Below are 72,089 nucleotides of genomic sequence, written 5' to 3'. Positions count from 1 at the left end.
TACTCTTAATTGCATTCTTTTGCTATCACTTAGTTTAATTTAGTTGTTCTTTAATCAACCAACCAACCAATTGTTTGATCACTCGACCTACTAGCCCTAATAACGATTCCACGACATTGCTCGATCCTCACAAATCCCTTGGGACGATCCCTACTCGCCATAGCTATATTTTTAGTGAAAGGTAGTAGTGGCTTCTATAAATGTAAAACTCTTGGCCCTCGCCTTATAAACCACGCACTCATTCAAGCTCGAAAGGTGGTGGTGCGGCGACACATCGCCCCCGCATTATATGTGTACATATTTGTTATGTCCTAAAAAAAAAAAAAAAAAAATTGTATATACTTGCATTGTACATATTATTTTTCATTTCTTGCATTGTACAAATTCTTCCATTGCATTTTACCTTTTTTATTTTTCTTTTTATATTTTGTTTATGCATTTGATTCCTTGATTTTCTTACATTTTGTATATACTTGCTTTCATAAAATGAAAAATACAAAAATTTATTTTACCATTGTGCCCTTATGTGTAGTCATGCACACTTTATGCTTTAGCTAGGGCTTGATCTCATATCTCTCTTTCATCTTATGCCATAGTGCCTTAGAATGCATGATTTGATTATTCTTATCGCATTTAATATTTGATGTGAGTTTGTTAGTGTGGTTATTCAAGTAGGTAGTTGATTCTAAGTTTTGGGGAGACGTCTTTCGAATTGGATCGCTACCGGGCTTCATGTCTACATCACCACGGTATACTCTTTCCATCTTTTCCATTGTTCTCATTGCACATTGAGGACAATGTGCAGTTTAAGTTTGGGGGTAAGGTGTCTTGTTGCATTCTACTTAAAGTTGAACTTTAAATGCATGATTGAGAATTGAGATTGATGTTAACAATGATTTTGATCTTTTGAGGACTATATTGCTTAGAATTTAAAAATTGCATGACTTGAGAGTCCAATACTCCTTGTATGCCTTGTGGATGCCATTTAGGAGTAAATTTTTCGAAAGATTGATATTTTGATTGCATTTGTGGTCCACATCATCTTGATCTTGTGATTGTTTTGAGATTCACTCTAAGATTCTACACTAGCACAGGCGCACACTAGCATTCATTTGTGGGGTATACGCTTTATTGATTATTGAATTGGTTCTATCCCAATTGGGCTAGTAGTGCATTGAAAGCTTTCATTCTTGACAAGGTGGATAACAACCCCTTTTCACTAAGTAGTCGGGATTCTAGCCTCATCAAGCACTGAATTTCTCGCACCGAAAGGTGGAGTGCCCAAACTCTAGGTTAATAATTGAACTTGCTTACAAAAAAAAAAAAAAAAATGAGCAAAAGCAAAAGCAATAAAAAAAGTGAGGACTTCTCCCAAAAGGTGAGAAGTGGGAAATGATTAGATAGAGGTTGTCTTGATTTGTAACCTAGTTAATTTGAGCTTGTAAGTCCGTAGAGGTGTTTGAACACCTAATGACCTAAAGCCGTCTGGTTTGGGAGTCATTGACCTAACGCTCGACCTCATGAATCACTAGAAAGCTTAATAGATCAACACATTACACCATACTTCCATCTTTGATCCTTAGGATTAGGGGGGAAAAAAAAAAAAAAAATTATGAGTGAAAAGCATAAGCGCACCTAGAACAATAAAGCTTTAATAAAAGGTCCACTCTTTGTCTTGATGATTGGTACTAGATTTGTGTGCTAGTTTGAGGGTAAGGATGTGATCATTTCTTTAGTTGGCTAAGATAGCAACATATTTGATGATGGTTCACTCAAAAAGGATTCTAAAGTTGTTTTGATTTGCATGATCATTGTCTTGATGTGTGGAGGACCATACTTATTTGCTTGATGTTAAAATTTTGGGAGATTGCTTGAAAATGGTTGAAAAATTGCATACTTGAGGTAGTTTTCTCCCAATACTTATTTGCAATATTAGTGCCTCTTTTGTGATAATGAGCTTAATGTTTATGGGTATCATTTCTAGAAACCCTCACGAGACTTCACTTGTCCACTAGGGGTAACCTAAGGGTTTAAAAGGCTTGTTGCATATGCTAAATACAATCGTGTTCCCTACGAAAGTGGCATTATCCATCAATTTATTGTTTTCTAGTTCATAGTTAATTAGTTGTTCATTTCATTCCTTTACTTCGTAGTTCATTGCTAGGGACTAACAATATTTAAGCAGTATGAACAATGACCAGAACCCGCCCACACTTACTCGTCAGTAAGGTAACATGACAATATAAGGCACTAATTCATAACATGCCCTTATCGAATCAACCCAGAAGGAAACTTTTTGATACAAACGACATCAATGTCGAGAATAATCATTACCAAAAGCACTACGGGAACCAGGCATTCGCGTGAGTTGGGGTAGCTAATCCCAAAACTTTAACAACAATGTCATTGGCACCGTTACGCTTAAGGCCTTAAATCCCTAACGCTTGTGTAACTAAAGACCCCCACATTTGAAAACACCACAACAATAACATAAGTCCCCAATCCACAGCCTGACAAGTCTGTGCCCTCAAGCCAATGGATCAGACCCACAAAACCAAAAACCTAAGCATAGATCTAAAGTAGACCTACCGTAAGGCTACATACAGAAGACAAAATGCTGGGTCAAAATTCTTATAGTGGACAACAAAAATCTCAAAACATAAGTCTACTACGTAGCTCACACATCTCTATCCCAACAACCACGGTCACAAAAGCCAACATAAGTGCAGGAAAGATGAAACAATATAAACCAAATACTCACATAATGGATACTCACAATTTTAAATGACATAAATCAAATAATACCCTAGTACTAAACACACAGTACACATAAGGTAAACAAAATTAACCAAATAAACCACCTATCACATAGGGGTCAAACAAATAGCAAAACGATATACACCACCAACGACACTAGCATGGTAAACAAATACAGTATATGAAAACGTATCATCCACATCCTCATACAACTACCACATAGTCATAAATCCTAAACATGTTTATAAGGTATGCCTGAAAACAATGGGGCTTATAAACATGTAAAAGAGATCATACAAATGGCATGTTCGTAAAATCAAATGAAAGGAATGGAATGCCTGTCAAAAGACACCACGCAGAAAATATAACACCAAACCTGGATGAGTCCAATATCTCATCACGAGGAAAGGAACCATCCCCCAAACGACCACTAAGGTCTCCTAAACATAGGGTCAGTAAGTCTTTCCCAAGACTAGTTCATACCCCGATGGAATCCCAACACCACAAGAAACAAGACAACAACGAAATGAATAGCCCCCAATGCTAACCGTTATGAGACATCAACAAGAAAACCCCCAAACCAATATAACAACAAGTTCGATAGGAACTCCATAGGATTTTACTAGAACCCTAACACAACGTCCCAAGTCTCCAATGACACGAGAGAGTAATTAATTGCACTAACGCAATTAATTACACGAAACTACTCACATCCCAATCGTAGCTTGCAAGAGCCACCCAATGCAACACAAGAAAGATCCTAGGTCAACACACCTATCCAAATCCCGAAACCATCACCCTAAGAAGGCAAGATATGAGAAATTCGCCTTGAGGCTCACAAATCAACTTCCTAAAGAATGATTCGAGTCAGTCCTGACTCATCATCCCATGAGGCTAAAAACAAAGACCTCAATGACCTCAATGACGTCAAGACCACGATAAAGTCCTAAGAGATGACACCAACACTTCTAACACCACCATAACTACATTATGAAAACACAAAAGAAAATAAGACGAAATGGTACCTCTGTGGCCTACGTCTCATCTCGTTAGATGGAGACTATAACTCTACGCTCACCCGAGCTCTAACGAGAAGACTCTCCGAGAGTCAAGACTATAACACTATATGCGTCAAAAGGAAATGAGATCAATAATAACACGAGTTATCATGATTGAATGCAACTCATATAATGAATGCATTAAATAAATAGCACGTCAATGTATGCAACACACGGTCATGCTAAAGTAATCAAACAAAGCCTTTTTAAATAGTTAAGCACTTAAGCAAATAAGTATATATGTCGAACAAGGATGTTTTTAAACACATAAGCATATAAGCATAGAGACATGTCATAATACCAAACGTGTTATCAAGAAACACGTAAACATGTTATAATACCGAAACATGCTAACAAATAGCATATACACACATATAGCATAGCAATAAAAACGTGATATGCACCCAAAACCCATCATCCAAGGTATTTAAACCTAGGAGCTTTGATACCACCTGTGACGACCCTGGTTTTTAGGCCAGTGCGTCTTGTGATGAACTGAACGTAGATCCGATAACGAATCCAGAATGCGGAAGCAAGAAACAAGACAACGGTCTCCCAAGGCACAACACACCTCTAAGACACTTTGATGACCTTCCATGAGATCGTGAAACTCAATGAGATCTGATGCGGAAGCAAAAGATAAAAAATATGACAAATAAGCCCCCAGGGGCAAAATAGTATTTTTTTAAGAATATAAATTTGGGTGCCACTGGGCACACCAATGAAAAGACAGAAAAAAAAAATCAAGATGGACTCAAGAATCGCATGATTCGGAATCCGGACAAAGAAGAAACAGTAAAACAAGAAAAAAGAGCAATAAAGCTAAAAGGGTAAACTGGTAATTATTTAAAAATATTCATGTGTATCCGAGTGCACCATTGGATAAATAATAAAAAAATAGTCAAGTTCAAAAAAAAGTTCACTCAAATTGGAGTCTGGATGAGGGAGAAAGGTCAAAAACAAAATCGACGTCGCGGCGGCCCGATGAAGGCCATGACAACTACTGTTGCTGTCAGCCTACTGTTGCTGCAACTGAGAGCAAAAAATGGCATCGAAACGGACATTTTTGCACAAATACGAAAAAGAAACCACCACCAAAATTAAGTTTTCTACCCGACTACATGAACGGAAACAAAAAAAATGCACTGTAGAATGCCTAGAATGCCCCTAGATAAATCAGGTCAAGCAGATCAAAATCTTTCTGAACTGCTGCCCAAGGAAAGGAAACGGGGCGTCGGGAGGTTTTTAAATTGCCTAATTTGGAAATGCAACCTTAAAATACACCCACAAGACCCCCGGAAGTTTTGGATCTGTCGACACATTTTTTAAAAAATAGTCGATGAATAGTACTAAGTACTAAAATCTCAAGTTTTAAAGAAAATGGCATAAACCAGAAAAATGAACTCTGAGCGGGATTTTCGAGACCAAGACGACATTTTATAGAAAAACACGAAGAAAAAACCCTCATAAAATCAAATTTTATACCCAGTTACGGGAGAGAAAATAAAAAAATAGAAAACACAATGTCAAATGGCCAAAATGCCCCTAGATCAATAAGGGCTTAAAACTCAAAAAATGTAACTTTGCACCAAGTATGCATTTGACCCTAAATGTATTTCTAGGTTGAAATGAATGTGCACACAAGTGTAAAAAGACATTTAAGACGTATCCCAATGGTCCGCGGCTTCAAAATAATCCCAATGCAATATATGACCTCTCAACGGCCAAAAGTGCCTTAAAATGCAATAAATGAAACAAAAATGCAAAACCTATAACAAAATGGTGTTTAGCCCTTGGCCACACCTCATACATGATCATAGAGACCCTATGAAAGAAAAATAATGGAATTCCCACACCCGATGCAAACATGGTGAAGTAAGGACTTAACATTTTCCATTATTTTCATAGTAAACCTTGAGAACGAAAGTGCATAGGATACATATTTGATGCCATTGGTCTATAGCCTCTACTCATACATGTCAAATACGTTGAAAAGAGTGTACTTATGTACACTTTACATATATGGAATCAAAGATACAAGTTTTCGTATACAAGGCTACAAAATAACATTTTATGATAACATTTGCATGACATGAAATTTTAAAAGCTACAAGTCATCCAAGGAATGATGAGCATCATGAACCAAGCCTCGTACCTGAAACAAATCCCCAGTAACTTCGGGGTGAGTAACATAAAGCTACTCGTAGGAAATAAGCATGCATAGAACTAGCATTTTGCAATAAAATCACCTTAAGGTGAAACATGTTGAAGAGGCTTGATAAGTGCTTAAATGTTGCACATTTCAACACCTAAACTAGGGTATTTTAGTCCTTGCATCTATCTTACTTTCATGTTTTAGTCATAATTTATGTTTATGTGTATTTTAGGGTAATAAAGTTCAAACGGGTTTAAATCGGTCCATTACCGCAATTTTCGGAGTCAAGCAAAAACAAGCGAAAAAAGCTTAGAAAATGGCAAAAAAGTCCACAGCTTATTGTTCGTATAGTGCGCTTATCCTTCAAAAGTGGTCAATTCTACCTTTTTTTGGCCCTTTGATGATGTTCCCAACGATCAAGAAGCAAACCGTTTAGCCCGGGGCCAAAATGGAGTTAAACAAGGCTTAAAAGAGATTTCTAGCACTGGGGGATCGATCCCCCAGAGTGGGATTGGGGGATCGATCCCCCACTATTGGCAGCAAGGTGCAAAAAAATACCCCTTAGGGATTGATCCCCAAGGCTGGGGGATCGATCCCAGGCCCCTGGCAGCATTGCGGGATTTATTATTTACTTGGCTACGGGATTTTCTTGTTGAGGCTTATTTTGTGAACTATTGGCCTCCAATAGGGCTTGTACTTAAGGGAAATAAGGACCCATTAGTTGGGGAGTTAATTTTTATTATTTGATTATTACATTTTATTTTTCTGTAAGATATCACGTTCTCTCTGGAGAACGAGGAAGGATTAGAAGAGAGGGAAGAGTGGAGGCACACGGTTTGGGAAGAACATCTACACACTCATCTCTCTAAAGCTTCAAAGAAGAAGAAGAAGGAGCAAAGCATGGAGGAGGATCTTGTTCACACTTTGACCACCACAACCATGATGGGCCAGATCTCCACTTAGGGCTTGGTTGAGCCCTAAGTTTATGTATTTCTAAACCCTTGTATTTCTATTTTTTGGGAGATTAGTATATTATTGTAGTTGATGTTATGGCCTTGTGATTCCAATTTTCATATTTGATTTGACAAATCATGGCTTGTGTTGGTTTAATTCTTCCATTAACTCTATATGTTAATTATATGTCTATGTATAATTAATCTAGGGTTATGCTCTTGATTAGATGTTGAAGATTAATTATTTCATTAATTCTCTATGTAATTGCATGTCTATGTGTGATTAGAGGATTATACTCAACACTAGATTCCATTGTTATTTGGGTTTAGTGATGGCCATGGCATGGGTTTTATTGGATGGGATTGTTGATTAATTTGAAGGGTTATACTTTATCTTGATGGGTTGTGCTACAAATTAGTTTACTTGTTAGTAGGTAGACAATTCATTGCTTGAATTGATAATCCACACTTATTATATGCAAATTCCATTATCCTCTTGATTAATGTATGTTCTCATTAGATGCAATTGTGGTTAGTTTGATGGAGTATACTTAGGCTTGATGGGTTGTTCTACACCCTAGTTTACATGTCATTAAGTAGACAATTCATACTTACATTTGATAATTCATGCATACTTGATTGCAAGTTGTTTTAGTGATTGAAGCTACATTTAAGTTGCAATAATGTTCTCCCCATTAATGAAAAACAAGTGGTTAATTGCGTGAGCTTAGTGGTGATTCCAATAAACTCTAAGAATTCTCTTCTATCTCTTAAACCCTTAACTTTAATTTAGTTTATTTTTATTGCATTTTAATTTAATTGTTCGCTAGCTTAATCAACCAACCATCTCTTTATTTTCTCTCTCTTATGGTAATCACTTGTTAAAACCAATTGTCTTATTTAAATCCAAGCCAAAGGTCTCTTGGGTTCAATCCCTTTTCACTTCATACTACATAGTATAAGTGTCTAGCGGTTTATAAATTTTAAAATATGATGCCCACTTGACATTAATTCTAAACCTAAAGTGTTGCGCATTATTTTGTGCACACGCTAAGTCGCATCATAATTTTGGCGTCGTTGCCAGGGACCATTGGTTTAATTGGAGTTAAATTAGATTTTGGTTTCATATGATTTTTTGTATATTCTTACTATTTCCTTATTTTTCTCTCTCTAATGTGCAATTAGGTACTTGATATAAGAAAGGCGAACATTGGAGTTTAAAGTAATCATTAGAGCTTAAAGCTATTATTGGAATTTGAAGTTACTTAAGGACCTTTGTGAGAAATTCTTACCCTAATTGTTCATTTTTCTATGCTTGCGAAATAGTCCTTATTGAGGCTATCATATTGCTTAAATATTTTATCCAAGCATAAGTCCTTGTCGAGGCTATTATTTTCATTGTTATATGCATGAGCCATTGTCGAGGCAATTATTTTATGGTTTTTGGATTGTGAATGTGAATGGAGCCCTTGTTTGATCCAAGTTTGGGGGAAATTTTTACCCATTATCCTTATGACACTTCATCATATCATGATACTTATGAAAGTGAGTCCAATGCATTTTATGAATCATCATCATATAATGGAATTGTTTACTCTTATGATCCCTCTTATGACTACTACTCTCCCCCACCATTTTATGAAGAACCATCTCAATCACCTTACTCTCCCGGATTCGAAGATAAAATGTTAGCTCTAGTTGATGAACTTAATGAAAGGAGACAACTTATTCATTCTCATTCTCATAGGCTAGCCATGCTAGAAGCTCAAGTTGAGGAAATTGCAAGTACTCTTTCTCGTCAAGAGGAAGAAGAAGAAGAGGCAAGTCAAGCAAAACATGATAATAGAAGAGGGTAAGGCAAGTGAGCTAGTGACTAATCCAATAGAGAATAAAATGAATTATGAGGACATTCCTTGTAATCTTGAGCATGAGGCCATTGATACCTTAGAGAGTGAGGAGTTCTTGACCACTATAGAGGTAAGAGAAGAAAATGAGGAACTTGTAAAAGAAAACCTTCCTTTTATTATCTCCAACGACCCTCTTGAGGCGTGCCTTTTGAAAATGTATGAATGATGTGGTTTTGACATTAAAAGCTCTACATGTGAAGTGAACTCTCTAATGAACTCCATAGCTAACTTGGAAAGTGAAGAGATGGTGATCATTGAGGAAGAGAAAAGGGATGAAAAGATTGAGTTTTCTAATAATCTAACCAAGTCTTTGAAAGATATTACCTTGCCAAGTGCAAGGCCGCTTATTATGGACTTTATTTTTGAGACCGTGGATGAAAGAAACCAAACTGCATTTTCCATCATTTCTTTCCAAATCATTCTTTTGGAAAATACATATACTGTTGTGAGAGAAAATCCATTGAAAAAAATAGATAAACGGATCAATGAGGATGTCTTATATTCGGTTTTTTATTCTTTTGACTAGTGAGTCGCCCCACCGTCTTGCTAGAGACGTTAAACACTAGTATTTTTCGAGTTTCTCCTTCGTTGCATGTTAATTTACATTTTTTATTATTATTATTTTTTCCTTTTTCCTTTTGTACATTTATGCATTTTTAAATTCAAAATAATAATAATAATAATAATAATAAATAACAAAAAAAAAAAAAAAAGTGAGTAGTGTAGGCAATCTTTGATTTTATTTCAATTTATTATTATTTATTTATTATTTTTTTTGTATATTTTCTTTTATTTTAGTATATATATATTTCTTTCTAGTTTTGTGTAAAAATAAAAAAATATAAAAAAAAAAAAAACAATTGATCTCCCGTTGTATATAGTTAATTTAATTTTAGTATATATTTTTCTTTTTAGTTTAGTATATATTTTTCTTTATAGTTTAGTATATTTTGCTTTGTTTACAAAAATAAAAAAAATGATTCCACAATGGGAGATCAATCCCAATACTTTGGCAGAGAGCAACCAAAAAAGGCTCATGTGAATAAATCCCCCAACCATGGGGATCAATCCCCTTTCACTTTCTCACATTACACAGTGAAGGGAAAATTTTTTGCCTAAAATTATCGATCCTCGCCTCGCCTGTTACACTTTGTTTGGATTGTTGGATTTGATGGGATTTGGATTTAAAACCAGGATTTGCTTTGTTTGGAACCATGAAATTACAAAAGAGATTTGATAATTATAGGATTTCAAATACCGTTTTAATTGTGTTTCAAATTCAGTCTAAAAAGCTAGGATTTGACTCTGAGATATATATTCTTTAATTAAACATTTCCTAAATTAACCTTCCAACTTCTTCTCGTTATTAAACCCTTCTTCTTATTAAACCCTATCCTAAATATCTACTATCATATCTCAATCTTTTAACATTTTCTCTTATTTAACTAAATCCTTCCTATTCTCTTATTTAAATGAATTCACGCTACTTCATTCTCTATATAATAATACCGTTGTTTTTAATATATAGATATATATATTTTTTCCTCTAAGTGTTGAGCAGATATATATATATTTTTTTCTGTTGAGCATATTAATAAACTGCATATTCAAGTCTTTTGTGTATTTTGATTTTAATCTTTTTTTATATTTATTCGTGTTATCTGGAATTTTATTTAGGTTATAACCAAAAGTCATGGAATCCAATACTTAGTCTCCACCACTAATCTCAGAGTTATGGGGTAAGATATCGATTTCTTAAAATTACCAAAAGTCTATATTTAACAGATTGATCCACCACCTTTTTGTATTCTTGTATTTGAAAAATCTATAATACATAATTGTATAACTAAAATCATGCTCCAATCCTCCATAATTCACACATTTTGTTTGATATACTCCAAATTGCATTTAACAAATTGATCCACCACCCCAGAATTTTATAACCAAAAATCTTGAAATCCAATACTTTAGTATCCACCACCATTTTTTATTTATGTACTTAAAAAATTTAAACGAAGAGTTATATCATTTAATTGTTCATAATTAATAGCATTTATGTGCAACAAAATGTATTCTTCTATTGTTGAATAGGGCAGAATTTACATTTTTACATGAATGGAGCAGCAGAATTTACATTTAATAAATAATTCTTGATAATTCACAGCATTAATGTGCAACAAAATGTATTCTTGTATTCTTGAATGGAACAGCAAATTTACATTTTCGTATTATTGTATTTATATATATATATATATATAAATAATAAATAAATTTTTATTATTTTTTATTTTTTTTATAATAAATTTTATGCTTCGTAGTTTCATCACGTAATCATTCTGTTGTTTTTCTTCTTGATGTAATTTAATATATTTTACAATAAAATAAATATTTTATTTATTATTTAAATAAAAATAAAAATAGTATTATATTATTTTTATTTAAAATATTATTTTAAATCTAATTGGTTCCATATTTCATTTTAATTTTAATTCCTATTCTAATTCAGATTCCTTTTCCAAATCCTAAAATAATTAATTCCAAACAAAGCGTGAGGGGATCGAGCCCTTAGCTTGCCCTTCCCATATCTCTGTCGCCTCCATTCAATTCCCAACCTTCAACCCCAAATAAATCACTCTTCTTCTCCATTCACTGCCCAACCTTCAAATCTCTACTCCCAATTCCTTCATCTGCCCTTACCAACTCTTCTCTTTCCCTGCGAAACCCTTAACCCACCTCCAATCCCAATTTCTTGGTTCGCCCCCACTGTTCGCTCTTCTCTTTCACGGTGTCAAAGGCGTGAAATTCCGGCGCCATAGTTCTCGGTTCTTCCTTCGGCCACGGTTTGAGACTCGGCCTCCGGTTTGAGACTCGCCTTTTGTCTTTCCGGCGATCTGGAATGGGTTCTTCTCCAGCGATTTTGTGGTTCGCCGTTCTTCTACTCGAGGGTAATTGTTTCGGGTTGTAGGTCTGAACAAAGAAATAAAAAATTAAAATTAAAAAAAAAAACAGCAGCAGCGCCGTTTTCTAGGTTCGTTCTCCAGCGATTCCCGCTGGCTTCTTTCCGGTGATTTCGGCGTCGCATCTGGGTCGTCTTCCGGCGTCGCGGCTGGCTTCTTCTCCGGTGTCGCGGCTGGCTTCTTCTCCGGTGTCGCCGCTGGTTATTCTCCGGCGATCGCGGCTGCTTCTTCTCCAGCGATCGCGGCTGGGTTTTCCTGCGATTTCGGCTTGGTCGCTACTTTTCTCCGGCGATCGCGGCTGGGTCTTTGCGGCGTCGCGGCTGGGTCGCTGTTTTCCAGCGATTTCGGCTGGTTCTTACTGGGTTCCTTCCGGCGACCTTGTGGATCGCTTTTAACCGGCGATTTTAGCTTCGCCATTCTCTGTTGCTTGTACATAAAAAAAATATTAAATTAAATTAAATTAAATAATAAAAAGAAAAATTCATAACAAAAAAGTAAATAAATAATAAAAAGAAAAATACATAACAAAAAATAAAAAATTAAAAAAATGAAAAAAAAAAAAAATTGAATTGATTCAAAAAAAAATAATAAAAATAAAAAACAATTGAATTGTTGTTAAAAACAATTGCATTGATAATTTTATAAAAAATTGAATTGACTTATTTTAAATAAAAAAAAAAAAAAAAAATTCCTAGTAGCATTCTATCTCACTAGAGACATTAAACTTAGCCCATTTTTTTTTTTTATTTTTTTTTATTTTGTAAGTTGTATGTACATGTTTTTTTTTCTTTGTTTTGTTAAAAAAAAATATAATAATAATAATAATAATAATAATAAAATAAAAAAATACTAATAATAATGATAAAAATAAAAAATAAAAAATATGTGTTACCGGTATGCCCTTATACTTAAATATGCATGTTTTAATATTTTATAAAGGGTTTCATTTCTTATCTCTTTGCATCGTGTTATCTATTGTTTTGGACCGTATGCATTGCTTATCCCATGTGATATTTAATTTGAATTTGCTAGTATGGTTATACAGAAGGTTTTTGCATTCAAGTTTGGGGGAGATATCTTTCCTATTGGATCATTGTCGAACTTCATAGTCTTTGCCATCACGGTATACTCTTTCCATCATTTTTCATTGTTCTCATTGCACATTGAGGACAATGTACAGTTTAAGTTTGGGGGTAAGGTCATCATGATTCATTCTATTTTAAGTTGAGTTTTAAATGCATGATGAGATTTGAGATGTATTTGGCAATGATTTCGAATTTTTGAAGCATAGTGCCTTTGAAAAATAAGTTGTTAGAGTTTAATACTTCTTGTATGCTCTAGGATGCCATTTAGGGGTAAATTTTTATTTTTTGATATCATGTTTGCTCTTGTGGTACACATCATCTTATTGGTTGAAAATGTTTTGAGAGTTGATTCTAGAATTTTACACTTGCACTTGCGCACACTAGCATTCAATTTGTGGGGTACATGCTTAGTTGATAAAATAAATAAACAACCTGCATTCTTTTAACATGTCAACTGATTAAAAAGGAAGACAAGGAAATAATGTAAGATGTATGATTAATTTGAGTTCGTAGCCTAGCCATTCCGAATCATTACGCCCTTAGGAGTGTCTTTATACTTAACGCCCTAAGACCATCTGGTTTGGGAGTCGTTGGCTCAACGCTTGTTACATGGGGTGATTAGAGAGCTTAAGGAACTTGGACATTGCACATGGTCATACATAAAAAAAAATAATAATAAATAAAATAAAATAAAATAAAATTGTTTGATTGAATAACGCTAGTTTGAGGGTAAGATGATGTCATTATTTTGATTTGCTAGGATAGCAATACATTTTGATGCCGGTTCACTCAAAAAGGATAATAGAATTGATTCAATTTGCATGATTAATTGCTTGATGTGTGGAGGACCATTTTTGCTTACATGATGTTGAAATGTTGAGAATAGCTTAGAAATGGTAGAAATTTGCATACTTAAAGTAGTTTACTTTTAACACTTGTTTAATATGTGTTGTTGTTTCTCAAGTAAGAAAGAGCTGTTGATGTTTGTGGGTACCATTTCTGGAAACCCTCACGAAACTTCACTCGTCCACTAAGGGTAACCTAGGGGTTTAAAAGGTTTGTTGCATATGCGAAATGCAATCGTGATCCCTACGAAAGTGGTGTTATCTTTATTTGCTTTATTAGTTCATAGTTGTATATATGTTAGTTTTATTTTCATACTGTAGTTCATTGCTAGGGATTAGCAATATCTAAGTTTGGGGGCGTGATAAGTGCTTAAATATTGCACATTTCAGCACCTAAATTAGGGTATTTTAGTCCTTGCATCTATCTTACTGTGACGGCCCAAGGTTTTTCAACCCGGTGCGTCAGTGATGAACCGAAAGATGTCCCGATAACGGATCCGAATTGCGGAAGCGAAAGATGAAACGACATCCCTAGGGATACAACATGTCTCTAGGAAACCAAAGAGACCCTCAATGAGATCATGAAACCCAAAGAAAACAAATACGGAAACAAAATTTCAAAAATGGACAAAAAGGAACCCAAGGATAAAATGGTCATTTCTATCATAAAAGTGAGTACTACCGAGTACACCGTTCGAAAGACAATGAAAAATTAATGAATTTAGACTCAAGAATTACTTGATTCAGAGTCCGGACGGCAAAGATATCAAGTCTTGAAGTCGAAGGAAAAAAAACTCTATCCCGGTTCGAGCCAAAAACTGACACCCCTCCACTAAAATTTGAATATCTTAAGCTATAAAAGGAATCTGAAACTTTAATTGGTACCATTGGAAAGCTTATTTCGATACGGTCAGTTTAGACTCAAGAATGGACCAATTCGGAGTTAAAACGAGAAAGATATGACAATTTGAAGTCGGAGGTGCAGTGCTGAACCAAGACACACACACACACACACACACACACACACACCTATGAACAGTACTTTGAGCCCTCGTGCAACGGCTTCGAGCGCTCGAACGGTACATGCCCAAGACCCAAAACTCTCTGCCCCATCTTTGAACGCTCGAACCCCCTTTGGAGCGCTCGAAATGCTGTAGGCTGCACCTGAAATGCAACCTTGAAATGCAATTTTGAGGACTTTTTGGGCCTTTTTTTAAAAAAAGTTGTGAAGTAAGCCCCCTTAAAATCATGTTTTTTGGTCAACCATGTCAAGACCAACATTTATTTTTTAAGTGAAATACCAAAAATTCCCTTGAGGTCTGATTTAGCAAAAATGTGTAAATGAATGTTACTTTAAGTGTTCATTTCATCAAGAATGGTGTTGTGTGCCAAAGTGAGCATGCACACATATGTAAAATGAGTAAATACACATGTTCTAATAGCCCATGGTCACATAGCATGTCATATACAAAATACGACCTGTCAAACCTCGAATTCTCATAATTTCATAAGACAAACTATGGGATTAAACTAGCATACATGTGATATAAATGTACATGGCACTTGGCCTCATGTTATGCATACAAAATAGACATCTTCAAGTGTTCTTAGATATACATTACATATCAAGGAAGCCATCTTAGCTTCTACAATACCATACATCCATGGTATACAAAATTTAACATCCAAAAGGAAGGCATGCTAAACAAGTGTATTTCAATATACAAAAATGCTTCAAATAGCTCAAAAGCTTCTAAGGATGATAAGCATCCAAGAACATGGCCTCTTTACCTGAAAAATAACCCAAACCACTAGGGTGAGTAATCAAGTTACTCGTAGGAGAAGCATATGCGTATATCCTAAAGTTTCAATATCATTGCAAGATCAATATAGACGAATACAAGGGAGCATTCCACTTAACGTCTATGTTCAAGGTGTTCTAAGGGATCATCTTAAGCTAACTTGAATATTTCTTAGCAACACAATATCAAAATGGATGTACTTAACAACATCAAATTGCATATAACAAAATTTACAAGTTACAAATAACATTGATTGTCAACTTGGAAATGAATGCGAAATCAAAAAGTGGAATCCTTGGACACCTAAGCTCGGAATTCTGCCGAGACCTCAACGGTTATTCCGGGTATTAACCTGCAGAGAAGACCACCCTAAGTGCGCATTATCTCAATTGGGGAGAACTCATACCTCCCGCACTAGAGCTAAACTCTAGCCATGTTACTAGTAACCATGTCCTAAGAGAATCCAAAATATATATCAAGTTCAAAACTTATATATATAAATAATAAGGCATATCAACCACCTTAAAAGCACAAGAACTTCGAAACCACACAACCATGTCTTAGGGTTCTAAGTTTAGAATGGCATGATAGATGACAAGTTATTAACATGATATGATGCACAAAACAATATCATTAACTTATCAATTTAAGCATGCCTCAACAATAAGCCATATATACTAAATGTTTACATTTTAGCAAATAACTTCTAAAACAATTATGATTATCAATAGTAATCTACTAGAATGTAGGATTACCATCGCAATAACACAGTAACTCAAATCATTAAGAATTCTATACAACTTCAACAATCCTACTCAAGATATATACACAACATACATGCTTGATCAATGAAATCCTAAGTCAATCGTAAGGATTTCCTATAGTATGCAATACTACAATTCTAAAAGCATGTATACAATATATATTAAACCCCAAAGGATTTCAAAACACTTAGAAAATAAACATACTACCACCCCTACCTCAATAGAGAATTGTATCTCTATTCTCTAAGCTACCAAGCATAAAATGGAAAACAAGTTTAGGGTTCTTGAAGAGGAGAATGAGAGGAAACTTTTCTCTCCCAAGGTTTTTAGTCTAAGGTGTATGGAAGTCAGCCAAATTGAAGGGGTAAGCTATGAACTAAGCTTTCCTCCAATGGTGGATTTGTTAGGGTTCATGTGAGATAATGAAATGAAAAAGGTAACGTGTAAAAATGGTGAGTGGAATGGCTAGAGATCCTCCACTCACTATGTGCTCTTACACTACCTCTCATATACACATAATGCAAGACTACATCATGGCCTTACACTTATCACTAATCCAATGCCTCTTCCAAGACTTAATCCTAAGCTTACACTTGTCAACAATCCAATGCCTCTTCCAAGACTTAATCCTAAGTTTACACTTGTCAACAATCAATGGTTACATGTGCACCAATCTAAGGCCAACACATGGATGAATCTCCACCCACCAAATGTCAAGAGGTTATGGTGCCAAGTCTCTTCTCCTAAATGCCAACAAATGGCTCTATGAGAGTGTGACACTTGTCACACTTTTCAAAAATTACAAAATGGTCCTTTTCAAAATATCTTCTAAAATAAATTGCAAAAAAGTCCCTCAAATGAAAAATAATAATTTTACATAATTACACTAAAATCCCAAAAGTTATAAATAATTACACTAAAGTAAGCATTCATGCCCTTTATGAAAAATAAAAGCAACTAGCATGCTTTTCAACAAAAGTGAAAATACCAATGTCATGAAAATCAAGTATCATGAATGCATACAAAACCGGAATCAAATCCGAACACCCGAAGTGAGGTTAAGTAAGGAAAAACGATAACGAGTAAAAGACGAAATAAGAAAAAAAAAAAAAAAACAAAAAAAACAAAAAGAAAAAAGAAAATCACCGAAAATGGAAAAGGAGGAAAAAGACCGGGTCATTACACTTACTTTCACGTTTTAGTCCTAATTTATGTTTATGTGTATTTCAGGGTAATAAAGTTCAAACGGGTTTAAATTGGTCTATTACCGCAATTTTCAGAGTCAAGCAAAAACAATCGGAAAAAGCTTAGAAAATGGCAAAAAGAGACCACAGCCTATTGTTCATATAGTGCGTTTAACCTTCAAAAGTGGTCAATTCTACCTTTTTCCGGGCCTTTGATGATGTTCCCAACGATCAAAAAGCAAACCGATTAGCCCGGGGCCAAAAATGAGCTAAATAAGGCTTAAAGGAAATTTCCAACTATAGGGGATCGATCCCCCACTATTGGCAAAAAGGTGCACAAAAATACCCCCTGGGGATCGATCCCCAAGGCTGGGGGATCGATCCCCCAGCACCTGGCAGCGTTGCGGGATTGATGTTTACTTGGCTACGGGATTTTGTTTTTTTTGGGTTTATTTTTATAATTTATGGGCTTTAATAGGGTTTGTTACTTAAGGCCCAGCGAATCATTAGTTTATGATTAGTTATTATTTTATTTAAGAGAGTTTTATTTTATTATGAGTGAGTTTTGATTTTACGGAAAAAAAAAAAAAAAAAAATCACTTTCTCTCTAGAGAACGAAGTGAGGGTTAGAAGAGAGGGAAGAGTGGAGGCACAAGGTTTGAAAAGAATATCTACACACTCATCTCTCTAGATCTTCAAGGAAGAAGAAGAAGGAGCCAAGCATAGAGGAGGATCTTGTGGGCACCTTGACCACCACAACCATGATGGGCTAGATCTCCACTTAGGGCTTGGTTGAGCCCTAAGTTTATGTATTTCTAAACCCTTGTATTTCTATTTTTGAGGAGATTAATATATTGTTGTAGTTAATGTTATGGCCTTGTGATTCCTATTTATATGCTTGATTTGACAAATCATGGCTTGTGTTGGTTTAATTCTTCCATTAACTCTATATGTTAATTATATGTCTATGTATAATTAATCTAGGATTATGCTCTTGAATAGATGTTAAAGATTAATTATTTCATTAATTCTCTATGTAATTACATGTCTATGTGTGATTAGAGGATTATACTCAACACTAGATTCCATTATTATTTGGGTTTAGTGATGGCCATGGCATGGGTTTTATTGGATAGGATTGCTGATTAATTTGGTGGGTTATACTTTATTTTTATAGGTTGTGCTACAAATTAGTTTACTTGTCAGTAGGTAAACAATTCATTGCTTGAATTAATAATCCAGACTTATTATATGCAAATTCCATTGTCCTCTTGATTAATGTATGTTCTCATTAGATGCAATTATGGTTAGTTTGATGGAGTATGCTTAGGCTTGATAAGTTGTTCTACACCCTAGTTTACATGTCATTAAGTAGACAATTCATACTTACATTTGATAATTCATGCATACTTGATTGCAAGTTGTTTTAGTGATTGAAGTTACATTTAAGTTGCAATAATGTTCTCCCCATTAATGAAAAACAAGTGGTTAATTGCGTGAGCTTAGTGGTGATTCCAATAAACCCTAAGAATTCTCTTCTATCTCTTAAACCCTTAACTCTAATTTAGTTTATTTTCATTGCATTTTAATTTAATTGTTCGCTAGCTTAATCAACCAACTATCTCTTTATTTTCTCTCTCTTATGGTAATCACTTGTTAAAACCAATTGTCTTATTTAAATCCAAGCCAAAGGTCTCTTAGGTTCGATCCTTTTTCATTTCATACTACATAATATAAGTGTCTAGCGGTTTATAAATTATAAAATATGATGCCCACTTGACATTAATTCTAAACCTAAAGTGTTGTGCATTATTTTATGTACACGTTAGGTCGCATCAAGGCTCATGCCACCTAACATCTATGTCAAAGTGAGACTCAGGGGGCATCCTAAGCTACCTTAGATCATTTCTATCATAAACTACAATATTTATGCAATTAAACGATATAAAAGCATGCTAGACAATGCAACAAGACATAGATTCTCAAAATTATCAACCTAAAATCTAGAATACGAAAACAACTAAAGTGGGTCATGCCACCGAACGTCTATGTTCCAATTGAATCTATAGGATCATTCCTAAGCCACATTAGAACAATAAAACGCAAATCACAATATTGATGCAATTTAACCATTATTGGAACCTCTAATACAACACATAAAGCATGATTTCTCAAAGTCAACATCTTGGAACTCAAAATGGGAAATCAAATAAGGAACAACAAGTTACGATATCATCTAGTTATTAATTTGAAATGAAATGCAAAATCAAATAAGGTGGATACTTGAACATCACGCCGGATCAGATCGACACCATAGTTACTTTAGGGTTATTAGCCCATGGGTAATCTTCCTATGTGCGCACTAGACTTGTAAATGGACAATCCCCCGTACTAGAACCATGTTCTAGCCGTAGTCATACAACGACATCCCCAAGTTTTCAAAATCAACAAGTTATGCAACAACGTATATATCAACATGTATATACAAGATAATCAACTATCTACTATGCACAACCAAATTTGGAAACACATACAATACATGCTCTAAGTTCACAACTACTATGGCATGACAAATATCGAATCTTTAGTGTGTGATTCGTTACACGCTATAATAATGTTATTCAATATTGAAAACGTAAACTCATTAATCTAATTATAACAATAATGTTATCCAATGCTCAAAATGTAACCAAGTGAATGTACAACAAGTCCAAGTCCATGATTTAAATATAGAAACAACTTCCAAAACATAATTAAATCTGATGAGCGCTGAAAAGTGCGTATTTAAACCCCTTAAGCTTAGGCATTCTAGTACCTTTATCTATCTTACTTTACCATTTTAGATTGATTTCGTATTATTTCCATTTTCAGGTACTTATCCCGAAAATAAGCTAACTAAGCCAAATAAGAGCTTAATTAAAGCAATTCTTGGATTAACCAAAGAAAGGAGCAAAGTGGAGAAAGAAGGAAGCAAATGAAGCCAAAGGTGGGAAGCAGCAAAGTTTGATCGATCCAAGTTCAAGGTTCGATCGATCGAACAATGATCGATCTCAGTACTTCAAGATAGATCCAAACCTTGGCCCAAAAGCATAAAGTCCAAAAGTTCGATCGATCCAACACCACCCTTCGATCGATCAAACACTTTTGTCCTTATTCAAATGATTGATCATATCCACAACTGTACCACACACTAACCACTTTGTACTTTTCCCAAAAATATCTCCCAAAATATTTCGGATTTGTCTTTTCTCAGAAAGCTTAACCAGTTGGATCGATCCAGCCTAAGTTCGATGGATTTCAGCCAGTTCAATCGATCCAAGTCTAAGGTTTGATCGATCGAACTTCCTCCAGTGCGAAAAAGTTAAATTTCCATCTTATTGAAAGTTGTCCTTTGTCCAATCATTAGGGAATATTTTGTGCACGACCCAAGCTCATTTTGGGTATCATTTTGACCTACCTATATAAGGATAAGGATTGCTTTTTACAAGGGGAGCCAATATCATTTTCATATCATCTCTTGGAGAGCAAGCTTAGAGGAGGAGGATGCTAGAGACACCATTGGAGTTTTTCATCAACAAGGAGCAAATTTCTTCCATGGAGTTAGCCCTTGAGGGTTGGAGCAACATCACCATAAGTGGCTAGACATCCTCTTGGGGCTAGAGTTAGCCCCAAGCATGCTTTTTATATCTTAATCTTGTGTATTATTGAGAGATTAGTGTTGTAATTAATGTTTTGACACTTTGATATATATAGATCTTGTTTATTCAATGATTTATGTGGTTTGATACTTCCAGTTGATCATTTCATTCTATCCAAGTGTTTATGTATGCTAGAATAGATGTTCATGTGCTTGTCTCTAGATTTTGTGTTATTGATGCATGTCTATGTGTATTGATGTTATAGATTTGGAGATTGTCAAGATATAGTGCTTAAAAGAATGCTCTTGTGATTTTCTTGATGGTTTATACTTATTACTTGATGGATTGTGCCTCTCCCCTAGTTTATTTTCATGCTAGTAGTGTAGATGTAGTGTAGTTGTAGTGTAGTGTTAAATGGGAGGACAATCTATGCTTATTGTTTGATGATCCAAGGTTTTGAATACAAGAAGCATATGTCTCTAACCTTGTGTTGTATTTGGATTGTGAGCTTAATGAAAGGATTAATGACTTATTTTGATCTATTGTGCCTTTCACATGTTGTTTAGACAATATATGCTTCATTACTTAGATATATTGTGCCTTTCACATGATGTTTAGACAATACATGCTTAACTAATCATTCTTGCTTATTGAATCAACCAAACACACACACACTTCAATATTGCAACACACCATTTGCCCTCATTAGTCACTTGTCAACGTTATAGAAATGCATTGCTTGGTGGTGATCTTTAAACTCCAAGATCTCTCTCTCTCTTACTTACTCTTAATTGTATTCTTTTGTTATTACTTAGTTTAATTTAATTGTTATCTAATCAACCAACCAACCAATTGTTTGATCATTCAACCTACTAGCCCTAATAGCGATTCCATGACCTTGTTCGATCCTCACAATCCCTTAGGACGATCCCTACTCGCCCTAGCTATATTTATAGTGAAGGTAATAGTGGCTTCTATAAATGTAAAACTCTTTGCCCTCGCCTTAAAATCCACACAGTCTCAAGCTTGATATGGTGTAGCGACCTTCACAAGGACCACATCAAAATCCATGGAGCAATTAGATAGAATTTAATTAATTAAAATAATTAAATTCTCTAGATCTCAAATTAATTCCAAATGACTTCAATTTAATATATATCAAAGATCATATTAAGGTCATTACAATTACCATATCAATACTTTAATTAAAGTCGTGAATAGTAAAACAGAAATTAACTAAATAAAAAAAAAAAATTCTCTTGATTTCAATATTCATCCAAATATTCTCAATTTAATATATATTAAAGAACATATCAAGTTCATCACTAATATCAAGTCAAGGCCTAACTAAATGCCAAGTCATTAATTAATTCTACGCAATATACAACTATGTGAATTAAAATTTTAATTAATGACTAATTAAATTAAATCATAGATTTCATGCATAAACATAGCATAAGCATCAAAAACAATAAATCACATACCACATAAACCTATAATCATCCCCTACCTTAATTGGAATGAAAATCCCAATTACCACCGAAATGAAATCGCCCCAAATTTTTGATCCGCAAGACAGATTTTTTAGCTTGTTATCTTCAACTTGGAAAATTCATAAAAAATTTAATTCTAATCCAAATTGAATGAATCCAAAGCCCAATGAAAGCTTAAACACTATAATTTGATAATATCAATTTAGTTTAACAAAATATTTTCCCAATTGAAACAGTTTTGACCCACAACTTCAAAACAAATTCTGCCCAGAAAACACATTTTCAGCCTGTAGCTTCCAACTTTGAAAATTCATGAAAAATTCATTTGATATCCAAATTTGGCAAACTTAATTTATTTTGGAAGTAAACATATGAGAGTGTAAAACTAGAAATTTAAGCCATGATCCAATATCAAAAGGTTAATGAAATAAATCATCTAAAAATATGTTTTCCAGCTACAATACAAACATGGACAGCAGATAGTTTTAGATTTTTAATAAAATTTAGACATGCTCTAAAATCGTGAAAAACTTCTGAGTAGTGTAAGACCCATTGGGGAAGTTCCAGTAAAAATTGTAAGGCAATTGAAGCACCACAGCTCTATATAAAAATTCATTTCCGGACCAAATAAGGGGAAGATTTAAATTTCCAACAACTAGCTAGCAATTTCAAAAATTCATAACTAATTCATTTTAAATCCAAATTATATGAAACCAAAACTAAATGGAAGCTAATTGATTATATTTTCATGTTTTATATTTAATTTGACAAGATTAATTTCAAGTTAAAATAGTTTAAGGGCAGAATACAAGTTATTTTCTTCTATGCATGTAAAACACTCAATAATGACATAAAAATACTTTAAAATCATAGATCAATAGGTCATCATACTCATGCCTCAAAGAGAGTAAAATCCCTTTACCTCACTAGAAAATTGAATCTCTAGATACCAAAGCAAAACTAGGAGTTAGGTTAGATCCTTCAAGGGTTTTGTAGAGGAGAGTGAGAGGAACTTTTACCTCCCAAGGTTTAAGGTCTAAGGTAAGTGTAAGGAGGCCAAAATGATGGAACAAGGTCTTAACCAAGATTTTCTTCAATGGTGGCTAGGTTAAGGTTTTGAAGAACAAGTGTAATAAAAGAGATAAAGTGAAAAAAATGGTGAGTGGAGGATCTAGTTATCCTCCACTCACTAGGTGCTCTTACACTACCTCTTTCACACACTAATGCAAGACTCATTTTGGTGCCTACACTTGTCACCAAACCATGGCTCATTCCTAGGCTTAATCCTAAGTCTACACTTGTCAACCATCCAAGCTAATAAGTGCACCAATCCCAGGCCAACAAATGGGTGAATCTCCACCCTCCATGTGTTATAAGATTATGCTTCCAAGTCTTTTCACCCCAATGCCAACAAGTGGCACCATGAGAATGTGACACTTGTCACATTTTTCAAAAATTGTAAAAAGGTCATTTTTCAAAATATCTTCCAAATTAAATTGCAAAGAGGTCCCTAAGACGAAAAATAATTACTTTTCAGAATTACACTAAAACCCCAAAAGTCAAGAATATTTTCCAATAAGTTATGCATCAATGCCCTTTACAAGAAATTAAAGTAAACATCTAGCATGCTTTTCTACAAAAGTAAAAATATAGATATTTTGGAAAATAAATATCATGGATGAATGCAAAGCAGGAATCAAATCCGAGCATAAAAAGTGAGGTTATGCAGCGAAAAAAGAAACCGGGAAAAGACAAAATAGGGAAAAAGATAAAAAGTGAATAGTATCGAAAAACGAAAAATACAGAAATGACTCGGTCCTTAAAGGAAGTTGTCAATCCAAAGAAAAGAGTCTCAAAAATCATTTTCGAGCACTCGAGACGACATTAAGTGATGAGAAACCAAACACAGAATAGAAAAGATAACGAAAAAAAATTTATCCGTAAAATTTGAGGAAAAGGAAAGGAAAGAAAATGACCGAGTCATTACAAAAAAGATGTTGACCAAAAATATATAAAAGATTTAGCATAATTGATATCATACTAGGAATCAAGATTTCTAGAATATCAAATGGTCTAATATTATCTCAATCTCATTATATTGAAAAAATATTAGAAAAATTTAATAAAGAAGATAGTAGTCTTTTAAAGACTCTTGTTGATGTAAATCTTCATTTATTGAAAAATACTAGTCCTAGCATAGCACAACTAGAGTATTCTCGCATTATAGGAAGCTTGATGTATTTGATGAATTGCACACGACCAGACATAGCATACTCAGTTAATAAATTGAGTAGATATACAAGTAATCCAAGAAAGAACCATTGGACTGCAATAACAGGATTCTAATGTATTTAAGATATACCATAAGTTATGTGTGACAACCCGGATTTTTTTTAAGATTTTAAATTATATATATCTCTTGATTTTTGATTGACAAAATTAATTATTTTATTTTAATTGGAGATTTACCAATTTAAGGTTAGGTTATTGATTTTTTTTATTTTTTTTTATTGGAGACTTACCCATTAGATTTTTGGATATGATATTGTAGTTTATAATAATTAAACTTGTGTTGATTTAATCTTTGTAGCATTTGTATCCATATAATTATATTTATACGAGGCATCAGGTGGGAAGCATGGGTGCCGAAATTGGAGGTGAGATAATTGATGGGTTGATTGGATTTTGGTTTTTGTTACAATTGAATATATTCTATCAGACCACAGTGAGCCGAAAGTGGGTGCAATTAAATAAAATAGAATTGGTGAATGAAATGGTGATATTTTGTGGGGCCCACTAATTGGATATTAATGGGTTTAGTTTTAGTTATGTGCATTTGTGTATATAATTATATATATATATATCTCTTGATTTTTTATTAACAAAATTAATTATTTTATTTTAATTGGAGATTTACCAATTTAAGGTTGGGTTATTGATTTTTTTTTTTTTTTTTTTATTGGAGACTTACCCATTAGATTTTTGGATATGATATTGTAGTTTATAAGAATTAAACTTGTGTTGATTTAATCTTTGTAGCATTTGTATCCATATAATTATATTTATACAAGGTATCAGGTGGGAAGCATGGGTGCTGAAATTGGAGGTGAGATAATTGATGGGTTGATTGGATTTTGGTTTTTGTTACAATTTAATATATATATGATATATATATTGTAGCATTCTATTAGACCACAGTGAGACGAAAGTGGGTGCAAAGAAATAAAATGGAATTGGTGAATGAAATGGTGATATTTTGTGGGGCCCATTAATTGGATATTAATGGGTTTAGTTTTCGTTATGTGCACTTGTGTATGTATATAAAGTGTATCATGCTAAAGACTCACCTGCCAACCGTGGGAATTAGAGAAAAGAAAGATTGATTTTGTGATGATGCCATCAGCGGGCCCACTAAGAGATATGTTATGGTTTGGCTTTGTTTCATGCATATATGATTTAAATATGTGTACTTGGCCTTTGGATGTACGAAGATAAGAAAATAAGTGGCTGCCGACATGATAAAAATAAGGTTAATGGCGGGACCCAGTAGATTTTTGATTTGCAATTAGATGATTTTTGTCGGCTGATATTTGTTTGTGATATTTAGTGTCGGTGCAAAATCCTATCTATATATTGGTGGTTTGGCAAGCAAAACTGAAAGGAAAGTACGAAGAAAATAGAGGAACACACAAGCATGAGCCGAGAGCTCACAGGGGGCCGAGATTTTTGGTGCTCAGATTATCCATGATTTGTTTTACAGTGTAAGTATCATCATATCTTGAATGACTTGGATGATTTATTTCAAATATTTTGTTAATTATTATTTTGTTAAAATTGCATATATGTATTTTGTTTAAAAGCATATATATATTTTTGTGAAACAAATTTATCATGAAACTTCTTGAAATTCTTGTTATGGTTTTTCTTACTGTCTCACCCTTCTATAGTTTCAGGTACCGAGGATGAACTTGGGTTCATAGTAGCGGGCTTAAGTGGAAGTGGAAGAGTTGGTTTTGAGGAATTAATTTTATTATTTAGAGAATTTGTATATTCATTTTTGAGAAATTGATTTAGTCAATAAAGGTTATTTTATTTCTTTTGAGATCCTGGGAGTGTATTGATGTATTTTGATTTAATGAAATCAAGGATTTTATTTAGAAAAAAATTCGGGGCGTTACATTATGTATTTCATTATTCAAGATATCTAGCAATACTTGAAGGATACAATGCTGCTAATTGGATATCAGATACGAAGGATTCTAAATCCACAAATGGCTATGTCCTTTACTATTAGAGGAAATGCCATATCTTGGAAATCTTCAAAACAGACTTGTATTGCCAGATCGACTATGGAATCTAAATTTATTACTTTGGATAAAGCTGGTGAAGAAACTGAGTGGCTTCGTAATTTCTTAGAAGATATTCCAAATTGGCCTAAATCTGTGCCTGTTCTATATATACATTGTGATAGTCAATCAGTAATTGGAAGGGCACAAAGTAATATGTATAATGGTAAGTCTCGACATATACGTCGAAGATATAATACCGTTAAACAATTGCTTTCAAGTGGGATAATCTCAATAGATTATATTGGGTCAAAAGATAATTTAGCGAATTCGTTTACAAAAAGTTTGACAAGAGAGCATGTGTATAGTTCATCGAGGGGAATAAGATTAAAGCCGAAAGCTAATGAGTCATCTTAATGGAAACCCAACCTAGTTGACTGGATATCCCAAGATCTAGGTTCAAAGGGACAACAGAAATTTTGAATGGCTCACCAGAAGCACTGAGAATATTTAATATTCTACCAATTTCAATGATGAAACAGTGTTACTTACAGTGATGATTAGGATAAGCTATATTTTTAATAACTCTTATACCTTGAAAATTCAAGTGAAGTATGGTAGGTTACTCTTAATAAGAAGTCACCTATATAAGTGTGAAGTGGGGCTGCTTCTATAAGAACTTCTGAGGTTTTTTCTAGAGCACTCATGAAATACCAGGAGTTGTTCAAGGCTATATGAACATAACCGCGAGAACCAACTTTGTATAAGAAATAACTGTGTGTTTGCTATTGTCTTGGTTTGTATCAACGGCTGAACAATTCAAGACATCATGTTCACTAGTTAGCCAATAAATTCGATAGTAATACACTAGGGAAGGTTCAAGGTTGATCAAGTAAACTAATTAAATTTATCAATGGGCTTTTTGAAAGATTATCAAAGAGTCAAATTTACATTTATAAAAACCACTAATACTATAATGAAGTATATAGTGAGTAGGGATTGAACCCAAGAGACCTTTGGCTCGGATTTAAATAAGATAATTGGTTTTAACAAGTGATTACCATAAGAGAGAACGAGAATAAAAGAGATGGTTGGTTGATTAAGCTAGTGAACAATTAAATTAAAATGCAATAAAAATAAACCAAGTTAGAGTTAGGGGTTTAAGAGATAGAAGAGAATTCTTAGGGTTTGTTGGAATCACCATTAAGCTCATGCAATTAACCATTGTTTTCCATTAATGGGGAGAACATTATTGCAACTTAAATGTAGCTTCAATCACTAAAACAACTTGCAATCAAGTATTCTTGAATTATCAAATGTAAGTATGAATTGTCTACCTAATGACATGTAAACTAGGGTGCAGAACAACCCATCAAGCCTAAGTATACTCCATTAAACTAATCATAATTTCATCTAATGAGAGCATACATTAATAAAGAGGATAATGGAATTTGCATATAATAAGTGTGGAATTTTAATTCAAGCAATGAATTGTCTACTTAATGATAAGTAAACTAATTTGTAGCACAACCCATCAATATAAAGTATAACCCATCAAATTAATCAGTAATCCCATCCAATAAAACCCATGCCATGTCCATCACTAAACCCAAATAATAATGGAATCTAGTGTTGAGTATACTCTTTTAATGAAAGAATTAATCTTTAACATCTAATCAAGAGCATAACCCTAGATTAATTACACAAAGACATATAATCAACATATAGAGTTAACGGAAGAACTAAACCAACACAAGCCATGATTTGTCAAATCAAGCATGTAAATAGGAATCACAAGGCCATAACATCAACTACAACAGTATATTAATCTCCCCAAAAATAGAAATTGCAAAGGTTTAGATTACAAGAGACTTAGGGCTTAACTAAGCCTTAAGTGGACAGCTAGCCTATTTTGGTTGTGGTGGTCAAAGTGTCAACAAGATCCTCCTCCATGCTTTGTCCCTTCTTCTTCTTCTTTGATACTCAAGAGAGATGAGTGTGTAGATATTCTTCAAAAACTTGTGTCTCCACTCTTCCCTCTCTTCTAACCCTAGCCTGTTCTCAAGAGAGAATGTGATATGAAAAACTAAAAATTAAAACTAATTAAAACAAAAATAATAATCATCCTGTAACGACCTGGTCATTTGCCTTTCTTTCTTTTTCCTGAAATTTTAAGGATAATTTTTTTTCCGTTTAATTTCCTTTTCTGAGCTTTATTTCTTGTCACATAGTATCGTCTAGAGTGCTTAGAAATGGTTTCTGAGACTCTTTCATGTGGATTGACAACTTCCTTTGAGGACCAAGTCATTTCTGCATTTTCACTTTTCGGACACTATGCGCTATTTCGTCTTTTCCCTATTCTGTCTTTTCCCTGTTTGTCAGTTTTTGGTACAACCTCACTTTTCATGCTCGGAATTGGTTTTTGATTTCACGTGCCTTCATCTTCAGTGGTTTCTTCGAAATACGTATCTTTACTTTTACAAGAAAGTACTCTGGTTGCTCCCGGTGTCCGTAGGGGCATAGATGCACAATTCTTCAAAATCTTTTTCATTTCTTGGGGTGTTTTTCATAAATATATTTTGAAGATATTTTATTTTAGGAGTATCTAAGAAAATATCTTTTGAAGATATTTTCATTCTGAGGCAGTTTCGTAGTTAACCCTTTTTGTAGGGGCCATTGTGCAATTAACGAAAGTTATTGCAAAATATCTCGTTTGGGGCCTGGATCCTCGTACAGGATTCATTTTCACTTTTTGTTGACTCTTAAATTCATAGAATTTCCTTCTGGTCATTTTTCTCCAGTTTCAGAGTTTCTAGACCAAGTTACCTCCGAACTTGTTCGGGGCATAACTCTCTGCTCGGAACTTGGTTTTCGACGCCATTTCTTCCATTATTCATATTTTATCATTTTAATCTTTTTCGTTCACGGAGTTTTGCCGTTTGAGCGTGTTTGCTCAAAATGCACTTTTCCGGACCCGGCGGGGCCCTTTCGGGGCACTTTTTGGATTTTTCTATAAAAGGGGGACGAGATATTTTATTTTTCATCTTCCCCACTCACCTTGCACGACCAGAGCTCCCATGGCAGCCCAAGGGAGGCTGCCACCACCTCTCTCCTCTTTTGAACATCATTCCTTTGTTAAAAAGTTGAAGTGCCTTTACGTTTTGTGTTCGTGTTGACTACGCGCTTCTTTCACCCTTATTGGAATCCATTTTTGGCCAAATTTTGAGTTTGGGTTTGAGGTCAAGTTATGACTTTCATGGGACTTCCTTCGGATTCATGTAGATCGTGTTGTCCTTGACAAAACCCTTCGGTTTTGGCGGATTCAGAACACTTTTCTTCCGGTGGAGATTTGAGATTTTCATCTCAAATTGAGGTAGGGGGTGTTATAATTTAAATTCTTGCTATACTACATGCTTGTGATGCTTATACAACTTGATTACATGCTTGGATTCAAAATCTAGAGATTTTATTATTTATTTTTCTTGTGAAGGATTTAATTTTTCCGGTTATCCATAGCTTTGTTTAATCATTTGGCATGATATAATATTACCCCTTGATATGTAGATTGACATATATTAAACCTATATTATTTGGACAAGAAATGAATATTTTATTTAATATTTATCTTGAATAAAATATTAAATCATGTGGCCTTATCTAGCTTTAAATCAACATGTGATAGCATATTATATTAGGCCCTAACATGCTCTTCAACATAGATTAAATTGAGAGTAATTGGAGTAGTTTTGAAATCTAGTAATATTTAATTTATTAGATTAATTAATTTGCTCCAAGTGTACTATTCATCCCGTTGGATTTTCGACTTGAAATTCTTGATGTGCATGCAATATAGTTTCACATATATTAATTCTAGAATATTTGATTTGGTTTTGAAGCCTTTCATTTATTATTTTTTATGTATTAAAGTTTAATACACATGGCCGTAACTTATATAGAATGTACTTATATCATGATTTTAAATCAAGTCTTGACATGTTTAATAACATATATTAATTTGAGATCATTTGGACGAGTTTCAAAATCTAGAGATTTTAATTTAGTGAATTAATTAAAATCTATTCAATGGTTCCATGAGCTAGATTAAGTTTCTAACCTTGTATTTATGATTTCCTTGGCAAGTTCCCTCACGTGTATCAAATCAAGAATAATCGAATAAGTCTTCAAACTTATATTTAATTAATTCGCTCACATGGTTGCATCTTGTATGTAATGGACTTGTAACTTGACAATGAACTTGGCCTTGACATGACCCTTGAAACAACTTGTTTGTAGAACATTTGGACTTGCCATGTAACCTTGATAATTTAACCCCTTAAGTAGATTAAATTTTCTTTTATGTCTCCCTCGAGTTAATCATGCCTTGATATCATGTATCTAGACTTCTTGTATCTTGGTTTCATTAATATGCTTAATGAACATGCTCATTTGTTTTGGAATGGTTTATTCACACATGTGTTGTTTAGTATACAATTGAATCATGTATCTTGTACTTATGGTATATTTGCTTCAATAGATTCCATGTGCTATTTATCTTGGTTGTGGTCTATATAAAATGCACACATTAATTTCTTGACATTTCGCATACCATCATAGTTGAGAACTTAGGGTATGACTTGTGTGTTCCAAAATCTTGGTGGTGCATGATATGTAGTTAATGCATTTCTTGTATTTTGATATAATCTTGACTTGCACAACTTGTTGATTTTGGGACTTGGGATATCAATCAAGAATTGTCATGGCTAGGACTTGGTTCTAGTACGGGGGATTGTCCTTCTACACTATAGTGCACACTAGGGGAAAGGTACCCATGGGTCAGTAGCACTAAAGTGATCTCAAGAGTATGGTTTTAATCTGGGCGATATCCGAGTTTCCACATTGGTTGATTTCTTTCTTTAAATTTCAAGTTGCTATTCCTTGAAGATTTAAACTTATCGTGTTATGTGAAATGCACCAATTTTGTTAAATAGCATAGATTTTATGCTTTGTTCTTGATTCTATGTGTAATTCATATCTTGTAAGTTGGAATGCTCCAATCTTGTTTAATAAATAGATATTATGTCTTGTTCTTGACTTCATGTATTATTCCTATCGTGTTAATTGGAATGCTCCAATCATGTTAAGTTGCATAAATTTGATGCTTTGCTCTTGGTTTCGTGTGTTATTTCTGTCGTGTTAATTGGTATGTACTAATCATGTTAATTGCATCGATAATGTAGTTCTTGTTAACTTGTATTTAAGTATCCTCCTTATCGTGTTATACAGATTATAGTAAACCTTGCTTAATTGTATTGATAATGCAATTCATGTTAATCAATGTTCTAATATCCTTCCTATCGTGTTTTTGGATTATCCCAATCTTAACTTGTTTCATATATGTATATATATCATGATTCTTGTTACTTATACTCCATGGCAGCTTAGGATGATCCCTGAGTCTAATCTTTGACATAGACGTTAGGTGGCATGATCCCTTTTAACTATATCATGTTAGTCCTAAAAATCTCTAAAGAAATCGAGTCGATGCATGCTCATTCTCTACGAGTAAACTTGTTAGTCTTGTTTACTCACCCCGAAGTCACTAGGGGTTTTGATAGGTATGAAGACTTGGTTAGTGATGTTCATCGTTCATTGGGATGGCTTATAGCTTTTATGTTTCCATTTCACGCAAGTGTTAGCATGAAATACCATTTCATAGCCTAATGTATGTAACTTGTATTCTTTGATTCTAAATATGTAAAGTGTGCATAAGTACACTCTTTTCATTGTATTCAACATGTATAAGATGAGGCCGGAGGCCAATAATATGTATTATGTATTTTATGCACTTTACTTTCAAAGTTATTATGAAAACATTGAAAATTCACAAGTCTTTTCTTCATAACTTTTGCATTGGGCATGGGAATTCCATTATTTCTTTTTCATAGGGATTCTATAATCATGTATGAGGTGTGGCCAAGGGCCAAACACCATTTAGTGTTCATTTTTGCATTTTAGTTCATATGTTGCATTTTGGGCTAAAATAGTAGAATCCAAACCTTTAAGGGTTCATTTTCAAATTGGGTGGTGCAAAGTGTGTTCCGACACCTCCACTAGGTCTCATTTATCTTGTATGAAGTGTGGCCAAGGGCCAAACGGTCATTTGAAATCATTTCCTAATTTTGGTTTCCATATTTTCCATTTCAAGTCTATTTTTGCCTTTTTGGCCGTTGGGGGGTCGAATTTTGCATCGGCGGTATTTTTAAGCCATGGACCATTGTAGCCCATCCAAATAGGTAAGTTACATTTGCGTGCATGGTCGTTTCAGGGCAAACCCTCTTCTTTGGTGAAATGAGCCTCCTATGCATTATTGTTGCATAATCTGTTGTACGGGCATTATAGACCTTTCACGTCAGTTTTATTTTATTCTTTTGATATGGTCGCATAGAAAACATGATTTTAGGGGGGGTTTCTTTTTCGTGTTTTTCCAGAAAACATCGTCTTGGTATCGCAAATCCATCGCAAAGTTCAGCTTTCTGTTTTTTTTATTTAGCAGCTTTTTGGACCTCCATGACCAGATTTCATGGAGGGGCATTTCGGGCATTCTACATTGCGTTTTTTTTTTTTAATTCTCTCGCGATTCACATAGAAAACTCAATTTTGAGGGGCGTTTATTCTTTGTGTTTTTCAGAAAAATTCATCTTCTAGCCCGTTTTTAATCTCAGATGTAGACAGATCCTGTAGCATTTTTTTGCCCTCTTGTCTAGTTCTGATTTAGGGGCATTTTGGGGATTTCACAGTGAGTTTTTCTCGATTCCGTCCACGAGGTCGGATAGAAAACTCGATTTTAGGGGGGGGGTTTCTTCTTCGTGTTTTTCCAAAAAAACTCGTCTTGATCTCCTTTTCAAGCCTCAGTTCTGGTAGCTCATTTTTTTTCTCTTGCTGTCAACATGTGCATGCCATCGGGCGCCGGCATGGGCAGCGGTGGGCTCGTGCATGGGCGTCATGTGCGCCATGGCCTTCGTCGGGCCGCCGCGAGGTCTTAACTTCAAACCCTCGCTTCTCCCTCGTCCGGACTCCAAATCGAGTGAACTTTTTTTTTGTACTTGACTAATTTTTTACCGTCTTTCCAACGGTGTGCTCAGTTGCACCCAGATCTTCCTGGATAATTACCAATTTACCCTTTTAGCTTTAAGTGTCCGTTTTTCGTCGTTAAACCATAACTTCTTCGTCCGAATTCCAAATCAAGCGATTTTGAGTCTAACTTGATTTGTTTTTCGTTGTCTTTCCAGCGGTGTGCTCGGTGGCACCCGAATCCATAGTTTTTAAAATGACCATTTTTCCCCTGGGGGCTTAAATTGTTATTTTTCTGATCTTTTGTTTCCGCGTTAGTTCTCATTGAGTTCCACGACCTCATGAAAGGTCATCAAAGTGTATTAGAGGTGGGTTGTACCTTGGGAGACAGTTGTCTTGTTTCTTGCTTCCGCATCTGGATCCGTTATCGGGTTAATCTTCGGTTCATCATAGGACACGCTGGCCTAAAAACCAGGGTCGTTACACATCCTCTCTAATGGGTCCTTGTTTCCCCTTTAATACAAACCCTATTAAAGCCAATAGGATACAAAAATAAGCCCAAAAGACCAAAGCCCGTAGCCATTAAAACAATTAAAATCCATAACTTAAATTGTAGCAAGTAAGCCTGGCATCCGGATACAACATTTGGCATCTGGACGCAATGTATAAAAGTCTTGCATTTGGACACAATGCAATGTCTGCTAAATTTTTTTGCTCTCTTCTGGAATTTGTCCCAATGTTCTAACTTGACTCCAAAAGGCCAAAATAAACCATTTTTAGCTCATTTTAACTTTATTGCCCTGAAATACACATAAACATAAATTAAGACTAAAACGGTTAATTAAAGATAGATGCAAGGACTAAAATACCCTAACTTAGGTGTTAAAATGTGTAACATTTAAGCACTTATCAAAGGCCAAAAACTACCTATCTTAATGCAGTAACTTTCTAATAGTACTCTCTCTAGTGTCTACATTTTCATCATTTGAAAATGACGCCAATTTCCATTCATGTGGGGGATTGTTGGAAATGGAACATACAAAACAGAAACTTTGGATGAAATTTGGAGTAGATTTCGCTAAGAATTTTTTTTGCGGATCTATAAATGAACGTGTTCCTCTCCACAAGGAGATGAACGTGGTATATTTATTTTTTCAAATTCGTTTCCAGGTGAATGAGAAATTAGTTCCAAAGTATGGTATTTTGATAAGCCTAAATGGGTATGCAAAATGTGGGAAGTGTTTGTCCCACATCAAAAAAAAATGTTGAAACTAATTGAAGTTTAAATAAGCCAAGTTTGCGATTCGGGCTTGGGCTGAATTGTAAAGTCCGATTATTCTTTTCACTAAATGGAATTTTGGATTGGGCTGTTTTTGGGCTGGGTTTATTTAAATGGGTTTCACAAATAGGTGGTTGGTATTTGAATTTAAATTAAAATTAAAATTAGTTTTTTGAATTTAAATTAAAACCACCTCGTTTTTTTTTTTTTTTTTTTCAAAAAGTTGCACCTTTCTTTGAACCATCATAACCCATGGTTGCACCCACCCGAAAAGGCACCTTGCTACCTATAAATACCCCATTTGGATCATTTGTAAATCACACCAATTCAGAATACTTTTTCTCATTTCTGAATTTTCTTCTTCCTCATTTTCTCTTTAGTCTGTGGGTTCGAGCCTTAGTTAGTGAGTTCGAGTCCGAGTATGAGTCAGAGAGTACTACACCGAGCCGGTTCGCCTATTCCTTTGGTTTGCAGTGCTACTACCGAAGGAAGACAAGTTGTTGTATCCTAAGAGATAGATGCCACTGAGTCCGTTAGCACCATAACGGGACGAATCTGTCTTAAGGACATAGAATTAGATTCTAACCTCGACTTTTAAACAAGTTCTATTGTTTTATTGTTTTTATTTTATTATATTAAACTATATTATAAGAAATTATATATATATATATATTATTTTATACTAATAATTATATATATATAAACATTATATTCTTACATAATATTTTTGGACAACATTATAGGCTTGATTATGAAGAAGGGAGTTGGCTATCCCTCCACAAACTGGTCGGGAGCTGGAGTCGTTCCCCTGATGAGGCCAAGCCTTGATAGGGTAGGTCGTGCTGGCTGACCTGGGTGTTTGCGCGAGTAGAAGCAATGCCTTCATGCTGCATGGGTCATGCTGCTGCGCCAAAACTCTAGGCTTGTGACAAACAGTATTGGAGCAGGATGTGGGAAAAGCATAAAGGTGTGCCCTTTGACGATCCAGGGGTTAAGAATAAAGGTGGTGCACATTTGTGTCAGTGGGGAGCCTCCATAACCCCACAAGCACCATTGGAGCATCATTTGAAGTTCCGCATTGAAGGGCCAGAGGGTTGCGCGCACTAAAGTGCTTGCCATTAAAAGGGTGATGCAAACCAATGTGAAGGGCAGACATCAAAAAGGTAGGAGATCCTTGATTACTGGGATGTCATGAAGGTGACATAACATAAAGTTGCGTCCAAGGAAAAGTGGACGTCAGTTTTGGTCCAAGGCCCAATCCACTGGGCGAGTGCAGTGCAGAGGGATGCATAAGGAAGCGATGGTAGGCATCAAGGCGAGCATACCACTTGGAAAGGTAGACTTTGGAAAGTTGGACGTCATGAAGTCAGTGTCATACTGCAACGGGGGCATCGTAGGATTCAGGTGAGGGAAAATGTTACAGACGGATTCCTAACAACGTTATGAGTAAGGAAGACACACATCCTGGTTGGTGAAGGGCAATAATTGAATGGGAATGGTTCTAGGGAAGGGGCGTGCAAGGCTACAAGATGGGATCTTTTCAAAGTTCAGGTAGGATGACTTGGTTTAGTTCGAGGAACTTATTGATAGTCATGGACTTAATGAAGAAGGAAGTTGGCTATCCCTGCACAAACTAGTCGGGAGTTGGATTTGTTCCCCTAATGAGGCTAAGGCAGGCTAAACCAAGTCAGCATGTAGCCTTGATAGGGTAGGTTGTGGGGGCAGACCAGGGTGCTTACGTGAGTAGAAGCAACGCCTTGGTGTCACAAGGGTTGTGCCACTGCGCCAAAACTCTAGGTGGCGGGTATCAAGTCGGCATGAGAGCTTTGATTGCTCGGGATGTCATGGAGGCAGCATAACATAAAGTTGCATCCAAGGAGAAGTGGACGTATGCTTTGGTCTAAGACCCAATCCAATGGGCGACTGTAGTGCAGAGGGATGCACAAAGAAGCGATGGTGGGCATCAAAACGAGCATAGTGCCATAGTGTGATAAGGGCATCGCAGGATTCAGGTGAGGGAAAGTGTCATGGATGGATTCCTAACAACACTATGAGCAAGGAAAACATGCATGTTGGTTGGTGAAGGGCAACAATTGTCTGGGAATGGTTCTAGGGAAGACATGCAGGACCACAAGAGGGTATCTCTTCAGAGCTCAGGAAAGTCGACTTAGTTTAGTTTAAGGAACTTGTTGCTAGTCATGGACGTACTTGATGAAAAAAGAAGTTGGTTATCCCTAAACAAACTGGTCGGGAGCTAGATTTGTTCCTTTGGTGAGGCCAAGATAGGCTAAAACCAGTCAGTATATAGCCTTGATATGGCAAGTCATGGGGGCTGACTAGGATGCTTGTGGGAGTAGAAGCAACATCTTAGTGCCGCATCGGCCGTGTCGCTACACCAAAACTCTAGGCACGTGACATCTAGCTCTATTCTAATCCAAGGGTCTGGACGCAAACACTGTAAGGCCACATAATTGGTAGCCTTAACCGAAAACTACCAATTTTTGTATATGCCCCAAACTTGGCGATCCATCAAGCATTGAAGTTTAAAGGGAGAATTTTCTCTCGATCGTGACAATGGAATTTCTACGAAATGAGTTCATTATTCTATCTTTTCTTTTCTTTTCTTCTTCTTCTTTTTTTTTTTTTTTTTGATTTTTTTTTTCAATAAGATCTGAAACCCATCAGACAAATGGGCAGTGATAAACTTGGGCAAGGCTTGAAACCAAGAATACTCACCACCCACTGACCAGTCTATCAGTTAACAAGTTTAATGGTTGCAATTTTCCATAACAGACTTTTTTTAAGGATTGGCATTGCTACTACCAAGCTACTCTAGAGCCATGGCAAGTTTTGCCCTATTTCAGTGTTAGAATATTGTATAGCATTGCCTTGTTAGTTAGTTAGCTTAGCCTCATGTCGTATAAAATAGTGTAGCTTACTGTAGCATAACCTTAGCTTACATTGAAAGTTAAAGGGTTAAGTGCAAATAAAAATAAAAAAAAAAAAAAAAAAAAACTCCTTATAATATGAAAAAATGTGCAATTACCCTCCTATTATTTGAAAAATTCTCTTATTGTTTTCATTCTGTGCAAACAAGGAGAAACTATAATTTTGGTAGTAAAATTACTAAATTAACCTTACTTTATCATTAACAAAAAAAAAAAAAAAAAAGAGGCAAAAGACAAAATGTCAAAATTACCCTTAAAGTCATTACATAACAATATGAGTATTATAAATCAGTGTCCCAATATTTAAAACAAAATTAGAATGTGGGTGTCTAGTTATCTTTTACCAAATTTAACCATCATCCTTCCAATACATTCAAGAATATATATATATATAGTTGCTAAAAATAATTTTAAGAAAACTCTATAGACCTACATCACTAACTACACGTCTATCTCACTTATCAATAATAATTTTTTTTTAAATGCATTTTATCCCACTTATTAATGATTTTTTAGAAATTTTACTTGAAAAGTTAATGGTAAAAGCCATGCGCTTATTTATTATAAAGAACATCATATAATAAAAATATCGACATTAATAAAATAAAATAAAATAAACAATTATTTTTTTTTTAAATGCGTTGCTTGAGTTTGCGTCCAGCGAAAGAGTAATAAGATCAAAATTTTAATTTTGATAAAAATCCTAAGTTCATCTGATAAGAATTTGTGTCTAAGCAAATTCATTCATTTAATTATTATTATTATTATTATTTTTATATATGTAAATATATAATTAAGGAAGGGTCATTCATTTATAAGAAAATATAGTCCATCTATCATTTAGAGAGGAGATACTATTAGCAGGGACAAAGTAATTTTAGAGAGCAAAAAACAAATTAGAAAGAGAGCTAATACCAGCGACCGCAAAATAAATAAATTAGAGAAAATAAATAAATTAGAGAGAATATCAGCGGCAAGAATTTTTTTTTTAGAGAGAGACTATGGCGATACACAGAAAGTTTTCCATGGACAGGTCTTGCAATACATCCAAACAAACCCATTCAGTGTTCAAATATATACAAAATTAGTAGGGGCATTCTTGTCACATAAAAAGGGCAATTTTGGATTTTGCTTTTAAAAATTAGGTCACCAAGTGATGTTTTTTTCAACGAATCTATTCAATAAGGGGAAAATTGCTCAAAATATAAATAATGCAAGGAGTTGTTGTCGTTGTTGTTGTTGTTTTTTTTTTTTCTTCATAATTGGTGATGTATAAATGGAAAATTAAGTATAGGTGCATAGAAGACATACCTTCGTAAAAAAACTAGGGGTGGCAAAGTTTGACACGATCTGCCAACGTGGCCAAGCTAGGGTTTTGTGACGTGGGGAATGGGACCAGCGATGTCTCTGGTCAGGCACTGCTATTGGTTCATATGTTGTGGCTCATCTTGCTTGGCTTATCTGTCTTGTTTGGCCTTCTCTAATGCACATTCTCTGCTCTCATCTTCTTTGATTTGAGGTTAGATTTGTTACAATTTGATTATTCGGCGGTTTCTTGTTCTAATTTTTCTTGATCTTTATCTATCTATCTATATATATATATATATATATATATGTATGTATGTATAATTCTGTATGTAGAAGGGAGATTTACACCATTGTTCCCTTGATTTTTTTGCTTTTGTTGTTGTATTCTTTTTTTCAATTAATGAAGTCAAATTCTTTGTGTACTTATCATTAATTTGCTTGCAATTCCAATTTGTTTTTAACTATATTATGGTATCAATTCTGAAGAACTTAGATAATAAATGTGGAAAATCTTGTAGTTGAGTGAAGTTGATTATACACTTTCATACTAGCATTACAGAGAGAATTGTTTCCCTTCATCGATGTACAAGCCACAAAGTTAAAGAAAATGTTTGTTTAAATCTGCATTTACTGTGATATTGATTTGTAATGGACGCATTAGCGAAAATATATTTGAATATGTTGCATATGGGACCAGTGTTTGCAATTGTATAAATTGTAGAATGGATGGTTAGTCCTTTCTAGAGGTGTGTTTTCTTAATCAAATCCATTGTAGCTGCTTTTATTTGCCATCTCTACCGACCTTTGTATCTAAAGTAATAGTAGTATAAGTCGGAGTGAGTGATGCAACTCACGAGTTCTATGGCCATTACAAGATTTTCTGTTCCAATTCAACTGTGATGTTGATTTACCATCCAAGGCAATTGCATCGTAGATTGAAAGTTTCTTAATTCGTTCAAATTCCAATTCGGCCAAGATTTAAAAGTACCAAATTGATCCACTACACTATATATGTTAGAAAATCTACTTATTGGCTATGATTGGTTCCGCTGCATAAGCGATCCCTTTTCCGGATTTGCAACTATCCTTTGCAAAGAATCCAGTTCTTACAAGTAAATATTCATTGATTTCCAAGGTAGCCATATCTTAAATTTTTGGTTTTTACATCCCAAATTTTCTTACTGCTTTGTTTAGTTGTTTTTGCCAGATCCTAATCTGGCGAAAGATTTGAATTTACAGCTCTCGGGAGCTGACTTATTTGTTAATAGGCATATTTTGTAGAATCTTTCATTAATTTTTGGTTATCAAATATCTATTATGATTGTGATCAGTCTCGGAAAAGAAGAAGAAGAAATAATAATAATAATGAAGGATTATACACGTTGTTTATCCATTTAAGTAGTTCAGCAAACAGATCATTTGATCATGTTAGAAAAAAATGTGAAATGGTAGGAAAATATTTCAATTCAGTTTGACGCAGGATCATATGCTTAGTATTTAATATCTTCTCTCACCTCCCTCCCATTTCATTTGTATTTAAAGGCGGATAGTATTTTTCATGTTCGACCTTATATCTCAGTGAAAGAACTCTTTGATATAGAGATAAGGACCGCGAAATTGAAACATAATCTTAACCAGGACCGTGCACTTACAGTAAAGAAGAGGGTGGCTCTGATTTTCTTGTTCTTTTTTGGTGGGTTAATGTGACATTGTATCATGTTGAATGCAAAATATGGGTATAAGCGTTACAATTTCTGCATGATTATTGACAATGTAATAGTAAGAAGAGGCTAGTTTTATTGACAATGTAATTTATATTATGATATGTATGTGTGTATACATATTTGGTGGGAGTGTTGGGGAGTTTGTTGTTTGGTTGGTGTTAGGTTTGTTTTGGTTTGATACCAAGACAGCTGGGATCTGATCGTTTTTAGGTTGGTTTATTGAAAGTCTCTATTATTTGGGCATTTGGAAATAATTTAGTATGTAATAGAAAAGTTTGGAAAGAGGCCCCTTTTATATGGGATTAAGGCAAGCCGATGATAATGAATCCATTGGGTGGTTCCGCTTGAGAAGCCTTGTATCTTGAATGAATCTGTATAATCATCGGAAAGTTTTCCTACGTTCCTTCGACATAGTGACACGATTGAGAAGCGTCGTAGCTTGAATGAATCTGTATAATCATCGAAAAATTCTCCTATTGGATAATTAGTTGCTGGGAGTTGGTGCATTGCAGTAGTATACAAAATTAGGACTCGTGTTGTGCATTTATAGAGCTCACCCAAATGTTACTCTCCTGAATAGGGGATGATGGCAGTTAAAAGTTTGGTACTTGTTCGGTTCAATTAATTTATTATTCAGAAAATACTTTTTAGAAAATTACAGAAGAACATTATCAAAAACTAGGTCCTTTTCAACTCCAATTTTCCAGAAAATTATCAACCAAAATGAATTTTGGAGCTGTTTTCTATTTTTCAGTCGAGGATATAGACATGGTATACATGCCTAACTCAACTCTCCGCTGATTTAGTTTACATGTTTCAACAAACGGGAGAGTTTTAGAGCTTGCAAATATTAAAATCTTGTAATGGTTGAATATAGTTTCTCTATGAATAAAGAGAAATAAATTTACATAATTTCTAAAAAGAAACTGTCATCTTGTTATTGTTTCATTTCAGCATATTGATTAACAATGCTGGGTTACTTCTATTATGTAGAACAATAAATTCTGAAACAATCAAATATCGATGTACAACATATTTCTCTAAAAAATAAAAAAATTAAGTTCGATTGCATTTCTCAACACAAGTTACACTACCTTATAAATTTACGCTCAACTTGGAGAATAATACAATCAGAAGCTTTCTACCGCTAAAAAACAAGAAAACAGTTTTTCTAGCAACATAAGGCAATCAATTGAATTTGATTTATTGAAAAGGATTTATTTTATTATTATTATTTTTTTCCCTGACAATTTAGGGGGAACCCATTGAAAAGGGGTTCAATGGGGTGTAGTTGTTGGCCAATTAACATTTCACACCAGTATTTATGGTGAAAATTTGAGCAATATAATGAATACCATTGACTTTAGCACAGAAGAATAGAGATCGCATTAGGCCGGGATCTCATTCTCTATCCTCTATCCTCGCTTAATTTTTCCATTCCCACAATCGCTCCAAAATTCACTGGGATTTTCAAAGCAGTTTTCATCCCGTCCCCATTTACATTATCGGTTTCTCATAATAGCCCAAAATGGGGCTGGTTCTGCCGGGATGGGAATATTTGCCATCCCTACTCGCAATTATCTTTTTTCACAAGACTTGTAAGGGTTAGAATTTTCCTACTATGTGTGTGTGTATATATATACACACACTTAAATATATCATAATATATAAAGATAATTTGATAAATTTATAATATATTCGGAACAGGGTAACCCTACCCCTAAAACGCCCAAAAACCCGAAGCAACTCTCATCCCCCATCCCCATTTACAAAATCGATTTTTCAAAACCTCACCCAAATGGTACGGGACAGGACACCCCACCGGGTTGGGGATACAGAAGACCAAACTAAAAATACCAATATCTCTCACATTAATCAACATGAAAGTACTTTCTCGAATGAGCTTGTGACTTTAATATTGTGGGGAAAAAAAATTGGAGAGGACTTTGCTCCCAACCTTATAAATTAAGTTCTGATTGCAATTCTCATCACAACCTTATAAATTTACGCTCAACTTGGAGGATAATACAATCAGAAGCTTTCTACCACTTGAAAAAGAAAACAGTTTTTCTAGCAACACAAGACAGTCACATTTCACACCAGTATTTATGATGAAAATTTGAGCAGTATAATGAATACCATTTACTTGATCATACAAGACCAAACCAAAAATAATGAAGTCATCATGAAATCGCTCTCACATTAACTAGTGCTTAACATGAAACACTACACCTAAAAAATGGTAAGGACTTTGCTCCCTAGACAAGTAATGGTGCTGGCAAAACAGAAAATCGTTTTGAATCCGAAAAATGGTAAATTATTTAGAGTCCGGCTGTACAGTGGGGGATGACGGGCTGACTCGCATCAAAACAGTTGCCATTCCGCTACACCTAAAATCTATGATGGCGGACTAACCAGCATCACACAGTTCACACTACACTGTAGCAGTCTATATAGACAATATCAAACCACACGAGCAAACTTCAATTAATCAAGTCTTCCCTGTTAATCTGGGCAAAAAGGAGAATCCATAAAGAGTTGGCAAAAAACAAAACGAATATTGTTCAATTCCTTCTTCCTCTAAATCTTGTAATAGTTACCAAAATGACATCATATTCACCTCCACAGCGCATGTGCAATAAGAATTCACTCTTAAAAAGAAAAAAGAAAAAGAAAAGCCCAGAATTAGACCAGCTTAAGCGAAGTTTTGGGAGGCATAGACTACTTTCTTTCCCATTGTCTAATGCTTGTCAGCACGGAACTGTCGAACCAAAGAACCAGGCAGCGATTCCGAATTAGAAAAAGAAAGGCCGTATGATCTAAAAGTCTACAAAGCTAACACAACCGACAAGCACAACAAACCTTTCCATTACTGAATGAGCTCAGTTGCATTGATGAGCTTTGATTATCCTTCTTGGAGCTCTGGAGGGAAAACGTCGGTTCACCTACAGGGTCTACATTAGATGCTTTACTCTCATTCCTACTTTCATCCGAGGGAGTAGTAATATTCTTCATCTTTCCTTCATATTCTGGGGGGGAGATCTGATGAAGCGCATTGCCAGCAGACTCGGCACCAACAATCTCGTTCTTATACATCTGGAGAGCTACAGCCATTGCGTTGGCAAGATCTGTAGTATTTGTAGGAAGCGACACTGTTATGCCCTGAGAAGACAAATAAGGAAAATAGAAATCAAACGCTTTGGTCATTAAGCATCAAAACCAATAATATGATACAATCTTAAAATAGGTCCGGGCTTAACCTCTTCGGCTATATTGCAGAATGCGTGGAGGTATTCCTCTGCCATTCTTAGACATGCTGCCTGCAAATCCAATCACAATCACGAGCCTTAATGCATATCAAATACGAGCTTCGTAAATAAAGAATATTTCAGTATATGCAAATAAATTTAGACTCAATAATTCATGTCTGAGCTTTTGCAAATGAAATACCATATTCTTTGTACATCTTTAAACAATATCAAAAGCACAGTTTTTACCAAAGAGGTGAAGACCTGACACATTGCATATGTAAAGTAGTGACAACACATTTCAAGTGAGGAAAGGGCAAGAAACAGTGAAACTCCGCAAATTGCAGAAAAGAAGAAAACACTATGAATTCCCAAGGAAGGCATGCAATGGCTGACACAGACTGATTGGCATAACTACATTTTGTAGATGTAAAGGGACAGCATGCAGAAAGATGCAACTCCAATGTGTAACATTGTTATCGAAACTACCAGAAACTTGCAATAACCATTTTGTCCCAATAGACGTCGTGTAACAAGAACAAAAGTAAATAACAAAATGTGTGATAGTGTAAGAAAAATTTGACTTAAATCAACCAAATAAAATACAGAGTATTTTTAAGAATGCACTTGGATGAGAGCCAGAAGGGGGGAAAAATAATCCAAATCACTCTTCCAATAGAGAGAGAGAGAGAGAGAGAGAGAGAGAATTCTTAGGCTGGCTGTAAAGCTATTCAAAACTCCTGCCACAAGTACCTTCTGTTTCACTAGAATGCTGTCCTGTGGATTTTGATGGATAAGTTCTTGAGAAAGGAGGGTAGGAAACTTCCATAAGGAAAAAACACTGAATGGAACACCTCCTGAAAATTGCTGATGGCAGTGAGAGCATCTATTGCCAACAAACTAGAATTTAGAATGCTCACAACCTATTGCAAAACTGTATCAATGTGTTCACCGATTTGTGTTTTATCTTATTCTGGGTATCAACTGATTTTATTATTGCAATAGAAATAACCCTATTCATAGTTTAGTCATCCAGAATAATAGTAATATAAAACAAATTGCCAGCCAGCTAAGTGATATACTCCCTCAAACACCACGCACTTGCCAAAAGAGAGAGAGAATGGCCAAGAGTTACTGCAGTTCAATCTCGAAAGTAAAAACTAAAAACCCCACATAACAGTTGTCATGGGCAATTGTGGTGTGTCAGTAAATGCAACTAATCACAAATACAAATATCATAACCACCACTATATATATTGTCAGATCAATTTAGATGTATCACAAGCTGCAAAGTAAGGTTACCATGTACATCAACTAAATTTCCAAAAAACCATCAACCCAATATAGTCGACTTGTAAGGTTACCATGTACATCAACTAAATTTCCAAAAAACCATCAACCCAATATAGTCGACTTGTATCAATGTGTTCACCAACTTGAGTTTTATTTTATTCTGGGTATCGACTGTTTTTATTATTGCAACAGAAATTACCATTTTCATAGTTTAGTCATTCGGAATATAAGTGATATAAAACGAACTACCAGCCAGCCAAGTAATATACTGAGAATCCTCCCTGAAACATCATGCACTTGCCGAGAGAAAGAGAGAGAGACCAAGACTTACAGCAATTCACTCCAGAAAGTAAAAACCCCACATAACAGTTGTCATGGGCAATTGCGGTGTGTTGGTAAATGCACCTAATCAATCGCATATGCATATATCATAACAATCACTATATATACTAACGGACAAATTTAGATGTATTACAGGCTGCAAAGCCAGGTTACCGTGTACAACAACTAAATTTCCAAAAAACTAAAAACATCAATTTAAAATGCTGTAGTCAACTTGTAGCCCAATCACATGGAAAAGTTCTACAGTTAAAGGTGAGGAATTTCTGCAAGCTAGTAAAATATGAAAGACTTATGCAAGGTATGAAATCCCAACACACCATACATGCAATCAAGAGTAATGAAGATCATTACCTCTACTCCACCATGCTCTTTAAGGGCCTCTGACACCTTCACTGTTGCTTGTGCTGTTGCTTGTGCCCTGGCAAAGATAGCTGATGCTTCTACTGATTTCACAGAAGAATTGAAAAAATTGTCAATGAGTGTAGGATATAAAAGAGGTGGAGCAACAATACTGCAGACGCATCAGCATCAACATAATCCTTTGAATTATCCAAATAATATGGATAAGCTAATACAGAAAGATTGCAGGATAGGCTAGTAGAGAACAGTTGCAGGGTCAAGAATATATAGGACTAGAGCATCATTGAACATAAAGCGCTCCACAAATTGACATCTACATAAAGTTCGCCACTATTCTTAGAAATGTCTACTGAATAATCAACAGTTAATTATGTCCAACACTACATATAGATATAGCTAGCCAATCACTGCTGCTCTATGGTGGTTAAATTAAAAATTAAATGAGGAAGCTATAACTAAATTGATGAAATCATGAAAACTATCCTTCCACACGGTTAATTATAAAATCATGAAAACTAACCTTCTGATGCAAGGATCAATGAATACTTGTTCCCATCAGCAATATTAATTTGTGCCTGTCGTTCTCCTGTTAAATATAATTCACCAGTAATCAAGAATATAAGAGGAAAAAAGACTCTGGAAACAACATTCATTGGTATAATAGGTGTTACGACAAATGCCGTAAACCAAAAAACAAATCAAGAATCAAGCTGAAAAGTAAACACGCCACACACAAAGGACACAAAGATTTATATGGTTCGGCGTAAAGCCTACATCCACAATGAAGATCCAGTGAAAGATTTCACTAAGCAAAAATCAGGAGTCTAAAGTTACAAACACCAAACCCTATCTCTCTCTCTCTCTCAATCTCTTCCTGCAATTTTCAGTGTTCTCTCATATCCCACTACAAACCCTAAACGCCCTTATATACTAGGCTACATGAGAGTCCTAAACAGGGTCCAAGGCCCTAAAGTGGAAAAACGATTCAAAACCGGGTCACAACACGGCCCAGGCCGAAACAAAATTCGGGCCACATCACAATAGGTTTGTTAACTTCCCTTCGTTAGAAGCCAAAATTATGTGGTTGAATGAGGTCGAATCGTTTCTTGACAAACTATGTACTTTTAAGGCGGTGGGAAATGGCTAAAATTAATTAGCTTGGAGATAAAGTACAATGGTCCCATTTGGGGGCAAAATCTTTGTTGACTATGCTAAGGCTGCTTGACTAATAAAAATGTTCATATCAGGAGGATTAATAGGTCAACTGCACTTTTAAATGTAACCTCTTGGCTTGGACGATGACATAAGATTTTGATATAACTAAATTGATGAAATCATGAAAACTATCCTTCCGCACGGTTAATTATAAAATCATGAAAACTAACCTTCTGATGCAAGGTTCAATGAATACTTTTTCCAATCAGCAATATTAATTTGTGCCTGTCGTTCTCCTGTTAAATATAATTCACCAGTAATCAAGAATATAAGAGGAAAAAAGACTCTGGAAACAACATTCATTGGTATAATAGGTGTTACGACAAATGCCGTAAACCAAAAAACAAATCAAGAATCAAGCTGAAAAGTAAACACGCCACACAAAGGACACAAAGATTTATATGGTTCGGCGTAAAGCCTACATCCACAATGAAGATCTGGCGAAAGATTTCACTAAGCAAAAATCAGGAGTCTAAAGTTGCAACCACCAAACCCTAGCTCTCTCTCTCTCAATCTCTTCCTGCAATTTTCAGTGTTCTCTCATATCCCACTACAAACCCTAAACGCCCTTATATACTAGGCTACATGAGAGAGTCCTAAACAGGGTCCAAGGCCCTCAAGTGGAAAAACGATTCAAAACCGGGTCACAACACGGCCCAGGCCGAAACAAAATTCGGGCCACATCACAATAGGTTTGTTAACTTCCCTTTGTTAGAAGCCAAAATTATTTGGTTGAATGAGGTGGAATCTTTTCTTGACAAACTCTATACTTTTAAGGCGGTGGGAAATGGCTAAAATTAATTAGCTTGGAGATAATGTACAATGGTCCCATTTGGGGGCAAAATCTTTGTTGAATATGCTAAGGCTGCTTGACTAATAAAAATGTTCACATCAGGAGGATTAATAGGTCAACTGCACTTTTAAATGTAACCTCTTGGCTTGGACGATGACATAAGATTTTGATATAACTAAATTGATGAAATGCGGAAGCTATAACTAAATTGATGAAATCATGAAAACTATCCTTCCGCACGGTTAATTATAAAATCATGAAAACTAACCTTCTGATGCAAGGATCAATGAATACTTTTTCCCATCAGCAATATTAATTTGTGCCTGTCGTTCTCCTGTTAAATATAATTCACCAGTAATCAAGAATATAAGAGGAAAAAAGACTCTGGAAACAACATTCATTGGTATAATAGGTGTTACGACAAATGCCGTAAACCAAAAAACAAATCAAGAATCAAGCTGAAAAGTAAACACGCCACACACAAAGGACACAAAGATTTATATGGTTCGGCGTAAAGCCTACATCCACAATGAAGAGTCGGCGAAAGATTTCACTGAGCAAAAATCAGGAGTCTAAAGTTGCAACAACCAAACCCTAGCTCTCTCTCTCTCAATCTCTTCCTGCAATTTTCAGTGTTCTCTCATATCCCACTACAAACCCTAAACGCCCTTATATACTAGGCTACATGAGAGTCCTAAACAGGGTCCAAGGCCCTCAAGTGGAAAAACGATTCAAAACCGGGTCACAACACGGCCTAAGCCGAAACAAGATTCGGGCCACATCACAATAGGTTTGTTAACTTCCCTTCGTTAGAAGCCAAAATTATGTGGTTGAATGAGGTGGAATCTTTTCTTGACAAACTCTGTACTTTTAAGGCGGTGGGAAATGGCTAAAATTAATTAGCTTGGAGATAATGTACAATGGTCCCATTTGGGGGCAAAATCTTTGTTGAATATGCTAAGGCTGCTTGACTAATAAAAATGTTCACATCAGGAGGATTAATAGGTCAACTGCACTTTTAAATGTAACCTCTTGGCTTGGACGATGACATAAGATTTTGATATAACTAAATTGATGAAATGAGGAAGCTATAACTAAATTGATGAAATCATGAAAACTATCCTTCCGCACGGTTAATTATAAAATCATGAAAACTAACCTTCTGATGCAAGGATCAATGAATACTTTTTCCCATCAGCAATATTAATTTGTGCCTGTCGTTCTCCTGTTAAATATAATTCACCAGTAATCAAGAATATAAGAGGAAAAAAGACTCTGGAAACAACATTCATTGGTATAATAGGTGTTACGACAAATGCCGTAAACCAAAAAACAAATCAAGAATCAAGCTGAAAAGTAAACACGCCACACACAAAGGACACAAAGATTTATATGGTTCGGCGTAAAGCCTACATCCACAATGAAGATCTGGCGAAAGATTTCACTAAGCAAAAATCAGGAGTCTAAAGTTGCAACCACCAAACCCTAGCTCTCTCTCTCTCAATCTCTTCCTGCAATTTTCAGTGTTCTCTCATATCCCACTACAAACCCTAAACGCCCTTATATACTAGGCTACATGAGAGTCCTAAACAGGGTCCAAGGCCCTCAAGTGGAAAAACGATTCAAAACCGGGTCACAACACGGCCCAGGCCGAAACAAAATTTGGGCCACATCACAATAGGTTTGTTAACTTCCCTTCGTTAGAAGCCAAAATTATGTGGTTGAATGAGGTGGAATCTTTTCTTGACAAACTCTGTACTTTTAAGGCGGTGGGAAATGGCTAAAATTAATTAGCTTGGAGATGAAGTACAATGGTCCCATTTGGGGGCAAAATATTTGTTGAATATGCTAAGGCTGCTTGACTAATAAAAATGTTCACATCAGGAGGATTAATAGGTCAACTGCACTTTTAAATGTAACCTCTTGGCTTGGACAATGACATAAGATTTTGATATCAGGTCACTTGATTAATGGAGGTTGGATGATTCCTAACGGGTGTTAGATGCAAAGAAATAAGGTGAAATCAGTGAAACATTTGCACATCCAATTACTAGATGCAGAGATTTGGTAACTCTTTCTTTCCACTTATGAGGCATTTCTAGATCCTGCCTTCGTAGTTGGTGTACTGTTATGGGAGTTGGCATTGCCAGGACCTTATAATTTTAATTTTGTTAGATAATCAACTTAATGCATGTTGTGTTGCATTTGGAAAGTAAATAGAAGAATCTTCTTGGTTGCTATGGATTTTAGAGATTCTTTCTTAAACGCGTATCCAGGTTGATCGTGTCAAGAGGGATGGGTTTTTTGGATATGTGTGTAGACTTTCTTTTGCTTGACCTAGTTGGGTTCCTGCATAATGCAAATGCTAAATGTACATCAGACCTATCAATTACTTCTTCTTTTTTTATTACGAATATAAGTCTCAGTTGTCAAAGAAAGAATTTACAAAGCCATGTGATGAAAAATTATACGCATCTCTATTAAATAAGAAATCAGCCTATGGGGTATAACTGTCTGAATCAGAGTACAACCCTGATTCCAATCCATAGATTAGTCCATTATTCAACCACAGAGAGAACTGAAATTTTAAAATAAATAAAGGGGGGTGGGAAAAAAGGCTACAGTACCTTCTGATTCAAGAACTAGAGCTCTCTTTTTGTGTTCAGCTTCTGCCTGCATCTCCATAGCTGTCCTAACTTCAGAATCAAGAATCATTTCGCCTAAAGAATACAAGATAATGAAATGTATATGAAAGCACTGTAGGAAAAATATTAATGAAGAAAAAGAAAAGAAGAAAGTTAGACAAAAAGTTCACTTACTTATATCATAACGAAGGCACTTCAGACCCCAATCTTTTGCGGTCTCATTGATGGCCACCTGAGATAACAAGACCAGTTTAAAATTAACTAACTGTAAGCATATAATTAAAAAAAAAAGATAAAAATATAACCATAATGAACTTGAATTGCAACATACTTGCCATACAGAGTAGATATGACCTACTAAATAAGGTGCTAATCAAGTTCTACAACATTAGAACAGAAACATGATTCCGATTGCAGCATAAAGAGCAAGCAAGGCGTATAAGACTCGAAGATTCGGAATATATGTGCGTGTGTGTGTGTGTTTTGTATCATAAAAACGTTGCCTCAGCTTCTTCCTCCTTCAGAATGATTGACCAAATTCGTTCAATTTTTGGTATCCCTTGGCATCAAACTAACTATTTTAAAATACTTAATATTAATTTTTAAATTTATGCTCCATATAATAAGTTTTAGACTTACTATTTTTAAACTTTTTTAATTCAAACTAACCATTTTACCCTAATATACTCTCATTAACTAAGATCATCACCATGGAGACTTTTTCAACACACTCTCAGCTCAGTTCATTCCCTTTTTATTCAAACTCAGTATACACCAAATAAATACACCATGCAAACTCTTTCAACATAGTTTCAACTCTGTATATTCATAAACAATGATAAGTGTGGCAACTTGTAATAAGCATCTATTATAAATTAAATTCACTTCCTTCTCACAAAGCTGCACCACACATTACCTGCGCTAGATAAAGTGCACAGTGCACTGAATGATTATGTCCACGAGTCTCACATACAATTGCAGAAATTACCTTCCCAAGTACCATACAATTCCCATAAACCATTGAAGTCCATGGTTCACTTCTTGATGTTTGTACAAAGTAGAAAAATTATGTGAATCTATTGAGATATGGTATGCGGTAGGTGAACATTTGTGGTAATGTCTTAGTTTATTTCAATTACTTTCTTCAAAATTCAAAGTACCTTTCACAATTTATTTATTTATTTTGATAAGTAAAAGTACTTTTCACAATTTAAAAGAGCATTATCCAATGGTTTCAATAATATAATTTTTTCTTGTAAATTATAAAAGAACATTATCCATAGCTTGGTTTATGATATGTCCACTATGTAAAAAAGATGCCATACTATGAGTTAAAAAACTGAATCAATGGAGTACTTAAAATAATCAACAACCTCCCAATGTCAAATGTTGATATTGGGACTACAACAGAGAACTCGTGCAGTAATTGGTGCAGTAATTGATGCTCGATGCTAACATAATCAGAGCTCAAACAATCCACTACCCAAAAGAAGGCAGACAACTATGAAATTCATCAAATCTACTGAAACCTCACCACTATCTTCGCATTCAGAGTGCTCCTTTCCTCAAATGCCCTGTCAAGTGTAATCTTTCCAAGCTCACTACGCATAGTGATCTGTGCAAGCTGAACAACTGCATACAATGGATTCTCAACACCATAGGATGCCAACCGAGGGTTCACAATCTGCAATCAGTAACTTTCAATCCACCAATCCAGCAGAAAATCCAAAAAATCAAACAAAAACACGAAACATACCTTAACATAAAGCACTCCTTCAATCAAGATTTGAACATTATCCTTCGTGATAACAAGCTGTTCCGGAATCGGAATCGCCTCTTCTTTCAAAGAATGCACATACGCAATCCGATCCACCAATGGAACCAACAAGTGAATACCAGGAGTCAGAGTCTTCACATACCTTCCAAACCGTTCCACAATATAAGCCTTCTCTTCAGGTACTATTCGTATGCCCCAATTGATTGGAGGTGCAATCTCATACCTATTCTCACAACCACAAATCTAAACTTAAGTAAAAACTACTAAACAATTCAACACAACAGGAACCTAATATATACATAAACAAAGCATATATGCAAACAGACATATTCGCAGACATATGTATTGTTACTCAAATTGACAAGACTTATGAGAAGGAATCTCATACCAATTCACAAAAGGCACAAGCATTAGCTACTAAACAAATCAATATAGCAAAAACATAATCTATGTGTGTGTGTGTGTATATATATGTGAACGCATATACGTCTGCATATATATATATATATATATATGTATGTATGTATTGTTGTTACCTTGAACTACTAAGCAATCCAACATAAAAGAAACCTAATATATATGCATAAACCACACCTACATACAAATATACATTCGCATACAAGTATATTTTTCTCAAATTGATATAAATCAATATAGCAGAAACATAATCTATATACATGTGTGTGTGTGTGTCTACATATATTATTAAGCAATTCAACAAAGCAGAAACCACAAATTCAAGCTCGAGTAAAAACTACTAAGCAATTCAAAATAGCAGAAACCTAATATATGCATAAACAACACATATATACAAAGTATATACCCGTATATATGAATTGTCTCCCACATTGATAGGAGGAATCTCGCACCAATTAACACAAGGCACACGCATTAGTCACTAAATAAATCAATATAGCAGAAACACAATCAATATACATATATAGATAGATAGATAGATAGATAGATAGATAGATGAACGCATATAAGTATGCATATGTGTGTGTGTGATGTTACCTGGAAATGGGATCGCGATTGGTGCACAGATGGCGGACGGCGAAGAGGAGTAGAGATGGGAGAGGAGAGGATCGAGAAGGAGGAGATAAATGGTTGGAGAGGAGTAAGGACTGTTTGAGAATCAAGGAGGGAGAGGAATTGCAAATCCATCTGCGAGTGGGTGCCAATTGGCTTAAGTGTTGAAGAGATCTTAGGGTTTTGATGGAGCTCTGCTTGGCTATGTTCATGATTTCCGATTCTTGCTTGGTTAATTGGATTTTGAGTCTGTGATTTGGGGATTTCTCCTCTTCTTCTACTAGTTCTACTTCTTGTTCTTGTTCGCCAATAAAACTGTGTGTGTGTGTGTGTGTGTGTGTGTGTGTTAGGTGACTGTTTGGGCACAGGGGTTTACAAAACCCTGGAAAACTGTGGAAGTCACTCGATTGAATTTTAAGAGACCTTCAGAATAGGGTTTACTTCTTGGGTGGTCCAATCCACGATCCATATTTGGTTTGGGCCCATTCTTCAGGACCTATGGCATGGACTGAATGTGATCAGATCCAATTATCGGGTCCAATACCAATTCTGTTTGTAAGATCTAGTTCGGATAAAATCTAACTTGCAACATAGATAAATTTATCTTACAAACAAAATATTTCAGGTAGAGTTTGAATTTAACGAGAATTTTTGTATTCCCTTTTGATAGATAAAATAATATAAAAAATGAAAAGAACTGATTTAAAACTCTACGTGAAACTCCACAAAGCACATTTTTTTTTTTTTTTTTTTTTTCTGAATTTTAAGAATTTGTATTACAAATGAAGTTAGAGAAAAGAATGTTTGTTCTAAGAGTTAAGGAAATGTTTTTCATAGTATTTATTTGTTGGACAATACTCAATACTTAGATCTTTATTGGTGTCACAATTTGTTATGCCTCTTTTTTTATTTATTTATGGATAATGCTTTAGTCTTGCCTTATCAAGACAGATTGTGCCTGTACCCTCAGTTTGTAGCCTAGGGTGGGTCACTCAGGGCCCGTGGAGTTCCGGATTTCCAAAAAAAAAAAAAAAAAAAAAAATGATTGTGCCTTACACATTAATGTGTTCCAATAAGAGGTTGATACCTCTTTTAAACTTAAAAAAATACAAACCATGGGTTATACGGATTTTTTAGATTTAAACTCGATAAATCTATTTTTTTTAATCTATTTTTTTTTTTCCCTCTCTTTGCTCCCATCTATGTATCTCACCCAATTCTAATTGAGACGTGAGATTTAAAATCTATCTACTATTGGTATTAAACCACGTAAACTAATTTAAAGAAAGTTTAAAAATTGCACCATTTTGAGATAAGAAAAAATTACCAAAATTTAAAACTTACACATTTTGAGATAAAGAAAAATTTACCAAAGTTTAAAAACTGCACCCTTTTGAATTAAGGAAAATTCACCATACTTTAACGACGTTTAACGTGTTATCTCTCCCTCATCTTTTTCAAAAAAAAGATCTTTCCTCTCTCTCTTCTTGCTCATTCCCATGATTGGAGGATGAACGAAAATGTGATTGCAAAGCATGCAACTTTTATTGGCAATAGTAATAGTTGGAAAAGAATATATATATGTGTGTGTGCGCGCGCGCGCATGAATATTGATATTGGAGTTAGTAAAATACAACCAAAAACCCTATATATAGAAAAGATGAGAGAGAACGTCTATCGGGTTAAAAGAGAAACAAATATCATCGTGACTTGTTTAAGATAGGATTAAAGAGGAGAGAGAGGGAGAATCTTTTTTTTTGGAAAAGATGAAGGAAATATAATGACGTTAAACGTAGTTAGAGTATTGTGAATTTTTCTTAATTCAAAAGGGTGTTGTTTTTAAACTTTGGTAAAATTTTCTTATCTCAATACTTTTCAAATTTTCTTTAAATTAGTTAATTTGGTTTAACACAAGCAGTAGATAGATTTTAAACGTCATGAGTCAATATGTAGCGAATTCAGCTTAGGATAACTTAGAGAATATTTAACTTACAGGATCTAAGTCCTCCTACGAGGCCTCCACTTTTTAGAATAATAAAAATTCTTTTAATTTTGAAATAGTTCTAGGCAGTTTTTTAAAATCACATTTAAAAAAATATAAAGTATCTTCTTTTAATTCTGTTTCTAGAGAACAACTCATGGAAAATTATCTTTCCTACCTTTTTCTCTTATTTTTATTTTTTTTTAAATAGAAAACTATCCTAAAAAAAATTGAATCAACCATTTATATATCTCCCTTTCTAAAAAAACTGCCTGGAACTATTTTTTATGCATGCTATTGACAGAATTAATGGTTTGCCACTAGAGCTAAGGAAAAAGAAAAATGCAGATGAATATGTGAGTGAGATACACAGATAAGAGAAAAGAGAGTAAAAAAATAGATGTCAGGTTTAAACCTAAAAAATGGGTATAACATATGTTTTGTATTTTTTAAAGTTTAAAAGAGGTGTCAACCTCTTATTGGGACATGTTAGTATGCAGGATACAATTTGTCTTGATGGGGCTGAAGTATTATTTTTTATTTATTGACAATCTAAAATGTCAACCTAATTTAAAAACCTTCTACACTTTAAAAAACGATCACATTGTCTCAATATCCGTATCCATTATGAAATGATAAATTTGAACTTACTATTTAATGTTAAATTAAAAACTAAAAAATATTTTTTAAAATTACAAAAATACCCTTTGGTGGTTGCTTAAAGCTTTTTGGTTTGCGTAGCTTTCTTGTTGATTCTCAAGGCTTCAATCATTGTCGTGGTTCATGCAAGAAGGAAACTTTGAAGCTCTATGTTCACCGGACTATGATGTCGTTGCTACCCAGTTGTTCTCGCCAAAGCTGATGGGTAATCAGGTCTTACCGGAACTTTAACCCTCCACATTGTATTTCTCTAATTAAAATTAGGGTTTTATGATGAGGTGGATTCAGTTTGGGCTTGTTTGTTAAGCAATTGAACTCAAACTCGGTTTTTAGATTCGTTTAGTAAACGAGTCAATTCTAAATAATATAGGGTTTGGCTCATGTAGGCTCGTGAACATGAGCTCGTGTAAACTCATATATGTTCATGAATATACACTCGTAATGAGTTTATAAATATAAATGTGTATAGGTTTATATTCACTATGGATTATGGGATGTTCTAAGAAACCCAACACCACTATCTTCAAAAAACAAAAAAACAAAAAAAAAAAAAAAAAAACAGCTAACTTGTATGTGTTTGTGAATATACACACTTGTATAGGCTCATATAAGTACACGAAGAAACTAATTAATCTTGAACACAAATTTAAATCGTACTTGAATACTTTTGTTATTAAACGAGCTAAATTTGAACTTTTCAAATAATGACAAATCGAGCTTTAGCTTTTCGAGGTCATCATAATTCCAAGCCAACCCCATAAATGGACAAATCAAACCTAAACAGATTCAAGTTCGGTTCGGTTCGATTCATTTGCAATCTTATATAAGATAGAAGGATTAATCATAGTAAGAGTTAAGCCGCATGCAAATAATTAGACAATAATTAATATTTAATAAGTCCCAAGCTTTTTAGAAATAAATAATTTTAAGAAATAACCTTGATGTCATATTGGATAATTAATAACTATTACTTAATAATTTTGATTGTTTTAGAAAAACGCTATACTATGAATTGTTAGAAGAGAATATATGTATAAACAAACACGCATAAGTTTATACGTGTATATATTAAAGTATCATATATGCTAAAAATTAACACTTTTTTGTTTTTTCCCTTCTTTAAGGATAATATGAAATTAGGACGAAAAAATAATAAAATTAACGATACTAAGACTCTTAGATTGTCTCACAGAGTCTGAAACTCACTATTATTATTGTGGTGTGAGTCTCATACTTTAAAAAATATTACAAATATTGTGGTGTGAGTCTCATATTTAGTGAGATACGGACTAATAGTGTGTCAGCTATAGGGGTGGCAAAATGGGTCAAGGACCATCAACCCGCCTATATCCGCCCGCTTTTTAATGATTATGAGTGAACCATATTTAAATTGAGGGTCAGATGGGTTGGGTAATTTTTAACCATTTAATTTGAAGGTCAAAATGGGCTGAATATGGTTAACCATATTCACCCCATATTTCACCTATCACATAATAAATACACAACACACATCTATTCTATATTATACTCAACTCATTTCTCTCTCTAAAATTCTCTCTCACTCACAATCCTCTCTAAATTTGTCTCTTGTCAATCTCGTCTCTCTAAGTTTCTCTCTCTAGAAATTTTTTTTTTAAAAAATAAATTTAAAATTATTAAAAATTTTAAAAACTTCGGAAAAAAATAACTTAAAAATAAAAAATAATTAAAAAAAGGTAAAATAAATAAATAAAATTAAAACCAATTTTGGTAGGTTCACATTTTGAAATTACTAACCTCTCTAAACCTGTGGCCGGATTTTTGTTCCTTGCGTTGTAGGGGTTCCCTGAAGTCAGGGGTGGGGAGTGTGCCGTCTTGTACTGTCTCTCTAGTTTTTGCCTATTTTCTACATGTGGTGCTTTGTTTCTTGCTTTTTCGTCACCGGTTGTGAGAATCGAGTTGATATTTTGGTGCTGTCTTTGCTGAGGTGCTGTGTTTCTTTGTTTCGTTGGGTTTCTTCCAATTTTGTGTTGGATCTGTGGTGAGGATCTGCGCAGTTTTTGGGTTTATCGGGAAGGAGTCTATCTGGTTCGTTGGTCTGGAAGGACGATTGGCTTTGGGGTGCTTGTGAGTACGGTTTCGTGTTTAGTTTGATCAATCTTGCTCTGTGGAGGCCTGGCAGTTTGTAGGTGCGTTTGTTGTTGCGTTTTTGTGCCGGCGGTGCCGTACGGTGACGATATTTTCTCTGGTTATGGTTTTCCATGGATTTTGGTGCCCTATTTTGTTGGGCCGAGTTGTAATTCGGTTGGGCTTAGTGGGCTTGGATTTGCTTCTCCTGTTTTGTTTTGGGTTTGTTTGGGATCTCCCAGTTCTTGGCCATTGTTAGGCCTGGTTCGCAATTTGGTTTGGGTACTAGGCATTTGGAGCCCATTGGGGGCTGTTCTTCCATATCGCTCTCTGCTGCCTCTGCTATGTCAATTCAAGTACCTTCTTTCTTTACCCATTCCCGTTCCTCCCACTGTGAGTGTTTGCCTTCTTCATCTACAGCTAGACCTCCTTTATTTGGGTTTGACATTTCAGCAGGATCCTCTAATGGGACTCGAAATATTTTAGTTTGGAATTGTTAAGGCTTGGGATCTCATTTGACTATTCAGCAACTTAAACGCCTTAAGGCTAGGCATTCTCTTGATCTTTTTGGCCTTTTGGAAACTAAGAATAATTCGTGGCGGGTTCGTTTTTTACAAACTTGGTTGGGTTTTAGAGGGGGAAGTTTAGTTGACCCTGTGGGGACTACGGGGGGGCTTGCACTGTGGTGGTCTGCTAATGTTCACGTGCAAGTGGTGGAGAAAAATAGTTTTTCCATTACTGTTGTTTTCTTCTCGGATGAAAAGATTCCTTGGTATTTATCTGTGATTTATGCTATCACAGTTGATTGGGTTCGGGCTTCGCAATGGGAGTATTTGGTCTACCGAGCTGGCTATTGATTTGGGCATTGGTTAGTGGTTGGGGATTTTAATGACATTTTACATGCATTTGAAAAGTATGGGGGATGGGTCAAATAGAGGTGGTAGCTCTGAGCTTTCCATAATTTGATTGACCGGTGTGCTTTGATAGATCTTGGCTATGTGGGGTTTCCTTTTACTTGGTCTAATCAAAGGGATGGCCAATCCAATATTCAGGAAAGATTGGATCAGGCTTTGACGACTAAGAATTGGGTCACTTTTTTTCCCAATGCTTAGGTCTCTCACCTTACTGTAGTGGGTTCTGACCATTTTGCATTGCTTCTTCAGCTCCAACCAGTGGTTTGCTCTCGAAAACGGCAGTTTCATTTTGATGGGCATTGGACTCTATTGGAAGAGTGTCACCATATTATTGCTTCAGCTTGGTCCTCAATGGGAGTATTTGGTCGACCGGGCTGGCTATTGGTCTGGGCGTTGGAACTGGTTGGGGATTTTAATGACATTTTACATGCATCTGAAAAGTATGGGGGATAGGTCAAACAGAAGTGGCAGCTCCGAGCTTTCCATAATTTGATTGACCAGTGTGCTTTGATGGATCTTGGCTATTTGGGGTTTCCTTTTACTTGGTCTAATCAAAGGGATGGCCAATCCAATATTCAAGAAAGATTGGATCGGGCTTTGACAACTAAGGATTAGGTCACTTTTTTTCCCAATGCTCAGGTCTCTCACCTTACTGTAGTGGGTTCTGACCATTTTGCATTGCTTGTTCAGCTCCAACCAATAGTTTGCTCTCGGAAACGGTAGTTTCATTTTGATGGGCATTAGACTCTATTGGAAGAGTGTCACCATACTATTGCTTCAGCTTGGTCCTCACCTATTCGGGGTTCTTGTTAATTTCGGTGGGCTCAAAAATTGCGGCAGTGTAAAGCTGATCTTATTCATTGGGCGAAACTAAAAGACTTTAATTCCAAAAATCGGATTAATCGTGCTATTGAGCGGCTTCAGTATTTAAAAGCTCGGACCTGGGATTATTGTCATACTAAGGTGGTGAAAGTGGAGAAATATTTTTCTTCTTATTGGTTAGAGGAAGAACTTTATTGGAAGCAGAAGTCTCGAGCTTTGTGGTTGCAAGAGGGGGATCGCAATACAAAGTTTTTCCATATTACTACAAAACAGAGGCGGGCTCGAAATACTATTTTGGGTGTGTATGATGAGTGGAATCAGTGGGTTAGCGAGGATATTGCGGTTCACTCTGTTTTTTTGCGGTTTTTCCAGAATTTATTTACATCTTCCCGGCTTTCGAATATTCAACAATTTTTGCGGTATGTTCCTCATTGGATTACTGATAAGATGAATACAGGTCTTCTGCTGGCACTATCCGAGGAGGAAATGAAATGGGCTATCTTTTCTATCGCCCCGATGAAAGCCCCCGGCCCTGACGGGATGACTCCACTTTTTTACCAAAAATACTGGGAGGTAATTAAAGTTGATGTTGTTCGTGCTGTTTCCAGCTTTTTGCCTCGGGGAATTTGTTATCTAGCTTTAACCACACTAATATTTTCTTAATTCCTAAAATCCAATCTCCTACGCAGGTCGGGCATTATCGGCCTATTTCTTTGTGTAATGTTTCCTTTCGCATTATAGCAAAAATTATGACTAACCGCTTGAAAGGGATTATCTAATCCCTTATTAGTAAGTCCCAGTGTGCTTTTATTGCAGGTAGACATATCACCGATAATATTTTAATTACACATGAGTTGCTACATTATCTCAAGAATAAACGTAAGGGGCGCAAAGCTTTTATGGCATTGAAACTGGATATGAGTAAAGCTTATGATCAGATTTAATGGGAATTCTTATTGCACATGTTACACCGGCTGGGGTTGAATGCTCATTGGGTTTGTCTGATTTATGCTTGTGTTTCCACTGTGTCTTATTCTTTGAAAATTAATGGAGACTCTGTTGGGTTTTTCCATCCTTCTAGGGGTTTGCGCCAAGGTGATCCTTTGTTCCCGTATTTGTTTATTATATGTGTTAAAGCTCTTTCTCTAGCTATTTACGTGCGTAGCATGCCCGGTTGTTGTCTGGCTTTCAAATATGTCGGGGAGCTCCTTCTATCTCTTATTTATTCTTTGCAGATGACTCGATTGTGTTTTGTGCAGCAGTAGAGCTAGAGGTTCGGGTTTTGAAACGTATTTTGAATGACTATGAATTAGCTTCTGGACAGCAAGTGAACTTTACTAAATCGTCTATTTTTTTTCTCTAAGAATGCTGATGTTTCTCTGCGCCGTTTTATTAGCTGGTGTTTGGGTTTGCAGATGGATGGTTGGCATAGTTCGCATTTGGGAGTGCCGGCTGTTTTGGGGCGATCTAAAAGGGATGTTTTCAGTTTTTACTTGCTAAAATGTAGGACCGGTTGTCATTCTGGAAGTCAAAATCTTTATCGACGGGAGGTAAAGAAGTGCATGTTAAGGCGATGTTGAGTGCTTTGCTAACATATGTGATGTCTTTTTATAAATTGCCTCGCACGTTGTGTTTAGATTTGATGAAGTATAGTAGAACCTTTTGGTGGTGCGATAAGGATAAATCTCGTGTTATCCATTGGGTTCATTGGGATCTGTTATACAAGGGTAAGAATAACGATGGCCTTAGGTTTAGGGACCTTGAGGCGTTTAACTTAGCTTGACATTTTCAGGTTCGGTAGCAGGGCTTGTTGTTTAAGTTGTTTAAAGCTAAATACTTTTCTTCTTCCTCTTTTTTGGAAGCTCAGTTGGGTTCTATTCCTTCTTGGGGCTGGCGAAGTATTTGGTCTTTTCAGTCTTTATTGCGTTGTGGATTGAGGTCTTTGATCTGCAACAGTCTTTCTACACGTATTTGGGCTGATCATTGGGTTCTTGCGCTTCCCCAGCAGCTTCTATCTCCACCTCTTAATGTTCCCTTTTATTGGGTGGCTGATTTGATAGATTCTACTACCTGCACCTGGAATGTGGATGTTTTGCATCATTTTTTTTCTCCTCTTGTGGTTAGTGAAATTTTGAAAATGCATATTAGTCGTTGGGATAGGCCAAATGTCCTTATCTGGGGCCCTGACAAATTCGGTAATTTTTTCATTCGTTCAGCTTATCAGCTTACTCTTTCACGGCCTAATTACTTTGGCGTTGTTTCTCCTTCGTGGAACTCTATTTGGCGTTGTCCTACCTTATCTAAGGTTCGACATTTTCTGTGGAGGTGCTGTCATCAAGCGTTGTCCACTGCGGTTTCATTGATGACGATGGGCTATGGTGATTCATCGTTATGTCCTCATTGTGGTTGTCACGAGGAGACTGTGGTGTGCCTGTTATTCTTGTGCCCTCACTCCTTACAGGTTTAGAAGGTGTTACCTTTTCAGTTTGATTTTTTAGTTTCTTCTTTTTTGTCGTTCTGGGATGGTTGGTATTTTTTGGTTCGGGCGGCTTTGACTGCGTCTGATTCTTCGGGGGTTCTTGGTTTAATTTCCTTTTGTGCTTAGGGTATTTGGAAAGCAAAGAATCATTTAGTTTTTGACGGGGTGTTATGGGGACCAGACATGGTTGTGGATTGTGCGATGACAAGTTTTTGGGAGTTTCAAGGTGACAAGTCTCATTGTTCTGCTTTTCGACCTGCTTCATCCGTGTCTGTGGTTGGTTCTTGGGTTGTGCCTCCCTTTGGTCAGGTTAAGTGTAATTTTGATGCTTCCTTTTGTAGGGGTTCGTTCATGGGTAGGGGTGGGGCGGTTTTTCATGATTTTCGAGGCACAATTCTTCAAGCTGTTGTTTTTCGTTAGTTTTCTGCATCTTTGGCTCTGGCGGCGGAGTCTCGTGCTTGTAGGTGTGCGGTGTTCTGGGCTTCGCCTTTGGGCTTTAATTGTGTTTGGTTTGAATCAGATGCTAAGGGTGTGGTTGAGGGAGTTTAGAATGAGGATGCAGCTCCGTCTGAAATTGCTTCTCTTTGTTATGATATTAGGAGGGATTTGCAGGTTTTTTCATCTGTTTTTTTGTCTCATGTTCGTCGTTCGGGCAATAGGGTAGCTCATGCGTTGGCCAGGCTCTCTTCGCCTTCGTTCCAGACGGATACAATGTTATTACAGATCCCCTATTCAGTTGTGCGTCTTGCTATGGAGGATGTTGGGACTTAGCTTTGTTGGTTATGTTCGTTGGTTGTGTTTTATTGGGCTTTTTGGCTCGGTTGTCAGGAAAAAAAAAAATTGACTATAACATACCCATACACCACCACCACCACCACCACCACCAAACCAGAAAAATAGAGCGGTGTTAGACCACCACTCCACCACCACCACCGAGAAGACTGAGAACCTTTAAACTTGGTCAAGTAGAGCGGTGTAAGATGGAAACAGTGAAATGCAATTCAGTGAGTGAAGACTGTCGAGTTTGTGATGATCGATTCGACTGTTACGCCAAACTTCATCGGAAATCTCCGTCGGAGCTTCCTCGGAATCTAGCGAATTTAGGAGCGACGCAGATTGATTCTCAAGAAGTTGAAGAAGAGCAATGAAGGAACTACCATTTTCGGGTGGTACGGACATTAATCTTTGAATTTCATATCCATATTGCAACGATTTGCCCCTATTTTGTTCAAATTTGTCTCCGCATCTTGCAGATCTAACCTTAGTACCTTCAAATTGGTCCATAAACGGTTTAATCCAACCAAAATAAACACAAAATCGACCAAACAAGAGCTCGATTGAAAAGTTCTAAATTTCATAAGAATGAACAAGTTAGGCTGATATGTGAAATCTATACACAATTTCCAAACAAAAGATCATATATATATATATATATATATATATATATATATATGTATGTATTGCTCAAATAATCTAAATTTCAGAAGAAGAGGAATTTACCTATCGGTGGTGGTGGTCTCAGTCGACATGCACTCCTGTATGTCGTTTTTGAAGAAAATTTAGGGTTTGTTGTTTGTATGTGTGTACGCGCATGTTTTTTAAAAATAATTAAAAATAATAATTAATGGGTCTACGTGTTATACCAGGTTGATTCTATCCATTTTCAACCCGTTCATTTTTAATCCATTCTGAACGGGTTGAATATAAGTTTTGACCCATATTGACCCGTCTATTTTTAACCCAATTCAAACTCGACCCAACCAGCCCATTTGCCACCCCTAATCAGCTAACATCACAATTCAATTGGGATGTAATAAAAGAAAATATGAAATGTTATCCTTCTAAAATAGAGAACTAAGAATACCTTTTGAGAACTTCTTAGCAATAAAGAATAAAAAATAAGTGTAATTTGGCGTGCTTCGAAGAATTATTGTGGTATCTTTCTTTTCAAATAATTTAAGTGCAAGAATACAAAAATGTAGCCGCCATATTCATCTTTCTATGAAAGTTCTTTATAATATAATTTCCTTTTCCTTTTCCTTTTTGCATTCAAAAGTAGTAGGCAATTCGCAAGCCAATAAAAAGAAAAGCATATTCGTATAAGATAGATAATGCATGTGGCTAACAGTATATTTCTAGTTCGGGCACACCCAAAATTATTACATAATATATGAGAAGAATTTTAGAAAACAAGGTCCAATAAAGAGGGGGGCATCATGACTTGAAGTGAAGAAGAAAGAGTTAAAATTGGGGATCACAAGCAGTAGGAGTCAACTAAGCTTCAAGAAAATCAAAGCAAAAGAAACCATCGATGATCACAGTTGCCGATTCAACTAAGAGATGCATGCTGCAATATAGTCCATTGTTTGTCAGACTGACCCAACAAACTAGCTAGCTTTTTACAGGTTGAGCTTTCACCATATATATTTGTTGATCTCCATCTGATAAATTAAGATAAGCACGCATATGGTGTACGAATATGTTTGACAAATATTATTAGCTGGTGGTAACACTTCCATTAACTGGTTTATCACCACCACCAGTAACCTAACCTTTCAAACTACCAACTGGATCATGTAGGAAAAAAATAGAATTATGTGATTAAATTAAAGTCCAGTTAAATTAAATTAACTAGATCATGTTAATATACCAATAAATTAACATGTTCAACATACTTGGACTATCTAATAATTTCTGGAGACACACTAGAACTGAGCACTCACTTTCAATAGGACCATGTCATGAATAGCATGGTACGTTTAAGTTTCACTTGAAAGGAACACAGGAATAGCCAATACAGAGACCACCGGTGCTGCTGTAAGGGAACAAAGAAATGGGTCGACTTGGGGGCAACTTAGGAACCGGACTTTCCGAATTCAAAAACCTCACCACTTCCTCTATACAAGGCCTCCCTTTGTTCGGGGCGCAAATCCTCTAGAGTCTGTTTTTCCTGCAGTCCCCTGCAGTTTACATTGTTGAGGCCTTGCTTTGGCCACGTATTCCATTTTAACAATTAAAATCGCTTTCTCCGGGTTTACATTGTTGAGGCCTTGCTTTGGCCACGTATTCTATTTTAACAATTAAAATCGCTTTCTCCGTTATCTTCGTTAAGGGAACTTTTTATTAAAAAAAAAAAAAAGGAAAAAGAAATAACAAGAATCAACACATTAATGACATTAGTTAATGAGCACTGTGTCAATACTTAGTTTTAATGGTGAAGGTGATCAGTGTGCCTATATATTAAACTTCACAATATTTTTTCTCTCATAAATATCAAATAATAACCTCTGGAATGTGTAATTGCTGCATACATTTAATACAAATTTTTTTGGGTAAGACATTGGTTCCTAATGAGGCCAACTCAGTTCAAACAATCAATTATGCAAGATTTTACATTCACAATAATACTTATTGAAGATTATAGAAAAAAACCCTACAATTATCCAAGATTTCAGAAACGTTAGAATGCCTAACCAATATCAATTTAAAAAAGATTATAATTTAAACTAACAGATGACAAATGAAAGAATTAAAAATTCTTAAATTTATTTGTGCCATTAGTTATTTAGCACTGTGTCAATACCTAATTTTGATGGTGAAGGTGATCAGTGTGCTTATTTATTAAATTTCACAATGTTTTATCTATCATAAAAATCAAATAATAACCTCTGAAATGTGTAATGTGTTATCCAAAAATTTTGGTATTAAATGTATGCGGCAATTACACATTCCAGATGTTATTATTTGATATTTATGAGAGAAAAAACATTGCGAAGTTTAACAAATAGGCACACGGATCACCTTCCCCATCAAAACAAGGTATTGACACAGTGCTGAATAACTAGTGTTACACATAAATTTATAAATTTTTAATTCTTTCATTTGTCAGTGTGCCTATTTTGATATTAAATGTATGCGGCGATTACACATTCTAGAGGTTATTATTTGATATTTATAAGAGAAAAAACATTGTCAAGTTTAATAAATAGGCACACTGATCACCTTCACCATCCAAATTAGGTATTGACACAGTACTCAATAACTAATGTCACACATAAATTTATGAATTTTTAATTCTTTCATTTGTCATCTGTTAGTCTAAATTATGATCTTTTTTAGTTGAAATTGACATTGGTTATGCATTCTAGGGTATCTGAAATCTTAGATAATTGTAGGTTTTTCTTCTATAATCTTCAATAAGCAATGTAGTGAACTTCACCATCAAAACTAGGTATTGACACAATGCTCATTAACTAATGTCACACATAAATTTATGAATTTTTAATTCTTTCATTTATCATCTGTTAGTCTAAATTATGATCTTTTTTAATTGAAAATGACATTGGTTATGCATTATAGAGTATCTGAAATCTTGGATAATTGTAAGGTTTTCTTCTATAATCTTCAATAAGCATTGTAGTGAATGTAAAATCTTACATAATTGATTGTTTGAACTGAGTTGGCTTCATTAGGTACCAATGTGTTATCCAAAAATTTTGGTATTAAATGTATGCGGCAATTACACATTCCAGAGGTTATTATTTGATATTTATTAGAGAAAAAACATTGTGAAGTTTAATAAATAGACACACTGATCACCTTCACCATCTAAATTAGGCATTGACACAGTGCTAACTAACTAATGTCACACATAAATTTATGAATTTTTAATTCTTTCATTTGCCATCTGTTAGTCTAAATTATGATTTTTTTTACTTGAAATTGACATTAATTAGGCATTATAGTTTATCTGAAATCTTGGATAATTGTAGGGTTTTCTTCTATAATCTTCAATAAGCATTGTAGTGAATGTAAAATTTTTGTATAATTTTTTATTTATTTTTTTTTTTTTTATTTTTTTATTATTATTTTTTTTAACTGAGTTGGCTTCATTAGGTACCAATGTGTTATCCAAAAATTTTGGTATTAAATGTATGCGGCAATTACACATTTCAGAGGTTATTATTTGATATTTATGATAGAAAAAACATTGTGAAATTTAGTAAATAAGCACACTGATCATCTTTACCATCAAAATTAGGTATTGACACAGTGCTGAACAACTAATGGCACAAATAAATTTAAGAATTTTTAATTCTTTCATTTGTCATCTGTTAGTCTAAATTATGATCTTTTTTAGTTGAAAATGACATTGGTTAGGCATTCTAGTGTTTCTGAAATCTTGGATAATTGTAGAGTTTTCTTCTATAATCTTCAATAAGCATTATAGTGAATGTAAAATCTTACATAATTGATTGTTTGAACTGAGTTGGTCTCATTAGGAACCAATGTCTTACCCAAAATTTTTTGTATTAAATGTATGCGGCAATTACACATTCCAAAGGTTATTATTTGATATTTATGAGAGAAAAAATATTGTGAAGTTTAATAAATAGTTACACTGATCACCTTCACCATTAAAACTAAGTATTAACACAGTGCTCATTAACTAATGTCACTAATGTGTTGATTCTTGTTATTTCTTTTTCCTTTTTTTTTTTTAATAAAAAGTTCCCTTAACGGAGATAACGGAGAAAACGATTTTAGTTGTTAAAATGGAATACGTGGCCAAAGCAAGAACTCAACAATGTAAACTGCAGGAACGGCAGGAAAAACAGACTCCAAAGGATTTGCACCCCCCTTTGTTCTCATTTAGAGTACAAAGCAACCCGATATCCATAACCCGAACCGTTTGCTCCGGGTTCATCACTGAGCCAATCCTCCGATCCACCACCTCCACCTTCTCGCCTCCCTCGTGCATAGTCCAAGCCCACTCCAACAAGTCCGGCTCACCCGGGTCGGATCTCTTCCTACCCGCCACGACCTCCAACACAAATACTCCGAAATCAAACACATCCGCTTTCTGACTCACTGCCGACTCAAACCGAGTTGACTCGGTTGAAGACAGCACGAACCCGTAGTCACCCAGAGCCGCTCTGAAGCTAACATCAAGAAAAATACTGCTGGTTTTCACGTTCTTGTGAGCGAGTTGCTTCGAGTGGACATAACTCAGTGACTCGGCAACGTCTTTAACAACCTTGAACCGCCGAGTCCATGGCAAAACACCCACTCCAAACAACCATTTGTCCAGACTCCCATTGGAAAAATAATCATACACAACAATTGTCTCTCTATTGTCGTAACACCATCCTCTGATCGGAACCAAATTCGGGTTACGAACCCGGCTCATTGCTCCGATCTCCTTGGCCACCCGCCTCTTATCCCAACCCACCGAGTTTACAAACTGAGTTGAGAACCGCTTCATCACGAGTTGACACCCATTCAAGCTCGTTCCTCTGTACGTAACACTTCTACTGTCACAACCCAATTTCAGCAACTCACTGAAACACCATGTGGCGGTGGAGATCTCGGCAATGGTGAAGCGGCGAGGCTTGTTCGGCTGGCTTGGCCGGAGCTTCTTCTCCGGCAATATTACTGGAACATCGTTTGATTTTGAATTTTTTGGCTTTCTGCTGTAGTATAGATTGAGGAATACAAAAATTAGAAGAACAACAGCAGCTAAGAAGATCATGAAGCTAGTACTCAGCGGTTTGTTATGAGTGTTTCTGTCATTTTCGAGACCCTGAACGATGATCTTACTCACAAGTCTCCGGCGAAGGTACTCGGAGAAAAGCCTGACTCGTCGACGTAAAATTCCACAACGCGTTATGAATCTGCGTGAAATTTCCGGTGGAAGCAGAGAATCCGACGAACATGTATTCCTTCAGAAAGGACGAGAGGTCTAAAGAACCAGAGAAGACTGGTTTCGAGGGATAGTCTTCCCCGTCGTGTCCGGGACGGACCTCCATATACCGTCGCCGTCCATCGTACTCAATCCACGCCCGGTGGACGGAGCCGTCGTTGAGCTGCCCCGACATCGGAGGCATTGATGGTTGTGGTGGAGACAATGCTACCCAAATTGATGTCCACATAGTTGTCATTAGGGTCTCCGAATTCCGGATCGATTCCGGTGAGTGTCGAACTCTACGGCAACGGCTTTGTATTCGTCGTCGCAGACGTCGTTCAGCATGCCTAGCCACGGACCTGGTCTTCCAACGGTGAACTCGTCCGGGACTATAATGAAAGTGAGCCCACTACCACGGCCACCAACACCGCCGCTGGTGGCGCCACCAGTTGTATTGAGTTCGGAATTGGTAGAATTGAGGATTGAATTGAATTGGAAAGAGAATGTTGTGTGGAAAGAAGCCGGAGTTTCGGAAATGGGATCGAAGAGGCGGATTGGGGAGGAGTAAAGGGCTCGGCTGGCGAGGTGTCTGAGATCAAGAACTCTTTGGGAGATGATGTCAGGGATTTGAATACAGCCCTTTTGGTTAGAGAAGATGGCACTGCCTAGAAGCTTGTGATCATGGTTGATTCTAGGGTTGTTGAAGCTGAAATCAGGGAAGGAGATGAGCTTGGTCACGTTGATTACAGGTCCATTATTGAGTCTGCTTTTTTCAGCTGATTCAACTGGAATTGGGTGTTTCAATAGCAACACGATCAAAATGAAAGAGCAAATGAGATGATACAAGTTCATGATACAAACTTTAGGGGAAGAAAATGAAGAAGAAGAGTAGGGATAGTTGTGGTGGTGGTGGTGGTGGTGGTGGTGGTGTAAGTACTTAACAAGATTGCAGCGGCTTATATTATAGTAATTTATGGTGGGAGTCTAATGACTGGTCATTCAGGCCCCATCCTACGTCAGGACAAGCATTTCTTGTTTTATGATTGACCATTTGTTGGTAAAATCCAAATTCTAATTGTCAGGACGAGGAAAGTGTTGGGTGAGGATTTGCCCATGCCTACAAATTTATTTATTTATTTATTTTTTCTGAAACCTGGGGGTGCACCCATAGAATACACCAGGTAAACAGGAGTTGAAAAGCTCGAACACTCCCAACTCATCCAAGTCACCGGAAGCTTGCCCATGCCTACTTGTTAAAAGAAAAACACCATACATCCTTCGAATTCATGTCAATAGCATTGGTGAAGCTCACATTTGAGCTCATATTTCTCATTTAGGCGTCCTCCGCGTTTAGAAGATGTATCTGTACCATGACTTGGGTTCAAGAAACATTACTCGAATGAGCAATTTTACAATGAAGGTATTCGTCATCAAAACATTCAGTTTGGTTTGATTTGATTTCATAAGCTTTACATTCGATTTAGGTTCAAGTTATACGAAACCATTAAGACTGATAGTTCAAGTTATACGAAACCATTAAGATGGATTTGAACGGAACGGGATAGATTGGATTCGAAAGGATGAGGATGAAAATGTCGTCATCTAACGTTTCTTGCAAGAAATATTCTAGGGCGGTCAGTGGTAGGGTTGTTTTAGATGTGACTCTATCCTTGCATTTGTGGAGATGGAAACTACTTCCTGAGTCATCTTATTGGGACCCTTTGAATGGCTACCTCGTAAATCATAGAACCAACCGTATTTATTATACTCTTCTTTTCGTAGTGGAACCAGGCAACCCCACCAGGACAATTAAAAGAACATATATTTAATTGATTATTTGTTTGATGTGCATTTTAAATTTGTTTATTTTTTTATTTGTTTAATTATTATTTTGAGTTAATTATTTAATTATTTTTATTTAATTGAATTATTTTAAATTATTTGTTTAATTTTTTTTAGTTAATTAAATTGTTTAATTTTTTTTAGTTAATTAAATTATTTATTTGATTTAATTTAGTTTTATTAAGTATGAATATATTATTGGGGTTTTAATGTTATATGGACTTACGGGCTAGCCGACTTAGGGATAGGTTTAAGTGTTTCTTTTCTTTTCCTTCTCTAAGTATGATTAGACTTAGGGTTTAGACGCCTATATATATGCACTTGTATATGTCTGCCAAGGGTGAAACACAAACCTTATTTACGTATACTGAGAGCAGAGAGAAACAGAGAGAGACTTAAGAGGAAAATTGAGGGAACCAGTTAGGATTTCGGCCTAGATTAAAGGTCGGGTTAAGAAGGAAGGAAGATGTTGATTGTCGGTTAGAACCGGAGCGGTAGGAGGCTTGACGGTAATCGGAACTCGTCGGATAAATCTAGCAAGACGGCGTTGAGATTTTAATTCAAAATCTCACAGGCAAGTTCTTTTTCTTGCTCCTTCCCTTTGACTTGTGTTCTGTGCATAACCTCCTTATCCTAACTTGTCCGGGACATAACTTTCTGCTCGGGACTCGGTTTTCGACGTCG

The 72,089-nt window shown here is 35.5% G+C and overlaps 1 protein-coding gene, 1 long non-coding RNA gene and 1 pseudogene across 11 annotated transcripts; 1 reads left to right on the top strand and 2 right to left on the bottom strand.

The window, feature by feature from the left end:
• Window positions 1-26,184: 26,184 nt before the first annotated feature.
• LOC132273322 (uncharacterized) lies at window positions 26,185-26,700 on the top strand. Its single transcript, XR_009470079.1, has 2 exons — window positions 26,185-26,359; window positions 26,546-26,700. It is a non-coding gene; the product is annotated as an uncharacterized LOC132273322 (long non-coding RNA).
• Window positions 26,701-43,668: 16,968 nt separating this feature from the next.
• Window positions 43,669-54,267, bottom strand: LOC132274152 (uncharacterized). 10 transcript variants are annotated; one of them, XM_059775336.1, is made up of 13 exons: window positions 53,902-54,266; window positions 52,867-53,110; window positions 52,645-52,794; window positions 51,285-51,342; window positions 51,093-51,185; window positions 49,625-49,690; window positions 48,734-48,799; window positions 47,843-47,908; window positions 46,978-47,043; window positions 46,449-46,540; window positions 44,475-44,534; window positions 44,077-44,376; window positions 43,669-43,975 (listed from the first exon to the last, which is right to left on the bottom strand). In XM_059775336.1, the coding sequence occupies exons 1-13, from the start codon at window positions 54,126-54,128 to the stop codon at window positions 43,955-43,957; spliced, it is 1,509 nt and encodes a 502-aa protein (XP_059631319.1). In that variant the 5' UTR covers window positions 54,129-54,266; the 3' UTR covers window positions 43,669-43,954. The 10 variants fall into 10 exon arrangements, with proteins under 10 accessions (XP_059631319.1, XP_059631318.1, XP_059631317.1 ...); XM_059775335.1 differs by having other exon boundaries at window positions 43,669-44,376; window positions 46,449-46,537; XM_059775334.1 differs by having other exon boundaries at window positions 43,669-44,376; window positions 53,902-54,265.
• A 14,152-nt stretch (window positions 54,268-68,419) lies between these two features.
• Window positions 68,420-70,466, bottom strand: LOC132274151 (L-type lectin-domain containing receptor kinase VIII.2-like; annotated as a pseudogene).
• Between the last annotated feature and the right edge of the window lie 1,623 nt (window positions 70,467-72,089).

The sequence above is a fragment of the Cornus florida genome, unplaced genomic scaffold, assembly GCF_030987335.1.
Source record: "Cornus florida cultivar Cherokee Brave unplaced genomic scaffold, ASM3098733v1 CherokeeBrave_3.0.0_Hap2_Chr09, whole genome shotgun sequence".
NCBI lineage: Eukaryota > Viridiplantae > Streptophyta > Magnoliopsida > Cornales > Cornaceae > Cornus > Cornus florida.
This window is presented reverse-complemented; position numbering and strand designations above follow the sequence as displayed.

Excerpts from the sequence above, each read along its gene's own strand:
- LOC132274152 (XM_059775334.1), bottom strand. The coding sequence starts at position 54,128 with ATGAACATAGCCAAGCAGAGCTCCATCAAAACCCTAAGATCTCTTCAA. Across the intron at positions 47,044-47,842 it reads ATTGAACCTTGCATCAGAAG|GAGAACGACAGGCACAAATT; the intron begins GTTAGTTTTCAT and ends TATATTTAACAG. Across the intron at positions 44,535-46,448 it reads AAGAGCATGGTGGAGTAGAG|GCAGCATGTCTAAGAATGGC; the intron begins GTAATGATCTTC and ends TTGGATTTGCAG.